Genomic DNA, 52,817 nt, shown 5'->3' with positions numbered 1-52,817 from the left:
GACATTCGCTGTTTATGTTTGTTATTCGCACCTTTCATAAGAGGGCTTCAGCTGGCCAGGAACCTCAGAGTTGGCTGACCTGACCACTGCCTGGCTGCATAACACATTTTCCCTCCATTTTTCTTTAATATGGCCTGAAGTTAGAGTTGCACAAAAAAAACATTAGGTTTCACTGAAATGTAGTCCTAAAATTATGAATCACACTTAAATAATTCCATTGGAGCTATTTGAGTGACCACGTTTCTTGCCCTGCTTGTCCCTCCTGCTTGTTAAAGTACTGGGTTTAGTTAACCTAGTCCAACAGTTAGTAACAGATGTGCCATAAAAATGGCCTGGCCCAACATTGACATATTTATACCTCTTATAGGGGTGCTTATGTTGATATTTTAACACTGCAGTGCTCAGCTCTCAGACACTGATTTGTACTGGTGGCCAAGTATATAGCCCTCTACTGTAATCTGAAACCTGGTCAGTAAAAGTAAGACATTTATTTAAATGTAAGCCTTTTTTAACCAAAACCTTTCATTCAGAAAATGCCTGGCTTCTTATAGGAATTTTTAGCTGTTATTAAAACTTTTTCCACTCTAAAGAGGTCTGGCTTGACTGTGGAAAGTCTCTCGTTCTCTCTCTCTCTCCCTTTCTTTTTCTGGGGTCTGTTCCAGAGCCGTTTCCTTGAGGTTTAGGTTGAATTGCATTATTGGCATTTTTTTTCTTTTGGCCCCTGATTCACACGCAGAACACGACATGTTCTGAGCGTGCGGGGCCGATTGTATCATGGTTACGTGACCTCTCCACTGTACCCTGACGGCGAGGGTCGGGAGTCGCTCTCATTAGAAACCTCCTCAGCGTTTCAGACAGGTAGTCGGAGTGTTTCAGTTTAGCTCCCTGGCGCCGTCACAGCTCCGTGCTCTGCTCACGCTGCCTGATAGAGCGAAGCTACAGAGCAGAGCCAGGATTACTGCAGGCTGTGTGTGAATAGGCAGCAGCCAGGCCAGACCTCCGCGCAGTTTGCAGAAGGCCCTCCCGAACCACTGCACACAGACACACACACACAAACACACACACACACACACACACACACACACACACACACACACACACACACACACACACACACACACACACACACACACACACACACACACACACACACACACACACACACACACACACACACACAGAGGAGTCTGGTGTGAGGAGCTATAGGAGGACAGACTCATTGTAAAGACTGGAATGGACTCAATGGAACGGTATCAAACACAACGAACATATGGAAACCACATGTTTAACTCCGTTCCATTTATTCCATTCCAGACAATACATTGAGCCCGTCCTCCAATAGCTCCACTCACCAGCCTCCTCTGGTACACAAACACATATGCATGCACACATACAGTACACACACACACAGTCATACAACATATGTACCCGTGCACACACACACACATTTCACTTCCCCTCTCCATATCTCCCCCCAGGACCATGCTTGAAATCCAAGTCAAATCAATTACTCTCTCCCCTGGCACCTACCGAAATTACAGAGCAATAAATAAGCCTGGTGCTGGAGAAACTGGGAAGGAGTTATGGGGCCTTCTGTCTATATGGTCACCTCTCCAATCTCTCTCCCCTCCTTTCATCTCTAATTTACTCCCTCCCTCCCTCCCTCCCTCCCTCCCTGCCTCCCTCCCTGTCTCTCATGGTAACCGTAGCTGTAGGTCCCCTGTCGTGGGGGCTCTTGTTTCTGTAGTCTGTGTTGTCCATGACCTTGGGCCCTGCTCCAGGTTATGTGATCCAGTGTGTAGCAGGCTCCAGGCTACCCTCCTTTCCCATGGTACACCCAGGGAGCCAGGTTTTTATCCATCTACCCACACTGACATCACTCACGTCACCTACTCCGTGCTTTTGTTGTCTGGGCTGTTCTACCCTACTGTCTGGAAGAACAGTGGTGGTAGAATGAATAGTATCTTCCCTGGCCATTGGAAGACTTATTAGCCTGTGCGTATGTCGTGCATGTGTCTGTCTCTCTGTCCTTCTCTTCCCCTCAAATGGCTTTCATAATTCATATCAATTATGTAGCTCCCAGACTTGAAGAATGGAATTTGGGTTTGCATTTGTCTTAATTGGTGGTTTTGGCATTCTCTAATGTGTTGAAACTCAGCATAAATGATTATGACTTTTGGTCAACTTTTTCCCTCACTTCTGTATAACCACTTATCCAACTGTGCCATTGCTAACCCATGGAATTTACCACACTTACAAACACTGTCATATTTTCTCCATTCTCCCAGGCCATAATGTCTTATGAACCAAACTGTCTACTTGGAGAGCAATATGATGTCATCTTCAATTACCTGATGCTGCCAATGAGTGTGTTTGTGTGTGTGCGTGCGTGCGTGTGTGTGTGTGTGTGTGTGTGCGTGCGCCCACATGCGTGCGTGTGTGTGCGCGTGCGTGTGTGTGTGTGACCTCCGGAGAGCGGGGTGAAGGTATGTAAGGTTGATTTGAATACGTGTGGCTGTACACTACGTAACACCTGCCCGCTTTGTGATTGATAACGAGTGCTGATTTATTTGAGTGTTGACCCAACTTCCTGTGTCCACACACACTCAGGCCTTATCAGTCTGGCCTCTGTGTGTAGACAAGTATACAAATACATCTGGGGATCAGGAGATAGTGGGACACAGACACACACTGACACACACACACACGCACACGCACACGCACACGCACACACACACATACAGTAGTAGATGGCGCTGCAGTGGATAGCAGCCGTCTTACAGGCTCCTGACCAGTTCTACTACTTTGTATGTTCTTTTACTCTGATCTCAAGACACAGAGATAAGCAATTGTGTGTGTTTATGGCTGGTTCAGGGTCCGAATGCTGATGGTTAAACTTTAAACAGTGATAAAGAGAGGAGTGGAGAGGTTGGCCAAGGTAGGACTGAACTGGATGAGGCTCCATACTCCATAAAACCTTCCAAAGAGTGGGTTAGATAATATGGATGTTGATATCCACTATCACATTTTGGACTAGTTCCTGTTCTGCAGCTTAATGGTCTTCGATTGGTGGCAGCCAGTGTCTGGCAGGATGCAAAGGTGCATATGATTGATTAACAACACAGTTATTATTTTCACTGAAACTGTGGAGCATCACCTTTGCACAAAACCCAATAGTACAGGTAGGTCTATGACAACACATACAGGTAACTGTCAAAATAAAGGAAATGCCAACATGAAGTGTCATAATAGGGCGTTGGGCCACCACGGACCAGAACAGCTTCAATGCACCTTGGCATAGATTCTACAAGTGTCTGGAACTCTATTGGAGGGATGCGGCACCATTCTTCCAGGAGAAATTCCATAATTTGGTGTTTTGTTGATGGTGGTGGAAAATGTTGTCTCAGGCGTCGCTCCAGAATCTCCCATAAGTGTTCAATTGGGTTAAGATCTGGTGACTGAGACGGATATGGCATTTGGTTGAAGTTATTTTCATGGTCATCAAACCATTTTGTTTAGCATTTTGCGCCAGAGGGGATGGCTGCCGTTTTACGAGCTCCCAAACAATATTGTGCTATTTTGTTTTTTCGAAATAGGTTGTAACTTATTTTGTGCATAATGTTGATGCTACCATCTCTTATGACCAAAAAGAGCTTCAGAACAGTGATTACTCACCTCGAACTGGACGAAGATTTGTTCTTTAATGAGTCGGATGTGAAGGAAATAATGCTGCTCCCGGACAAGGCCCAATAAAGAAAATACAAGGGGCAGAGATCAGGGTGCCTTGTGAGAAATTGGCGGTGAGTGAGTAACCCGCCTCTACCATCCGTTCTATTGGCCAACGTGCAATCACTGGAGAATAAACTGGATGAGCTCCGTTTGAGACTATCCTACCAACGGGACATTAAAACTGTAATATCTTTTGTTTCACAGAGTTGTGGCTGAACAACAACATGGATATTATACGGCTGAGTTTTCCGTGCATTGGCAGGACAGAACAGCTATGTCCGGTAAGACGAGGGGTGGGGTTGTGTGTCTATTTATCAATAACAGGTGGTGCGCAATGTCTAATATTAAGGTAGTCTCTAGGTATTGCTCGCCTGAGGTAGAGTACCTCATGATAAGCTGTAGACCACACTATATACCAAGAGAGTTTTCATCAAAATTTTTCGTAGCCTTCTATTTACCACCCCAAACCGACGCTGACACTAAGACCGCACTCAACAAGCTGTATAAGGCCATAAGTAAGCAAGAAAATGCTCCTCCAGAAGTGGCGCTCCTAGTGGCCAGGGCCTTTAATGCAGGCAAACTTAAATCCGTTTTATCTAATTTCTACCAGCATGTCACATGTGCAACAAGAGGGAAAAAAACTCTAGACCACCTTTACTCCACACACAGAGACACGTAAAACGCTCTCCCTCACCCTCCATTTTGAAAATCTCACCATAATTCTATCCTCCTGATTCCTGCTTACAAGCAAAAACTAAAGCAGGAAGTATCAGTGACTCGTTCAATACGGAAGTGGTCAGATGACGCGGATGCTATGCTACAGGACTGTTTTGATATCACAGACTGGAATATTTTCTGGGATTCATCCAATGGCATTGAGGAGTACACCACCTCAGTCACCAGCTTCATCAATAAGTGCATTGACGACGTCGTCCACACAGTGACCGCACGTACATATCCCAACCAGAAGCCATAGAAAACTGGCAACATCCGTACCAAGCTAAAGGCTAGAGCTGCCGTTTAAAGGAGCGGGACACTAATCCGGACGCTTAGAAGAAATCCCACTATACCCAAGAGGGTAGAACGTACAGCCCAGTACATCACTGGGGCCAATCTTCCAGCCACCCAGGAACTATATAATAGGAGGTATCAGAGGAAGGCCCAAAAAATTGTCAAAGACTGTTCTCTCTGCTACCGCACGGCAAGCGGTACCGGAGCGCCAAGTCTAGGACCAAAAGGCTCCTTAACAGCTTCTACCCCCAAGCCATAAGACTGCTGAACAATTAATCAAATGGCCACCCGGACTATTTGCATTGATCCCCCCTTTTGATTTTACACTGCTGCTACTCTCTGTTTATTTTCTATGCATAGTCACTTTACCCCTACAAATTACCTCGACTAAACTGTACCCCTGCACATTGACTTGGTACCGGTACCCCCTGTATATAGATTCATTATTGTTATAATAATTGTTTTACTTTTTGTTTTTGTTTTTTTACTAGTTTATTTGATAAATATTTTCTTTACTCTATTTTCTTAAAACTGCATTGTTGGTTAAGGGCTTGTAGTAAGCATTTCCCGGTAAGGTCTACACCTGTTCTATTCGGCGCATGTGACAAATACAATTTGATTTGATTGGATTTGACCACTCGTGCCCTGTGGATGGGGGCATTGTCATCCTATGGGGGCATAGCCATTGTAGCCAAAATAATGGCCTGTTCAGCATTTTTATACATGTCTCTAAGCATGGTGGGATGTTAATTGCTTAATTAACTCAGGAACCACATCTGTGTGGAAGCACCTGCTTTCAGTATACTTTGTATGCCTCATTTACTCAAATGTTTCCATTATTTTGGCAGTTATTTGTAGGTCTGTGTGTTACTGATGTCATCAAATATTCAAAGTGCCTTATATTGCCAGTAACTTTTACTATCACTTTAGTTAGACATACATTTTAAAGACATCTTTAGGGGCCCAGATTTGTTGCACTTGAAGCCGATCCTCATCCTCCCCATATGTTTCACTACGGGATGTTTGTTTTCCGCCTCCTACGGAATTCCTCTGGAGATTTATAGTTTGGAGTAACGTGACACTGGGGGCTGTCGACACAGCCAGAGCTACTGCTTCCCCAAGGCACCAGCCATCCAGCCAGGGAGCCAGCCAGCCCACCAGCCAGCCAGCCACAGAGCATCTAGCCTGCCACAGATCAGCCTAACAGCCAGCTAGCCAGCCAGCCAAGGAGCAGCTAGCCAGCCAGCCACAGAGCAGCCTAACAGCCAGCCACAGAGCAGTCGACCAGCCAGCCAGCCACAGAGCATCAGCCACCCACCCAGCCATGGAGCAGCAGCCAGCCATCCACGGAGCAGCCAGCCAGCCACAGAGCAGCCGACCAGCCAGCCACAGTGTTGAGTAGCCGAACAGCCAGCCAGCCAACCAGTAGACCAGCCAGCCAGCAGAAGAGTATAGCTTAGTCTTGCCTTCCCGTCCGACCAACATGTCTCCCCACCCTCCTCGTGATTGACACCCCTCATTAACGTGGGGTTATTTCAAATCAAATCAAATTGTATTTGTCACATGCGCCGAATACAACAGGTGTAGACCTTACAGTGAAATGCTTACAAGCCCTTAACCAACAATGCATTTTTAAGAAAAAGAAGTGTTAAGTAAAAAATAGATAAATTAAAAAAAAAAAAGTAACAAATAATTAAAGAGCAGCAGTACAATTGCAAGGCTATATACAGGGGCCACCGATTAGTCGAGGTAATTGAGGTACTATGTACATGTAAGTAGAATTAATGTGACTATGCATAAATTAGCAGAGAGTAACAGAGTGTAACAGCAGCGTAAACGAGGGGGGAGAGGGGCTACCCAAATAGTCTGGGTAGCCATTTGATTAGCTGTTCAGGAGTCTTATGGCTTGGGGGTAGAAGCTGTTAAGAAGTCTTTTGGATATAAACTTGGTGCTCCCGTACCACTTGCCGTGCGGTAGCAGAGAGAACAGTCTATGACGAGGGTGGCTGGAGTCTTTGCTAAATTTAAGACACAAACACCAGAAGAGAGCTGATCCAGCCAATCCTGTCCTCCTCAAGCTGCGTCTCAGGCCACTAAGACCATAAACTGCGTCTCAGGCCACTAAGACCATAAACAATAGGGCTAAGACACACACACACACACACACACACACACACACACACACACACACACACACACACACACACACACACACACACACACACACACACACACAAATCACACACACCCCTGTTCCTGCTTAGAGTCAAATGACAGGTAGCCTAGCTACCCAGAAGGGTTTTAGAGCTGAATTGACATGGAACCTATTTTGAGATATTGGATGATACAGTACATTACCATTTCTGGTGGATGAAGCTATGACAATTTAGGCAGGAGGTCCCATTATCATTGTTAGCATTGCTAGATTCTAATCTAGAGGGAGAATGTGATGGTTTATTTTATGTTTTTATTGAGTAAAAGGTCTAGCATCACCAATAACATTGGACATGTTGCACTGTCTTTGATATTAATATTTGAATTATCTACGTTTTATGATATAGTCAGATTGGAAATTGAGTGCACCAAGAAAGCATGCTCAATTGCCGGAGTCAATATCCGCGCTTACAAACACAAGGTTGCTACAATATGTAATAATATTTTAACAATAGAATATAATATACAATCTTTCTGATGTGCTATGTTGAGAATAATCACATTTCATGGTTTTAGGGTGGGTTTGGGGCAACAGGTAGCCTAGTGGTTAGAGCGTTGGGCCAGTAACCGAAAGGTTGCTGGATCGAATCCCCGAGCTGACAAGGTATAAATCTGTCGTTCTGCCCTGAACAAAGCAGTTAATCCACTGTTCCCCGGTAGGCCGTCATTGTAAATAAGAATTTATTCTTATTAACTGACTTGCCAAGTTAAATAAAGGTGAAATAAATAAAACATTTGTTCATCAGAAGTCACATTGCTTAACAGTAAACAACAACGTGAACAACAACGCTGCCAACTCACCTGAAACTCTCTGTGCCCTGTCTTCTTCCATGTCCATACCATGGCTCTGTGTAAGCTATTCAGTATCGCTATACAGATACAATGGGAACAAAAACATTGCCCTCTCATCTGCCTCTGTGTGATGATTCAGGTAGGGAGATTATGTGTGAGATCTAACCCCACAGTGATTGCTGCACGCAGCAGCCTGAGTAATCATGGCCTCAGCAGCCACCCGGGAACCAGGAACACAGTCAGCAGATATCAACCACTGAGTCAACACCCCCTGCCTGCCCTGACACCCAACACCCCCCTACCCCCTCCCGCAGCCCCTGCACTGTCCATCCGGTCCCTCACACTCCCCTCAGCCTGTCCTTGTCTGGCCTCTCCTCCACCTACCCCTTGCTCTGTCCAGTATAGTCTCTGATCACATGCAAAAGGAAAATATGAATGACCTCAAAACCACTATCGGACAGGGGAAAACACACACATACGCGTGACAATTTAGCGTTCTGAAATGCTCACCAGACTGACTCAAACTCATATACACAAGCCCACACACACACACACACACACACACACACACACACACACACACACACACACACACACACACACAGGTGCACACACACACACACACTCACACAGACCCTCTTATCTGAACAGTACAGTCCATTCAGTGTGCTGTGGTTGCTCAACATCTCCAGATAAGATGTGTATATGAATTCATGGGAATTCACTGGGGCATGTTAGCCAGGTTTTTGACTCAGTCCTGCTTCATAAGTGCAGTTCAAGAATACTCTCTGCGAGACACTCAAACTGATATTCTTAAACCCACAAAGCCATAATAAACTTAAATATTTCAAAGGGATAGGTACTGTGTCTTAAGAATGTCAGGCATCACGTCTCGAGTTAAGCGTATGGTGTTTTCTCTGTTTAGGTTTCCATATCTCTCTCTCTCTCTCTCTCCCTCCCTCTCTCTCTCTCCACACACACACACACACACACACACACACACACACACACACACACACACACACACACACACACACACACACACACACACTGTCTTGTATAAAACTAACCTTATGGGGACACACAATTCAGTTCAATTCAAAATCCTATTTTCCCTAACCCCTAACCCTAAACCTAACCCTTACCCTAACCCTAACTTTAACCCCAAAACCTAACCCTAGCTCCTAACCCTAACGCTAAAACTAACCCTATCTCCTTACCCTGACACTAATTCTAACCTTAACCCTAAACCTCCTAGAAATACACACACACACACGCACATAGTAGATGGCATTGCAGTGGATAGCAGCCGTCTTACAGGCTCCTGATCAATTCTGCTACAGTGCTGTGAAAGATTATTTGCCCCCATTCTAATTTTCTCCACTTTTGCATATTTTTGATGCTGAATGTTATTGGATCTTCAACCAAAACCTAATATTAGATAAAGGGAACCTGAGTGACAATAACACAATAATGACATACTTATTTAATTTATTTCATAAACAAAGTTATGCAACACTCAATGTTGATCAGTCTCTCATGTCGCTGTGGAGGAATTCTGTCCCACTCTTCCATGCAGAATTGCTGTAACTCAGCAATATTTGTGGGTTTTCAAGCATGAACTGCTCGTTTCAAGTCCTGCCACAACATCTCAATTGGGATTAGGTCTGGACTTTGACTAGGCCATTCCAAACCTTCAAATTTGTTGCTTTTTAGCCATTTTCGTATAGACTTGATTGTGTGTTTTGGATCATTGTCTTGCTGCATATCTCAGCTGCTCTTCAGCTTCAGCTCACAGACGGATGGCCTGACATTCTCCTTTAGAATTCTCTGTTCAGGACGACTGTGTGATCTCACTCTCCGTCGCCAATGTGAGTAAGACCTTTAAACTGGTTAACATTCGCAAGGTCGCAGGGCCAGATGGAATACCAGGACGCGTACTCAGAGCATGCGCTGACCAGCTGACAAGTGTCTTCAATGACCTTTTCAACCTATCCCTGACCCGGTCTGTAATACCAACTTATTTCAAGCAGATCACCATAGTCCCCATGCCCAAGAACTCCAGGGTAAACTGCCTAAATGACTATCGCCCCGAGTACTCACATACTGTATATAGCCATGAAATGCATTGAAAGGCTGGTCATGGCTCAAATTAACGCCATCATCCCAGACACCCTGGACCCACTCCAATTCGCATACCGCCCCAACAGATCCACAGATGATGCAATTTCTATTGCATTCACACTGCCCTCACCCACCTAGGTAAGAATGCTTTTCATTGACTACAGCTCAGCATTCAACACCCTAGTCCCCTCCAAGCACATCACAAAGCTCAGGACCCTGGGACTGAACACCTCCGTCTGCAACTGGATCCTGGACTTCCTAATAGGCCGGCCCCAGGCAGTGGGGGTAGGCAACAACACATCCGCCATGCTGACCATCAACACGGGGGCCCTCAGGGGTGTGTGCTTAGTCCCCTCCTGTACTCCATGTTCACCCATGTCTGCACATGACTCCAACCCCATCATCAAGTTTGCTGATGACACGACGATGGTAGGACTGATCACCGATGACGATTAGCCAGTCTATAGGGAGGAGGTCAAAGACCTGGCACTGTGGTAGTGGAGAGGGTCGAGAGCTTCAAGTTCCTCGGTGTCCACATCACTAAGGAATTAACATGGTCCACACACACCAACACAGTTGTGAAGAGGGCGCCACAGCGCCTCTTCCACCTCAGGAGGCTGAAAAGATTTGGCATGGACCTTCAGATCCTCTAAAAGTTATACAGCTGCACCATTGAGAGGATCTTGACTAGCTCCATCACCGCTTTGTACAGCAACTGCAAGGCACCTGACCCCAAGGTGCTACAGAGGGTGGTGAGTATGGCGCAGTAGATCACTGGGGCCGAGCTTCCTGCCATCCAGGTCCTCTATACCAGGTGGAGTTAGAGGAAGGCCCAACATATGTTCTTAGACTCCAGCCACCCAAGCCATAGGCTGTTCTCTCTGCTACCAGACGGCAAGCGGAACCGGTGCACCAAGTCTGGAACCAACAGGACCCTGAACAGCTTCTACCCCCAAGCCATAAGACTGCCAAACGAGACTGCTAAACAAGACTAACCAAATCGCTTACCAAATGGCTACCCGGACTACCTGCATAGACCGTTTTTTTGCACTAACTCTCTTGCACTGACACTATGCACACACACTGGACTCTACCCACACACTCACACATACTTACCCTGACACCCCAACACACACACACACACACACACACACACACACACACACACACACACACACACACACACACACACACACACACACACACACACACACACACACACACACACACACACACACACACACACACACACACACACACACACACACACACACACACACACACACACACACACACACTTTCACACTCATCACATACGCTTCTCCTATTGTCTATTATCTATCCTGTTGCTTAGTCACTTTACCCCTACCAACAGTGCCATCATAAAGTATTCACACCCCTTGACTTTTTCCACATTTTGTTGTGTTACAGACTGAACTTAAAATGGATTAAATTGAGATTTTTGTCTCTAGCCTACACACAATACCCCATAATGTCAAAGTGGAATTATGTTTTTTGAAATGTCTTGAGTCAATAAGTATTCAACCCCTTTGTTATGGCAAGCCTAAATAAGTCCAGGAGTAAAAATGTGCTTAACAAGTCACATGATGGGTAGATGGGTGCATCTTAAAAAAGAAGACATTGAATATCCCTTTGAACATGTTGAAGTTTGTAGTTACACTTTGGGTGATGTATTAATACACTGAGTCACTACAAAGATACAGGTGGCCTTCCTAACTCAGTTGCCGGAGAGGACTTTTTATAGCTACTGTTTATAGGCCTCCTGGGCCATATGCAGTGTTCCTCACTGAGTTCCCTGAATTCCTATCGGATCTTGTAGTCATAGCAGATAATATTCTAATTTTTGGTGACTTTAACATTCACATGGAAAAGTCCACAGACCCACTCCAAAAGGCTTTCGGAGCCATCATCGACTCAGTGGGTTTTGTCCAACATGTCTCTGGACCTACTCACTGCCACAGTCATACTCTGGACCTAGTTTTGTCCCATGGAATAAATGTTGTGGATCTAAATGTTTTTCCTCATAATCCTGGACTATCGGACCACCATTTTAATACGTTTGCAATTGCAACAAATAATCTGCTCAGACCCCAACCAAGGAGCATTAAAAGTCGTGCTATAAATTCTCAGACAACCCAAAGATTCCTTGATGCCCTTCCAGACTGCCTCTGCCTACCCAAGGACGTCAGAGGACAAAAATCAGTTAACCACCTAACCGAGGAACTCAATTTAACCTTGCGCAATACCCTAGATGCAGTTGCACCCCTAAAAACTAAAAACATCTGTAATAAGAAACTAGCTCCCTGGTATACAGAAAATACACGAGCTCTGAAGCAAGCTTCCAGAAAATTGGAACGGAAATGGCGCCACACCAAACTGGAAGTCTTCCGACTAGCTTGGAAAGACAGTACCGTGCAGTATCGAAGAGCCCTTACTGCTGCTCGATCATCCTATTTTTCCAACTTAATTGAGGAAAATAAGAACAATCCGAAATTTCTTTTTGATACTGTCGCAAAGCTAACTAAAAAGCAGCCTTCGCAAATGGAGGATGGCTTTCACTTCAGCAGTAATACATTTATGAACTTCTTTGAGGAAAAGATCATGATCATTAGAAAGCAAATTACAGACTCCTCTTTAAATCTGGGTATTCCTCCAAAGCTCCATTGTCCTGAGTCTGCACAACTCTGCCAGGACCTAGGATCAAGGGAGATACTAAAGTGTTTTAGTACTATATCTCTTGACGCAATGATGAAAATAATCATGGCCTCCAAACCCTCAAGCTGCATACTGGACCCTATTCCAACTAAACTACTGAAAGAGCTGCTTCCTGTGCTTGGCCCTCCTATGTTGAACATAATAAACGGCTCTCTATCCACCGGATGTGTACCAAGCTCACTAAAAGTGGCAGTAATAAAGCCTCTCTTGAAAAAGCCGAATCTTGATCCAGAAATTATAAAAAACTATCGGCCTATATCGAATCTTCCATTCCTCTCAAAAATTTTAGAAAAAGCTGTTGCACAGCAACTCACTGCCTTCCTGAAGACAAACAATGTATACGAAACGCTTCAGTCTGGTTTTAGACCCCATCATAGCACTGAGACTGCACTTGTGAAGGTGGTAAATGACCTTTTAATGACGTCAGACCGAGGCTCTGCATCTGTCCTCGCGCTCCTAGATCTTAGTGCCGCTTTTGATACCATCGATCACCACATTCTTTTGGAGAGATTGGAAACCCAAATTGGTCTACATGGACAAGTTCTGGCCTGGTTTAGATCTTATCTGTCGGAAAGATATCAGTTTGTCTCTGTGAATGGTTTGTCCTCTGACAAATCAATTGTAAATTTCGGTGTTCCTCAAGGTTCCGTTTTAGGACCACTATTGTTTTCACTATATATTTTACCTCTTGGGGATGTCATTCGAAAACATAATGTTAAATTTCACTGCTATGCGGACGACACACAGCTGTACATTTCAATGAAACATGGTGAAGCCCCAAAATTGCCCTCGCTAGAAGCCTGTGTTTCAGACATAAAGAAGTGGATGGCTGCAAACTTTCTACTTTTAAACTCGGACAAAACAGAGATGCATGTTCTAGGTCCCAAGAAACAAAGAGATCTTCTGTTGAATCTGACAATTAATCTGGATGGTTGTACAGTCGTCTCAAATAAAACTGTGAAGGACCTCGGCGTTACTCTGGACCCTGATCTCTCTTTTGAAGAACATATCAAGACTGTTTCAAGGACAGCTTTTTTCCATCTACGTAACATTGCAAAAATCAGAAATTTTCTGTCCAAAAATGACGCAGAAAAATTAATCCATGCTTTTGTTACTTCTAGGCTGGACTACTGCAATGCTCTACTTTCCGGCTACCCGGATAAAGCACTAAATAAACTTCAGTTAGTGCTAAATACGGCTGCTAGAATCCTGACTAGAACCAAAAAATTTGATCATATTACTCCAGTGCTAGCCTCCCTACACTGGCTTCCTGTTAAGGCAAGGGCTGATTTCAAGGTTTTACTGCTAACCTACAAAGCATTACATGGGCTTGCTCCTACCTATCTTTCCGATTTGGTCCTGCCGTACATACCTACACGTACGCTATGGTCACAAGACGCAGGCCTCCTAATTGTCCCTAGAATTTCTAAGCAAACGGCTGGAGGTAGGGCTTTCTCCTATAGAGCTCCATTCTTATGGAATGGTCTGCCTACCAATGTGAGAGACGCAGACTCAGTCTCAACCTTTAAGTCTTTACTGAAGACTTATCTCTTCAGTAGGTCCTATGATTAAGTATAGTCTGGCCCAGGAGTGTGAAGGTGAACGGAAAGGCTGGAGCAACGAACCGCCCTTGCTGTCTCTGCCTTGCCGGTTCCCCTCTTTCCACTGGGATTCTCTGCCTCTAACCCTTTTACAGGGGCTGAGTCACTGGCCTACTGATGTTCTTCCATGCCGTCCATGGGAGGGGTGCGTCACTTGAGTGGGTTGAGTCACTGACGTGGTCTTCCTGTCTGGGTTGGCGCCCCCCCCCTTGGGTTGTGCCATGGCGGAGATCGTTGTGGGCTATACTTGGCCTTGTCTTAGGACGGTAAGTTGGTGGCTGGAGACATCCCTCTAGTGGTGTGGGGGCTGTGCTTTGGCAAAGTGGGTGGGGTTATATCCTGCCTGTTTAACCCTGTCCGGGGGGTATCATCGGATGGGGCCACAGTGTCTTCTGATCCCTCCTGTCTCAGCCTCCAGTATTTATGCTGCAGTAGTTTATGTGTCGGGGGGCTAGGGTCAGTCTGTTACATCTGGAGTATTTCTCTTGTCTTATCCGGTGTCCTGTGTGTATTTAAATATGCTCTCTCTAATTCTCTCTTTCTCTCTTTCTGTCTTTCTCTCGGAGGACCTGAGCCCTAGGACCATGCCTCAGGACTACCTGGTATGATGACTCCTTGCTGTCCCCAGTCCACCTGGCCGTGCTGCTGCTCCAGTTTCAACTGTTCTGCCTGCGGCTATGGAACCCTGACCTGTTCACCGGACGTGCTTGTTGCACCCTCGACAACTACTATGATTATTATTATTTGACCATGCTGGTCATTTATGAACATTTTAACATTTTAACATTTTGACCATGTTCTGTTATAATATCCACCCTGCACAGCCAGAAGAGGACTGGCCACCCCTCATAGCCTGGTTCCTCTCTAGGTTTCTTCCTAGGTTTTTGGCCTTTCTAGGGAGTTTTTCCTAGGGAGTTTTTCCTAGCCACCGTGCTTCTTTCACATGCTTTGCTTGCTGTTTGGGGTTTTAGGCTGGGTTTCTGTACAGCACTTTGAGAATATCAGCTGATGTACGAAGGGCTATATAAATAAATTTGATTTGATTTGATTTGATCTCAGGGATTTCCCTATGAGGCCAATGGTGACTTTAAAACACTTACGGAGTTTAATGGCTCTGATAGGAGAAAACTAAGGATGGAATCAACAACATTGCATTTACTCCACAATACTAACCTCATTTACAGCGTGAAAAGAAGGAAGCATGTAGAATAACAATATTCCAAAACATGCATCCTTTTTGCAGCAAGGCACTAAAGTAATACTGCAAAAACATGTGGCAAAGCAATTCATTTTTTGTCCTGAATACAAAGTGTTATGTTTGGGGCAAATCCAGTACAACACATTACTGAGTACCACTCTCCATATTTTCAAGCATAGTGGTGACTGCGTCAGGTTATGGGTATGCTTGTAATCGTTATGGACTGGGGAATCTTTCAGGATAAAAAATAAATGGAATGGAGCTAAGCACAGGCAAAATCCTAGAGGAAAAACTGGTTCAGTCTGCTTTCCACCAGACACTGGGAGATTAATTCACCTTTTAGCAGGATGATAATATAAAATACAAGGCCATATCTACACTGAGAAGACAGTGAATGTTCCTCAGTGGCTGAGTTACAGTTTTCCCATTTTCAATAACTCTGAAATTTTGGAAATTGATCCATAAGTAAGTAAGCATTTCACTGTTAGTCTACACCTGTTGTTTATGAAGCATGTGACAAATAACATTTGATTTGATTTGACACACACTGCCCCTCACCCCAGGCATCCTGAGCATGTAGAGATGTGAGGAGGTGTGATAGATCAACTCCAGACTGATCTCTGGCTTGCTGGCCTTATCTCCTAGTCCCCAGCTGGAGCAGATGGCCTCTAACCACCATAACCCCACCCCCACCCCAGACACAGGCCACTATCAGGACCGGCAGAGAGAGCCCAGGCCTGGTTAGGACAGGGATGGGTGGCTCCCTGCCTGGTCCTCTTCTGACTGACTGACTGGCTGGCCATCATTTGTAAAACATGGATCGTTCCATGTCATTTCAGCAAGCCATGACACCCACCATCTCAGATTGTACTGAAATCTTTTCTGTAAGTTTGAAACAGATGAGATTAGCATTCCTGAAACATTAATTTGTTGAAATGTAATTTGATCTCTGCGAAATTAAGCTAATTGATCGCTCCCACATTGGACCTTTTAATTTATAGGATTTACATACAGTACCAGTCAAAAGTTTGGACACACCTACTCATTGCAGGGTTCTTCTTAATTTTTACTATTTTCTACATTGTAGAATAATAGTGAAGACATCAAAACTATAAAATAACACATATGTAATCATGTAGTAACCAAAAAAGTCTTAAACTAATCAAAATATATTTGGTATTTGAGATTCTTCAAAGTAGCCACCCTTTACCTTAATGACAGCTGGTAATTTCACACTAATTTATGGTAAATAATTCAAGCGACTTCAATAGCTAATGTCTCTGTACAGGGGAAAAAAACATCACCAAATTCACAGGGAGAACATTGCAAAAGATGAAGAAGCAATACTCCAAGCAGCATCTCCATACTACTTGTCAGACATAGAGAACTGATACTGTATAATGTCCGTGAGTGGCTTTTGATCATTTTATTGGATTCCTCATGTCTTACTCATTGTTTGGAATAATTATTGTTTAAATCAGATGTTAGGTACTATATTAATTGAAGATTATATGAATCCTATCAATTAAAATGGTCAGTTTGGGTGCAATCAATTAGCTTAATTTCAGATCAAATTATATTTCAACAAAATAATGTTTCAGTAATGCTAATGTTATCTGGTCTAACTACACAAACAATTTCAGAACAATCTGAGATTGTGGGTGTTGAAATCCTTTTTCTTGTGCTTTTTGAGGTGGAATGACTCACATGAGAGATAAGCCAGCCGTGTGCTGGGGCTGAGAATGCTACTTAAAAGGAACTGGGTCTCTGTGATCACTAGTGCACTCTACCCCTACCTCTTAACCCCTAACCCTCATCTTTTTCTCTTGTCTCCCTCTCTCATTTTCTCTCTTTCCCTTTCTCTGTCTTCAGCTGCTGTCTTTCTTTGTTTCTCTTTCTGTGCATCCTGTCTCTTCATTTCTCTTTCTACAAGAATGACATATGGCAAAGGACAAAGTGGATCTTTTAAATTATACTTTATTTCATATAAAAACAAAACAATAAACAAATAAATTACATATTTCTAAAATAATGATCTTGATGAATTTCTATTAAAGAACATTGTGATTGTTACAATTGTATTGGGCGTACATAAATGGAATGTCATGCAGTTGATCCTGACGTTGTGTAGTATGGGAATCAAAACAACCATACTGAAGATCTTTGTGATACAACTCTCAATGTTGAAGGGCTAAGTTAAATTCATAGAGGCTGTTCTGTAGCTCATGGTTTGGTTCTTAGTTGGAGGTCATGCTGCTTTTGAGTAGAAAAAAACGATTATTGAGCTAAATTGCTAAATGTTTCGATTTCCAAAAAATGATGACCCACCAAATAAATCTCACACCTCAACGGTAAGGATATCATTGTACACAAAAAGGTAGCCAGTCCCACTGCCCTGGTACCTGAATTGCTTGTTACTGTATGTGCATTATGCTTTGCTTTCAACCCACAACACCACCATTTTTATACAAATGCTTGTGAGTCATCTGAACGAAAAACAGTCGGGCAGTTCGATTTTGAAGCATTGTTGAAACAACAACATTAGAGGCTTAACAATATGATTTGAGGTGAACCCTTTGCATTCCCTGGAGGACATTTTGAGTATTCTCCCCAATTGTAACAAAGCATAAGAATTAGCATATGTATATTAAAAGATGGTAGCAGAATAAAGATTGGTATCACTGGGAGCCAAGCATTATCATAATAAGGGAGTCTTCATTTGCACACAGGCCCAGGCTGAGGTGCTGACGGGCTGAGGCTACCCCCCGGATCTCCCCACCATCCCTGTCCCCACAGTGTCCCCACAGTCACACCCATCAGGACTGTCAAAGACCCTATTGTCCAGGCCCAGCCTCAGCCTGTACCTCTACAAACACACTGGGCCTGGTTAAAGGGTTGCAGGGGAAACAAAAGAGGACGATTCAAAATCAATCACACTGGGCTTTTCACATTCAGACCTTCAGGTCCAGTCCTTTTCTTTTCATACAGCACTGACAGTAGAAGCTGGGCTGCTCCCCCTGTCCCCCCACAGTGTCCTGTGTTTAATTGTATTCTTCTCTTTCAGGGCCCAGACCCCCAGACCATACTGTTCTTATAGTTAGTTTATGTTTGCAACAATTGAAGGCATAAGGGATTGGGGGTTCTGAGGGCTTTGGCGATTGGCCTGGATAAAATACAAAGGCCAGAGCAGCGTACAAACAGAGGACTGAAGGGGTTTTGATGAAATGGAAGGAGAATCGCGAGGACATTTTGGCCGTTAAAACGCTTGAATACATTATTTCTTTCTTCACCTCAGTTGAAGACCTTCATTTTTGTATCATTTAGAATAATTTATAAAAGGTAATTGTATTTTTTATGATATGTACATAAAACATTTTTATATTTTAATATATTCACAGGAAGAAAAAAAAATCAGGCACTTTGCTGCCTCTACAGCAACTTTTTAACACAAGAGATCCTGAGATTTAAGACAATTTTAAATAGCAAAATGTAAAATAATCTTATATATAGAGAGATTTATATTTAACAATCAGCTTCTCTGTTTTTTTCCATATCAAAATAAATATTTTATGTTAAAACTTCTTTTTCTGTTTTAAAAGCCCAGTTTGGATACTGTTCGGATGCTAGCTCAGATGAGTTTGAGTACAAGATGACCATTGTCCATCCTCTCTGTAGAGACCCAAACAAAAGAGAGTCCTTTTACTGTAAAACACCAAACCTGATAAGAGGCAGCCATTTCAGATGACCGGGGTTCTGTAGTGCCAAGGTTTGAGATACTGTTGTTGGGCACAGTGCCAGAGCAGACAGTCCAAGTACCACTTTTCATGCAACATGGTCGTTTCCCAAAGTAAACTTCTCCATGTAATGCCCTTTGAGACAGAGGACTCGCATTGGAGCTGCTGTCTACCGCAGTGCCGTTTTCAGGTCAATCCGAGAATTCACGTCGTGGTAACCCAACAGACAGGGGTCGGTGGACAGGGCATCGTGGGTAAAGACAGAGTCATTGTCCGAGGAGCAAGAGCTGGAAGTGTCCTCGCACGATGGGGAGTACTGTTCGAAAGGTGTTGACAGGTCCAGGTACTAAGAAAAAGAAGCAGGAGAGAAACTGTTCAGTTTGGTAATGCTTTGCATTTGTGTAATTTATTACATTGTATTTTTAAGCTTGACGTTTGTGTTGTGTGATGCATAGTAAGGTTGACATTTTATCTGAGACTGTGTGCTGTGTACAAACTACAGGGTGTCTTAAAGTAATAAGCTAAACTATAGCTGGTACAGTATGTTGGAACAGGACATCTGGCGAGCAGATTGTGTGTGTGTGTGTGTGTGTGTGTGTGTGTGTGTGTGTGTGTGTGTGTGTGTGTGTGTGTGTGTGTGTGTGTGTGTGTGTGTGAGCAGGGGTCCCAGACACCCACCTCGTCAGAGATAGACAGCAGCACTCTGTCCAGCTCCTCCACCAGCTGTTTGAAGGTGGGTCGTTGTGTGGGCACGGCATGCCAGCACTCCCTCATCTTCATGTAGCTGTACACATAGACAGAGAGGGCTAGTTAGCACCAGGGTATTTACACACCTCCACAGCATTTTCACATTTACAAACATGCAAATGTAACACAGGAGAGGGACAAAAAAAAGCTTCTGAAACACACTGTAATAAATGTCAATGTCCAACTTAAAAGTTGCGAGCTTAGGTGAGAAGGCTGTGTTGGTTGTGGTGTTTGATACGTTTAAGTGTGCACTTGCGTGTGTCTACTCACAGCTCGTGTGTGCAGTTGGAGGGTTTGTCCATGCGGTGGCCTTCTTTCAGCAGCTTGAAGAGCTCCTCCACAGGGATACCGGGGTAGGGCGAGCCCCCCAAGGTAAAGATCTCCCACATCAGCACCCCAAACGACCACACGTCACTCTGGTGTGTGTAGACTCGGTCGAACAAGGCCTCTGGTGCCATCCACTTCACTGGCAGACGTCCCTGCAAAACAGAACAACAACGTTAGTGAGTGGTGGACAGTCAGTGAGTCAGTCGGTTGCCACGATGCCAGAGCCCTTCATCCAGTCGTCTATACATCAGCCCACTCCCCTCTTCCCTTCCTCGTCAGCTTTTTCAAGTGTTTCTATGTCAACCGTTTTGTTATATTTCAGTCTTCTGTGATGTATATAAAGTGTTATATTGGGATGCAAACTCAAAATGTAATACATTTCAACTCTATATGTGACATGGTACAGGTGTCTTCTTCTTTAAGCCCATAACCAGGTGTGTGAGGTGTATACTTTTGTTTCAAAGCAGATTTGTTTAAGACTGTCAAGAATCACTCTGTGTGACGCTGATTTAGCCCACTGCAGTAAAAGGTTAAGAGCATTAAAGCTGAAAAAGGCACAAGCCGACTGGGGGACACTAGACAGAGAGCAGACAGTCTGCTGTGTCTCCATGTACCAACAGGGGCTGTTCTGAAAGCTGGCCAACAAGATGACACACAACAGCGCAGCCCTGGAACGGGCACTTGTCTCGATTTAGGAGAGGAACAAGGTGCCACAGAGCCAGTCAGGGGTATAGCAGGATAAGATAACTCACGTTGGTGGTTTTCTTGTAGTAGTCAATTTGGTGCACTCCTCTAGCAAGGCCAAAGTCTGCGATTTTCATGACGTTGTCTTCCGTGACGAGGACGTTTCTGGCAGCAAGGTCTCTGTGGATGCACTGTAGAGAGAGAGAGAGAGGAGAAACCAGGGTTAAGTCAGGGAACATAAAGATATACGCAGTTTTGAGTTTTATGTTAAATGTTTATGAAATGTTACTCTACAATTTAGAATATTGTAATTACATGACCATGTCTACATTGTGGTTTTCTGTTTTTGCAGTCATGTAAAACCAGATAGTATTGACATAGAAATGATTCGCTGTGAGTTTCTAAAATGAAAAGACCTGGTCTTAAGTCAACACGCAGCGTCCAATTTTAACCAAACGCACCAAATTAAATCAACTTTATATAGATCTCGAGGTTTTGTTGAAAAACAACCACTGTTTGCTGGACTTGAATGGATGTCATTAAGTTTATTCTGGTTTTAATTTCAAATAGACGTGGTATTTGGGGATTGGTGGAAATGAGAAAGCCCTGGTTTTCCGGGGGCTCCATAATGGTGGGGTGGTTTCAGACTGCTGCATTCTTAGCAGGCCACAGAGACAGAAACCCGATGCCGGGGCACAGACGCAGCTCTGCGCCTGTTTGCTAACAGATTTATGGCTGTGCTAAAAAGGACAAAGCCCACTGCGGCAGGCAGGCAGGACAGAGGGATGGGGGATTGGAGGGGTAAACAGGGCTCAACCACCACTCCACTATGGAATGCCAGGATGGTGTGTCATACAAAGGGATGTGTTGATAAGAGAGACCAGGCTAGTGAATGAGGAATGGTGTGTTGGGGGGTAGGTGGTAAGGAAGGAAGGAGGGGGTTGTCACTTGCTCTTGCTTGTTGTCTAAACCCCTTCAGGCCAAAGTCATTCTATAGAAGGCCACATACAGATTTTAAACCTAATAATTCATATTGAGATGGACATATAAGCTAACCAAACCCCTTTAAGACATAGTACTCACCCTTTTGGAGGCCAGGTACTCCATGCCACGTGCCACCTGGTAGGCACAGGACAGCAGGTCTTTGAAGGTGAGCTGCTCCTCGGGCACTTTGGTCACATCAAAGGTGTAGTCCATGCCAGGGGGCCGGCGGGCCCGCAGGTACTCCCTGAGGCTGCCTTTAGACGCATACTCCACCAGCACGTACAGAGGACCTGATAGGGGAGGGGAGAAAGTTAGTGATCGACTCCATCCTCCCTATGGACACCTGGAGGCATGGGACCACCATTAATGACAAGGTCACTGAGCAGGGCTAGAGTCGAATGAGTGAGGAGCAACAGTGAGATAGTAGCTTTTGACTTTTGGTTGTGAACTTGTGTCTTGAACTCACCATCTTCTGTGCACACCCCCAGGAGGTTAATGATGTTCTTGTGCTTGTCCATCACCTTCATCAGCTCCATCTCAGATATGAGATCTGACAGGTCTTTGTCTGTGGCATCATCTGGGGAATGAGAGGGACACACATTTGAAGTCTTAGGAACATATACTATATATACAAAATGAAGTGGACACCCCTTCAAATTAGTGGATTCGGCTATTTCGGCCACACCTGTTGCTGACAGGTGTATAAAATCGAGCACAGGGCCATGCAATCTCCATAGACAAACATTGTCAGTAGAATGACCTTACTGAAGAGCTTTCAACATGGCACCGTCATAGGATGCCACCTTTCCAACTAGTTAGTTTGTCAAATGCCTGCCCCGCTAGAGCTGCCCCGGTCAACTGTAAGTGTTGTTATTGTGAAGTGGAAACATCTAGGAGCAAGCTCACAGAACAAGACCGCCAAAGTGCTGAAGCGCTTATCGAGTAAAAATCGTCTGTCCTCGGTTGCAACACTCATTACTGAGTTCCAAACTGCCTCTGGAAACAATGTCAGCACAAGAACTATTCGCCAGGAGATTCATGAAATGGGTTTCCATGGCCAAGCAGCCGCACACAAGCCTAAGATCACCAATGCGCAATGCCAAGCATTGGCCGGAGATGGTGTAAAGGTTGTCGCCTTTGGACTCTGGAGCAGTGGAAACATGTTCTCTGGAGTTATGAATCACGCTTCACCATCTGGCAGTCCGATGGACGAATCTGGCTTTGGTGGATGCCAGGAGAACGCTACCTGCCCCAATGCATAGTGCTAACTCTAAAGTTTGGTGGAGGAGGAATAATGGTCTGGGACTGTTTTTCATGGTTTGGGCTAGGCCCCTTAGTTACAGTGAAGGGAAATCTTAGCGCTACAGCATACAATGACATTCTAGACGATTATGTACTTCCAACTTTGAGGCAACAGTTTGGGGAAGGCCCTTTCCTGTTTCAGCATGACAATGCCCCCGTTCACAAAGCGAGGTCCATACAGAAATGGTTTGTCAAGATTGGTGTGGAATAACTTGACTGGCCTGCCCAGAGCCCTGACCTCAACCCCATCAAACACTTTGGGATGAATTGGGACACTGACTGAGAGCTAGGCCTAATTTCCCAACATCAGTGGCTGACCTCTCTAATGCTCGTGGCTGAATGGAAGCAAGTCCCCGCAGCAATGTTCCAACATCTAGTGGAAAGCCTTCCCAGAAGAGTGGAGGCTGTTATAGCAGCAAAGGGGGGACCAACTCCATATTAATGCCCATCATTTCGGAATGAGATGTTCGACAAGCATACTTTTGGTCATGTAGTGGATCTGGAAATAGAGTCAACAATAAATACTAGTCATTGTCCAGTCTTTCCTAAGAAGATGGTTCCTAGTTCGTACCTTTCAGCATCTTGACGGCCACAGTGGACATGTTCTCCTGATGGTCCTTGTTGAGCCCATAGGCCTCAGCTCTGACCACTTGGCCGAAACAACCCTCGCCCAGTGGCTTCCCTAACGTCAGACTGGAGACAGGAAGGACAATGATGGTCAGTACAGTGAAGATACATGGAACTCAACAGAAACCAAAACATATTCAAGATGGAGGAACTCAATGACTGACTCAATAACCAGTAAGTACCTAAACCAAAACCCCTAACAAACCAGAAAGTCAAACAGGACTTACTTCTCCCTGGGAAACTCCCAGTCGGGGTCGTAAGGCAGTTCAAACTCCATGACTCCGGCCAGCATAGGGGAGCAGCTGGAAGACAGGCGGGCCACTCTCATCAGAGACGCACTGGACTTCCCTGACGAGTTAGACTCCACAGAGTACTGTCTGCGGAGGGGGAACTTGGAGAGTTTCTGGACAGGGAGGACATCGAAGGGTTCTCTGCTGGGGTTTACCTGCATGCGACACAGCACCACGATAACGATGGCCATAACCAGAGCCAGGAAGCCAGACGCGTAGATAATGATGTCAGTGTACTTGGTCTCCATTAGGTCCACCTCGTCAGCCACGTCCTCCTCTATGAGAAGAAGACAATGAGAAGGAAATAAAAGGATGGGTTTGAGACTGACTCAAGTGACCATTTCTTCTGAACTCGATACTAAAAGACTAGGGCTGTCAAACAACATATTATTTCATTAGTTAATTAGTTAATTGCAGTATTGGCTGTGATTAATCACGATTAATCGTAAATTCAGAATTTTCTCTAATTGAGCTGTAATTTACGATTTTTATTCAAAAAGCATTACAAGAATATTGACGTCTTGATTTTGTCCAAAATAACGGGTAGCAAAATCTGGTCAATTGATAAAGCACACTTTTTTTAACCTCAAAGTCAACTTGTTTTGACATCAAATTGTTGTTTTTAGCTGTATATATTATGTATTTTGTATGTTTTCAGTGTATTTTGAACACTTTCCGACAATGCAATTAATCACAATAAAAATAATTGTGCAGAAAAATTACAAAAAGTTAACTGATTAACTCTGACAGCCCTAAAAAATACCTTTGGTAAGTTGACTATACTTGGCCCAAAGCACAAGTGACAATTTATTCTGAATTCTTCTAAACTCCTTACTTTGGCCATATGTTGCCATACTGAAGTTTGAAGGATAAACAAACCCGAGATGACGGTGAGCCAGGCAGACTGGTGGGAGAAGCCGATGGAGTTTCCAGCCAGACAGGTGTACTCTCCAGCATCCTCCATGGTCACCTTAGTCAGGTAGAGAACTTCCACCTCCGACATGTTTAGGCTGCCTGTCTTCAGTATCTGAACGTAGGGAGTCCCATCGGGGCCGTAGCGGCTGCCGTTCCTCTCAATGTGTTTCAGCCACTGGATGTGGGGCTGGGCATCGCTGTAGACCTTACAGAAGAACTGGACATCAGTGCCCACCACCGCTGTAGTGTTGGCTGGCAGACCAGCCTGCAGGATAGGCCTGTGTGGGGAGCGCTCTGAAAACAGACAGAGGGAGGGAGAAATAGAGAGAGAGTGTTAGACTCCAGAGGGCCATGAGGATTCCCTCTTGCCCGAGGGAAGAGTTCAAAGGTCAGCCGTGGGGGACAGCGAGAGGGAGATTCCTCTGTTCAACGGAGCACATCGCTGTCTCTAAGCTACCAGAAGTACTCTGGAATGCCTGGAATAACTTAACCATTGAAGTAAATACTCATATAAAATAACAGTATATTTTAGATTCAGATGAAACAAGGTTCTCTCCAGATCGGTCTTATTTGTTTCCTAAATGCTGTGTTTCGCTGGCATGGAGAGAAAGGCCAGTGGTAACGACCAGTGTTAATTTGACTGACCGCAGCACAGCAGCGCCAAAGGGGAAAGGACAGATAAGCAGGCATTGTTTCTCACAACCAACACCAGCCAGACTCAGTCAGTCTCACTAATTGGTTTCATTAGCAACTTTCTTTTCTAGCCAGGCCAGCTTTTAAGTCGCTGCGTTGCTTCTCTTTCTCCGTTCAGTGTGTGCAAGCTCTTTCCCCCTTGCATGCTTCTGGAGACAGCAGTTGACCCCACACTGGACTGCCGAGCCGCAGAAACTGGCCAGTCACAGGTCAAGGGGAAAATTGGTTGGGGAGCCTGGCCGTCCGCTCCCTCTCTCCTCTCTCCACCGGCTGTCCTCCCTCTGTCTGAGGTGAGCTGTGGAGCCTCTGTGTTTCTCTGTGTCTAGCAGAGACGCCACTGAGGTAGAGTGGGGAGAGCATCGGGAGGTGACGGTAATCAGGCCTGACATGCTAAGTATCATGGGCCGGCAGTGGCTCCGCGGGGAGACGGCCTGTGTCTAGATGTCTAGAGTGGGGTGGTGGTGAGTGTAGGAGGGGGGAAACAATACCTTACAGTATTGAACACACCCTGGAGCTTTGACTAGATGTACAGACTTTATAATGAGTTCATGCCAACTTTTCTTTCAGTCATTATGAAGAGAGAGACGGAAAGGGCTGGTGTTACAAGTTTGACGGAATGTGGTTGAATTAGAGAATGGTGGAGGGAATTACTTTTGCTCATTACCCATACTATCCCTCCCAGCTTTTGGAGTTGAATGTCAGATGAGCAAACAGCAGAATGTGTTGGGTAGGTAAATTGAGGTTTTTGTTGTGAGGTGGATGAGTGAGTGTTCCTACCCAGTACGTCCAGAAGGTAGCTGTGTACAATAGAGCCGTATTTGTTCTCCACCAGACAGGTGTAGTTCCCACGGTCTGAAGGCACCACACTCTCCATCACCAGGCTCCAGTGCTGGTGTCTCAACTATAAACGGACAAAACAGACACGTTAGAAATGGGTTGTCTGTACGTTGTGTGTTGGATCATTCCTATGGATACAAGTTATACTGGCTTGTGCTTTGGAAGTGCTTGTCTGTCTCTATGGTAACTTGTCTTTGATGGATCCAGTGTAAACAGAGTCACAGTGTGTCACTTCCCTATTGAGACCAGGGTTGAGAACAAAGTATGTGGCAGTTATATGCTAGTAAACAAAACAGCAACCACTGTTTTTCTCCCCCTCCCTCCTCTTCCTCTCCCTTTTTCACCCTCCATCTCATCCCCACCCTAACCACTCTCCTACTGTCTTTGCTCCCAGGTTGGTCACTGTCTCACCTTGATGCCTCCGATGCGGTGCTCTCCCCTGAACTCACGTCCGTTCCTCAGCCAGCGGATGGAGGGCAGAGGGCTGCCCATGGCCGGGCAGCGGAACTTGACCGTGTTCCCTGCCGGCACTGCGTACAGCTTCTTCTCCATGCGCTGGGTGTGGGTCCAGTAGGGACCTCTTGTGAAGTAGACCTGATCATTCTCAATCTCAGCTGACGTGTCTTCTAGACCGTTGTCCTCATCATCATCACCTGAGCCCAGTAAGTCTGAGAAGCATAAAGATATGGAAAGAGTTAATAACTGTTTTTAAAACTGATCATTCAGGAGGCCATATAGACTAAGACCATAGAGGTGCATACATATAACCTAGAACTTCATTGGACATATCATCCTACCTCTAAGGCTGAGACTTCTTCTGTCTTCTAAATCTAGATCTCACCTGCTACAGTGATGGTGAAGTTCCTCAGGGGCTCCTTGGTCCCGCGGAGGACACATACGTACACCCCAGAATCCTCGTACGTCACGTCCGTGATCTCCATAACGCCCCCGCGGATCTGGATGCGGGCGGTGTGCAGCACCCGGGTCCCCTCCTTGTACCAGTACACGCCCCCCGGCCGATTGGTGTCACAGCGCAGCTTGAGGACATCACCCGGTTCCAGGAGCAGGTGCTCAGTGGTGTCCTCACTAAGGTCCTCCAGGACATCTGCAGGGATAACAAAGAGACAAAAACAAACGTGTGAGTACTCGGGGGACACACACGTACACACACACACACAGGCCAATCGGTGGCCACATCTTGTTCTCAAGAGTGGCCATCCCTTCAACTATGACCTTTCAACTCTCGCCCCCATTATCCCCTGACCCGCCAGACACACACACAAAAAGGGGTTGTCATGGCAACTGGGAGGCCTCTCTCCACCTCTCTCTGCTCCTTGTTTTGTTTAGCATGGATCACTGTGGGAGTGAGAGCAAGCTAGCTACAAGAACAAAGAAAAGAGAAAAGAGAAAAGAGAAAAAGAATGTAGCTAATGAACATGTTGTAGCGTGACAGCGGATTGGCCTTCAGAAACAAATCGATGGGGTGGCAATGGTTCAGTGGCGGTCTAAGAAGCAGGCTCGGAGAGAGAGCCCCATTCCAGCCCACCAAACAGCCTCTCAGTAACACAGATGGCCCCTGTCATCCTCACTCATACTCCTCTCTGTTCTCTTTACTCCACTGGGATAGAGGCAGTTCAATGGCAAGTACCTGCTGGGACTTCAATGGCCGTACTCTGGTCCAGGTAACGAGAGAGCAGGGTCCCTACAGGGACAAGGCATGAGATTAATATACATTGACTTCCAACTAGTTACTGTTGTTAGTAATCAATTACTATCAAGACATAATTGACAAAAAAACACAAGGCTGTAGTACATGGGAAGCTACAGAGATCCTATTAAATTCCTAATTCTATGTGGGAAGCATCCAATAGCCTGATGAACAAAGTCTAGCAAGAAGTGTTTACCTGGTAGAACCTGTAGCCAGGCAGACTGCATGGACTGTAGCTGTAGTCCAGCGTGTGTGGTGGCCTCAGCCATACAGATGTACTCTCCAGCATCCTCCAGAGACACGTTGCTCAGAGACAGAGTGTTCACGTTGGAGATGTTGCTCTGTAGGGCCTCCAGAGCTCTGAGATGTGGCTGGCCCTCGGCTCCCAGGCGCTCTTCGTCTCTTTTTAGCCACTGGACCTTGGTGATGGCCGGCCGGTGGACCTTACACAGCAGCTTCACCTGTCCCCCCACAACCGCCGTAGCGTTCTCAGGGTAACCAGGCAAGATGAGCGGCCGAGACACCGTCAAATCTGTACCGAGAGAAGAAGAGAGGAGAGAGGGATTGTAAAAAATAAAAAATAAAAAAGTAAACTACAGTCTCAGTTTACAGTCTCAGTATGTGTTTCTCGCATTTCCCCGCGTGCCTGAGTTTGAATGTAGACTGGTTGGTTGGTGGGTGATAGAGTGCACTGATAAACTGGGGGCTAACGTGTCACAATAAGGGCTCCACTGGCCTCAGCCATATACTGGGTGCCCCCTCAGTCACACCGCTTAAAAGTGCAATTCCAGGCCAATTTTCTGTCTGATTGCTTCCTGTAGCCACCTCAGTAAGTAAAAGGCAATCTGTTCCCGCTGCTTGATGAGCTGCTCGCTCTAACTGCTTCACGCGAGGCAGGCGGAGTAGGAATACACAGGTGAGAGCTAGGGTGAATTCAAACTCAAATTAGCTAAACATTTTATTACAGCTGTATTACACTGTAATAAGTACCTTATATGCTCCCTGTCCAATGAAAAGCTCCCATTAATTTGACTACGTGATTGACCCATCTAGCCAATAGCTTACCATCCCATCCCACATTGTGACTTTACTTTGCAGTGCAGTGCAAAAAGCTGTGGCAACTTTAAAAGTGCTGCTTTCTGTTAAGCTTGGAAAGGCAACATTCCCCACCAAGCAAACAGAACCATGCTAATGAACTTGTGAGGACTGTGAGCTGCCCGTGGCCTTCATTTGAACTCACAGCTGAGTGTGAACATTCACCCTGTGTTGAAGGGGCAAACACAACAAAAAACAAAACACAAAACATTTCACTGGTGTGACTTGACCGGCAGGGGAGCGTTTGACCGTCACATGCACTCTTCTCTTTCATGACTAGAGTTCCTTTAGGGGTGAATCCATGGTACGCTACGCTTTGTTTCTGTTCTGGGTGACACATTTTGCAACGTAAGTCTTCTACATTAGTATCCATTCACCACAAAGGATATGCTGAGAACCAACTGCCATAACGCAATATTGTCAATAATATACTGACTGTGTAGAAGAGTGAGCGATACTATTGTAGTCACATGGCTTACAACACATTACACTAGCCCAGTGGTTAAAGAGCCAATGCAGCCATTTTTTTTAAATCTCAATATCAAATCATTTCTGGGTAACAATTAAGTACCTTACTGTGATTGTTTTCAATTAAAATGGTCAAAAAGAAACAAAAATTGCTTCTTAGCAAAGGGAAATTTCTCAAGCAAGAATGTTGCTTGGAGTGTCTGGGAGTGGTCTGAGTGGGGAAGGGAAAACGTAAAACTAGCTGTTATTGGCAGAGAGGATTGGAACTCTCTTTCTTATTGATCTATTAGCTAATTTACCGCATGGTGATGTCACCAGACAGGCCAAAACTCCATCCCACCAAAACAGGCTGAAATTGCAAGCAATCATTTCAAACAGCTCTTACACTAAAAGGCCATTATTATAATTTTCACAATTTTACAGTATTATTCCTACCACATAGTGGAAATATATATAAAACATTGACTACTTAAAATGCAAAGCATCCTCGATGCCAATTCATTTGATCTACTGTATGTCATATCTGGAGGGGATGAATTCCTCACTAAATCACTGTCAGCTTGAGTGTGAGCAGCACTGTTCTGCGTTAGCACACTGACGCCTGTGCTCCAGACCTATGTGTGTGGCATACATTTCACTCCTCTGAGAAAAAAAATATCACCAACTTCATCCTGCAGCCAGAGTTCATAATGGCTACCTCTGTTCTCTCACTCTCTCGTTCTCTCTCTTTTTTATTTTCCTGGTTGGTAACTGGAACGTTCCTGGGTGGTGTTGCCATGCTGAATTATTACCAATGAGTCAAATGTCTTCTGGCAGAGACTTAGTGCTGCATTGTGGGCCCCGAGGCAGGGACCCGGGACCTTCACCACTTCTCCACTGCGGGAGTCAGCTTGTCCATGGAGTCATGGGTAGGCCCTCTTAAGAAACAGGCACATTGAAAAACTACCTGGGTTCACCTTACTAATGATGCTGCTTTTCAACTGTAACACCAGTGTTACACTAGTGAGTACACCCCTAGGTAAATTGTGTTTCCATAGCTAGGGATGATAGTGAGGACTTGTGAAGAGCAGAATCAACAACCTTTGCATAGTCAAAACAGTTGCTTTGTGAGAAAGTGTTCAAGTTCACAGTTAGCCATTGTTATGTAAATTAAGGCTGAAAAGTACCAGTGGTCTGGCTTTGGCCCCAAGTGAGAGCAGGTCCTTTGAGCAACTGGGGTAAATCCTGTATAAATCCTTGGAATTTATGGTGGAGATTGCGCTTCTAAACAGCCAGAATGTGTACTCAGAGCATGTGCGGACCAACTGGCAAGTGCCTTCACTGACATTTTCAACCTTTCTCTGTCCAAGTCTTTAATACCTACATGTTTCAAGCTGATCACCCTAATCCCTGTGCCCAAGAACGCTAGAGTAACCAACCTAAATGACTACCGCCCATAGAACTCACGTCTGTAGCCATGAAGTGTTTTGAAAGGCTGGTCATGACTCACATCAACACCATCATTCCGGAAACCCAAGACCCACTCCAATTCGAATACCGCCCCACCAGATCCACAGATGCTGCTCAAAGTTCAACACCATAGTGCCCACAAAGCTCACCTCGCTCTGCAACTGGATCCTGGACTTCCTGACGGGCCACCCCCAGGTGATAAGGCTAGGCAACAACACATCTGCCATGCTGATCCTCAACATGGGGGCCCCTCAGGGGTGGGTGCTTTGTCCCCTCCTGTACTCCCTGTTCACCCACGACTGCGTGGCCAAGCACGACTCCAACGCCATCAATTAGTTTGCTGACGACACAACGGTGGTAGGCCTGATCTCCGACAATGATGAGACAGCCTATAGGGAGGAGGTCTGAGACCTGGCAGTGTGGTGCCAGGACAACAGCCTCTCCCTCAACATGAGCAAGACAAAGGAGCTGATCGTGGACTACATGAAAAGGAGGCCCGAACACACCCCCATTCACATCGACAGGGCTGTAGTGGAGCGGGTTGAGAGCTTCAAGTTCCTTGGTGTCCACATCACCAACAAACTATCATGGTCCAAACACCAAGACAGTCGTGAAGAGGGCACGACAACACCTATTACCCCTCAGGAGACTGAAAAGATTTGGCATGGGTCCCCAGATCCTCAAAAAGTTCTACAGCTGCACTATCTAGAGCATCCTGACCGGTTGCATCACCACCTGGTATGGTAACTGCTCGGCATCTGACCATAAGGCGCTACAGAAGGTAGTGCGTACGGCCCAGTACATTACTGGGGCCAGGCTTCCTGCCATCTAGGACCTCTATACTAGGCGGGGACAGAGGAAGGCCCAAAAAGGTGTCAAAGACTCCAGTCACCTAAGTCATAGACTGTTCTCTCTGCTACTGCACGGCAAGCAGTACCGGAGCACCAAGTCTAGGTCTAAAAGGCTCCTTAACAGCTTCTACCCCCAAGCCATAAGACTGCTGAACAATTAATCAAACGGCTAGCCAAAGTATTTGCTATGATCCCCGCCACTCATTTTGCTTTACACTGCTGCTACTCACAGTTTATTATATATGCATGGTCACTTTACCTCTACCTACATGTACTTATTACCTCAATTACCTCGACTAACCTGTACCCCCGCACATTGACTCGGTACCGGTACCCCCTGTATATAGCCTTGTTATTGTTATTTTATTCTGTTCCTTTTTTTACTTACGTTTTTTTCATAAATATTTTCTTAACTTTTATTTTCTTTAAACCGCATTGTTGACTAAGGGCTTGTCAGTAAGCATTTCACAGACACCTGTTGTATTCCGCGCATGTGACAAATACAATTTGATTTGAATAATGTGTTATAAAAACATGGACTAAAGTGTTTTAAATTAGCCCTAGACTAGAGCAGGGCTTCCTCCTTCCCTGATAGTGATCAGTATAGGGTCTTAAAAGAAACCCCAACTCCTGTAAACCTGGAGGGCTGCAATTTGCCAAGCCTGTAGCCAATCTGCACACATCATAACAATACTTAGAGATGAATGGATGGCTGTGGCAGGTAATAAACAAAGACAGGCGTGTATTTGTAAAACATCAATGGAAGCCCCCCCCGTTATCCTCTCCTCCTCCTCTCCTTCCTCCCCTCCACCCTCAGCTCTCTCGGCTGGCGACGGGCCAGACAGATTTACACTTCCGAGCCTCAGGGTCTTGGAGGGATCGAGTAGCATGGTTTACAGCACCAAAAGCACTGGGAGATTGTTTTTTCTCCTCACCCCCGAAAAATGATTACAACCTTCCTCCTTCCTGTCACCTTGAATTCGACTGGATCTTACCTTCCCCATGGCTCGCTGCTCTGCCTATAGAGAGACCAGCCTGATGAATCAAAGGGTTACTGTACTCTACAGCTACGGGCATTTTTCTCCTTCCTCAATGAGATCTTTCAGTGAATTAAATGGAGCCTTGACGGAAGGGTTCATTTATTTATTTTAAAGCTTTTGTTGGTGGTTTATTTTATTACTTGTCTGAGCAGAACTGAGCAACCTCACTTGAAATTTGAAGCTGTGTACTATAGAGATACATTTGAGAGATGTATTTTAAGAAACGGCAACGGATAAATTTGAGAAACCTCCCTCAGGGAGAATTCAACCAGTTATCCATCAGCAAATAATTCTCAAGAGGGTTTGGACTAGTCATCAGTATAGGGGAAATTACACACAAGAACATATAAGAACAACAAATCCTAGGCAATATTGAACAACCTACCTTCTGTTTTTCCGTCGTCTGACCCGATGGCTTTGGCCAGGAGTCCAACAGTCAGACAGTGTATGACGATGCAAGCCGTGTAGACATTCACCATCTTGCAGATGTGTGTGTGTGTGTGTGTGTGTGTGAAGAATAAAGGGGGCAACCCTGGTCTCACACACCGATTCCGGGCATTGGCAAACTCAACACACACCCCAAAAACTGGACCTAGAAAGACAATACAACACAGAATCAGTCAGTCATTATGTCAAATTGTAGCATGTGATTCCAGTAAGTAGCACTGAAATAGTTTGTGGTATATAGCCTTGTGAATAGGTAGAGATAGAAAGAGACTATTTTAGACTGGCTCTGTATTCTTATTAAACAGGTGTCCTGACCGTCCAGTCATTAGCCTACAGCACATTGTCCACTGTCCCCTGCGTCACGAATGACTAGAAGCTGTGAACATGTGGCTTTTCTAGCCTGTTGTTTGCGAATGGAAGGTGCACAGCCTGTCTGGATAATGGGCTGTTACTATGAAAACACTTGAGACTTGCCAGGAAGCTATCGGGGAGCAACAATAGCAAATTCACAGGCGCACTCAACACAACAGACAGGCCAAAACAGGTTAAAAAAAAACAAGCCTAGGCTTACGTGTGTAATTTTTCCCTGAGCCCACTAAATAATCTAGTGAGGACGTATTCAAATCATTTTAGAGCAGACTGCTCTTATGAGAACAACAAATAATTTGTTATTTGATGGAAAGGGGTTGTTTATTTTTATTATCGCGTGACAGGGGACCACAGTTGGCAACAGGAACAAGACTGAGCTTCGTGATTTGTCCAGATGACGACAACTGAACCGAGTCGGGCCAACTGTGCACAGGCGCCAGTCCTGGAGTGTTCCATGCAGACCGTGTGCGTGCAGCCATGGTCAGTGGCGGACTTACCATTAGGCAGGAGAACATCATCAAGGGGCCTCGTGAGTTGTGCATTATTTAAAAAAAAGGGAAAGGGGGATACCTAGTCAGTTGTACAACTGAATGCCTTCAACTGAAATGTGTCTTCCGCATTTAACCCAACCCCTCTGAATCAGAGATGGGCGGGGGGCTGCCTTAATCGACATCCACAGCGCCCGGGGAACAGTGGGTTAACTGCCTTGCTCAGGGGCAGAATTACATATTTTTACCATGTCAGCTCAGGGATTTGATCCAGCAACCTTTTGGTTTCTGGCCCAACACTCTAACCATCTCAGTTGCATACTCCTCGCATTCTCTCTCCTCCTCAAAACCCATTGGATGGCAAAACCAGAGGTCCCTCTCCTCTGACCTTCTCCAATGGGTTTTGTGAAGGAGATTAGGAGAGAGGACACGAGGAGTGTATCTGATGTTCAGAGTTTCTGCCACTTGCGAATTGAAGGAAAGTTGGCTGAATTAGTTTGGCTGAAGGTGCAGCGAAGGTAACCTACTTTTTTTTTTTTTTTAAACAATCAGATGAAAACATCATTACTGGTTGTGTTCATGGCACATTAAAAGGTAATAGATTTTTACAGTTAAATGTACATGTCTTTACTATAAAAACCCATTGAAAAGCACACACACAGGAGGGGTGGGGGGCCTCAGACTGGCCTCTGCCTTCAAATCACTAAGTCCGCCACTGGCCGTGGTACACACCGTTTAATAGCTATCCCATGAACGAACTCTACTATTTCTCCATTTATTCTAACTGGAAAAAACACAAATATTATTTTTATATGTTGAGTTAATTACGGCGTGTTTATCTTCAGCGAAGTAAATGTTAGGCGTATCTCGATGTGGCCACATGTAGACTAATCTTGGCGTGAAATAAACTAGTGAAAGTTGTCCAGTGTTTAGTCTGTGTTTATGTCAAAAGCACCAAGTGAAAGTAAAACATGCACGTGAAGGATTTACACTATCCGTAAAAAAAAATGTTACGATGTTGTTGTCATAAATCAAACGATGTCTTCTGCTCCGTTACCTTCCAACAACCAGATAGTTCTGTTAAATTTTAACTAGATGATCATCGTGAGAAATTCCCTATAACTTCAACCATTTTCCCATGGCGCGTTACAAGTATTGCCAGCCTATCTTTGTAGCCGAATTTATATATATATATATATATATAGTACAGTTGGAAAAGCTTCTCACATAAGCTATTGGACGAAAAACAACAACATCACGTCATGTGTGCGCAAAGTCGATCAAATCGATACGACCGTGAGACTATGTTAAAACTATGTGGCAGTGTCTGCCACATTCAGTAATCGCTCAATGTTCACAAAGTGAAATTGGTGGGGATACATTATTGCAACCGAAGTAGGCTCTATAATCATGAATTTCATTCAAACGCATGCATTAGGCTAACAGAATCACATTGTCTGAATTGTTTGTTGAAAAATCATAACCAGCCGTGGAACTCTTTGCAAAAAGGGTTATTCATAGGCTTCAATGTGTAAAGTTGAAATACATTTAGCAATAAAGCAATTGTTTAGTGGACTTGTCGACTGTAAACACTAAATAAAGTAATATAGGCCTACTACCTCGCGGATTCAAGGAAATCCTCTTACCTTTTATTTCGTTCTTTGCTCGTAATGATCAATCCTTGATAAAGTTCGATTAGGCACCAGAATATCCTAGTTCCATTTGATCGAGGTCAATATTGGAATCCTCATTTGGGTTTCTGTCCAATCCTCTTTTTTTTGGTCTTTGGTGATTTTCTTCTGTGTGCGCCCGGGTGGAACCCTAGGAGATGCACTTATAAATCCATCAAAACAACCAAAACGTGAAGGACAGCAGGTCGGTGGTGAGCAGGCAGGGAAGGAGCTGGAGCTGATCCTTCAGACTGGGGAACAGAGTCCACTTCACCCTGACCGGATTGTGTTCTCGCGTCAGAATGAGGCTCGCGCGCCCGTCTCCTTCTTTCCAGGGGCTCACGCGACAGAAAGTGCTAAATCCGTAGGGAGAGACTTCGGCCAAACTTGCTGCTTAATTCTCGCTCCTCTTGAGATTAGACTGAACGAGATCTGTGTTGGTTGTTGCAAATAGAAACAGGCAGATCTCCAATGTAAGAGGCGTAGAGTCCCTTATATCACTCTTGTCAATGTGGATAATTATTCGGCTACAGCCCGGCAACAAATGGAACAGATGTTGGTCAATCTTTGCGCACCGTGGTTCGCTCTTCACTCGCGCAGAGTCTGTTCATGAATGAGTTGGTCCCAACAGAACCCAGTACATTTAATAACTAGCTAAATCTCATTTAGGCTAGCTAGCCACTCTGTTAATGTTGTGGGTATAGGCTACTGCTGCGTCTCGTTGCTAACCCGATCCGCTGCACTCTGAGCGCAAGTCACAACAATGGACTAAAACTAGCGAGAAGGGGGAGTAGGGGGTAAGAGTCTGTAACCCCCACCCCCAAATAAAATCCCCTCAGGTTGCCCCCTCGGTGACAAACATAAACCAAGATCTCTGCCTCCTCCCTCCATTCATCCATAAATCCAAGATCTGGATTGTTTCTCTATTAACATGTCTTCTTGCTCTATTAAATCTTGACACCTATCCTTTTCAGGCAGATTTAGAACTTGACTATTGATAGGAAAAATACATATAGGCTATTAGACTTAGGTTTATAAAAGTAATAATATTTTGATAAATAAGTCAATAACATAACCAGAATAAAAGTTAAACGTATATGCCTAATAATTATTTACCCATATTTGGCCAATCACTGCAAAGTTAATTCTCCTCATTAATTTCAAAAAACGTCAAACTCATTATGCAAATGAAGTTGTTTTTGCGACATCGCTTTATGATGTTCCTTCATTTATTACATGTTAAATTGCTACGTAAACCAATAGGGCATAAAAGGTTATGTGCAACGCATGCAATTATAAGGTACTTGCTTGGCCTATTCAATAACTGAGAATTGCCCCCGTTTATTTGCATAATTGCATTAGAGAGCGAGGCAAAGTAATCTCTTTAGTTGCGGTTAGTCAGAACACAACATGGCTTAATTAATTTATGAATTAAACAAATCACACAATGTAAAACATGTGTAGTGTACGATTTTATCAGCTAATAAAATGTAGTTTAGTTGGTCATAATCTTTAGGCCTAAATATTGTTGAGAACGTCGTATTTTGTTATAAATATGAAATGTTAGTATGACATTTTTTCGCATTTTGCAGGTGCAGGAAGAAACTAGAATTTGAGAGACAGATGGAGAGGGAGGGAGGAGCTATAGAGAGAGCGAGCGAGAGATAATGAATGCCAGTGCAAACTAGCGGGAGAGACAGATCTAAGAGTTGAATTTTGTTTGAAATGAACGCCGTTCCTCTCATTCATCACAAGCTGCAGCGTAGCACACAACCCGCGCGCCAGCCTCGGCCCGGCCACTCTCGCGGGCAATAGCTCTAACGTTCTGCCAACAATTTCCTGCTTGAGAGGAGAGGGAACACAGCACATCTTTCGTGTCAGACACAACGGTGTGAGAACGTGGCCCCCATCCAACGCATGCACGTACCCCCCCCCCCACACCCCACACACGCACACACAAACACAAATCCCTCAAGCTCATGCCATGCCAATAGAGACTGCTAAAGACGGAAACTATCCTGTTTAATCAAAGGCTGTTTTTCACTCCACTGTGTGTGCAGTGAGGCCCATGCAGGTTTCTGCCAAGCTATTGACTGAGGACTGGATAATACAGTCCCCATGCCATTGCCCCTCAATGTGGCACAGTGAGCAACCCCTGCTCACCATTGCCCTGCCTGTCTGCTGCCGGACATCATGCTATAAAGCATTGCAGAGAGCGAGAGAGAGCTTGCCCCTGGAGGTCCTTAAATAAAGCTGCATGCTACAAACCCCTCTCTCCCCTCTGTCCCTCCCTCCCTTTCTCTCTCTTCTCATCCCTCTCCCTCTGCATCTCTTCTCTGTCTTCTGAGTGTTTCTGTCTCCCCGTCACCCTCTCGCTCTCCTCTCCCTCCTGCTCTCTCTTTACACTTCTCTCTTCCTGTCCTCTCTGGCCTCCTTCAAAACTGCTGGCATTCCACTCAACAATGAGGCTTTCCCCACAATCAGCCAGAGCTTGGTTCTCCTTAAGCACACCAGCCCAACAATCAGCCCAGCTCCCAAATCCCAATGCCACTCTTTTGTGCCGGCCAGCTGAATGTGAATGCCCCATTAAAGCCTATTATCTGCAGCTCCTCTGTTTCCCTCTCTGTTTCTTCCATCCCTCTCTGACTGTCTCTATCTCGTTATCGCTCCCTCATTCTCGTTTCCTTCCCCTCTCTCCCTCTCCTCTCTCTCCTAGCAAGCAGGTCTTATCAGGTATATATTTGTCTGCACTTGTGCTAGAAAACTACAACATACATTACAACTGCAACATAAAACCAGTCTCAGGTTATGACAAGCAGTCTCTGAATGTTATCAAAAGCTATCTGAAGATTACAGGCAGACTGAGTCCCTGTAGGAACACCAGAAAATATAACATGATCATATTATGCATAATTACACTTTTGAACAACACAGTAAACATAATTTAAATAAATATTAAACATCATAGTAGCCAAAACTGATCCTCATGGAACCCCTTTGGTGATGTCATGGTTATTAGACTGACAAGAGATTTACGTATTGTATTTGATCTTTGTCATATCAATTTGCATGTTGAATGTCGTATTCTTTAAGATTAGATTTTCAGATTAGATGTGTGGGCTTGCACCATGCATGTCGCTCATCTCTCTCTGTGTTAGCTCACTTTTCTGAGATCTAGTTTTAACACAGGTCAGGTCAAGACAATGGAACAGACACCCCAAGCCTCCGCAATAAAAAATTTGACATCACCCAAAACTATACCAGGAATCTATGGTCAATGAACAAGGACTTTAATAAGCGAAGATCGAGTTTCCCTCCCTTGTGAAAACGTAGCCAGCCACCAGTGTCTCTCTGGCAACAGGGAATCAGTGAGGAGGCTGTGTTGATGTTTATACAATGTTATTGTACCTGGTTGTTGTGTTACAGACGCAGATGGGGTCAGAGTCACACACACACACACACACACACACACACACACACACACACACACACACACACACACACACACACACACACACACACACACACACACACACACACACACAACAACACACACACACACACACACACACACACACACACACACACACACACACACACACACACACACACACACACACACACACACACACACACACACACACAACACACCCAACCACAAGACACAGATCTTCTCTTGTAGTGCTTGGACAACAGGGCAGGCTAAGTGTGTGTTTGTGTGATGAGAGGAAGGCCTCGGGTTACAGTATTGAATTTACAAACCTTAGGAGAGGCTTAACCTTTTAAGTCGTTTCTTATTACACCTCCTCCAGATAGCTGGGAGTGAGACCCATGCCTAGGGATCCATTGTGTCCCGTGTAAGAGGATGTGTACATAGTAGCACCAGCTTAAAACACCAGCTAATGAAGAATTTAAGCTTAAATTCATTTTCTCCCATTGAGTCTATTCTTTCCAGGTATTGAAAGCTTAAGTAGGCCTATGCGCCTATGCGTGGAGCAAAGTTAATGAGTACTTTTCTTCGTTGTGAGGAACTTTGAAGATGTACAGTAAAGGTTATATAACATTTAATGGTTAAGTAGGCTTGCGTTATCAGGTAGATTAATTAGGGACAAACAAGCTCTATATTTTGTTTTGAGAGACTGCCTTGCCAAAGAAAACAAATTATAGTTTTTTTAAGATACAGCAGTAGGTCTTGGTCATTCGTTAGGATCGAACTTTGAACTAATGCTCCACTTTACTAAGCCAACACAGGCAATACAGACAGCAGCAGATATTGATTATGACGCATTCCAGCGCATCAGATCAATCTAATCTAATAACTATTCTGATTTCTTTCTCTTTCTTTCAAATGGTAGCTTGTGATTATTTTGCAAGGTGGTTCACAGATAACCCCATTTAGCCGCATTCATCTGTCTTGTGGCCTGTCCCCCTAGCTCTCCTTTTCTGATTACATTAGTGATGTGTTGGATGCCTCCCACACCTTCACCAGTCCTCAGAACCCTGGGGCCTTTTAAAGTTTCTGATAGTAGTGATAGTATGCATATTATGCTAACAAGACTAGCTCAGCTGATGCCCGTGAACTGATAGTGGTATGGAGGGCCGATGAGGATGTTGGAGTGAATGATAATCACCAGGGTTAGTGAGAGTGGGAGGTGAGGTGGGGGAGGGGGAGAGTGTGACTGCGTGGTGGGGCTTGGTCGCTCATTAACTCCATGCTTGTTAGTGCTGGGCTATTGTTCTGTGTAAATCATTAACTGGTCTGGACCAAAGACAATAGACTGACTGAGAGTCCGCTACTTTGTAATGCAAGGAGGCTACTGATGCCACAACATGGTCAGAAAGAAAGGGAGAGAGAGAAAGAGTGGGAGGGGGTCCCATTAGCCTCTCCCACACGCAGCTGTTTTCATAAAGATGGATATCATGACAGCCACTGTTTTTACTCGTATCTTCACCCTTTCTTCTTTGATTTTCTTTCTCTCCACTCTCTCTTTCCATCCAGTATGGGAGTCCCCTGTCCCCCAGCTAGCAGCAGGCTGAACCTTCCCTGAACCCTTTTAATTAATCTCACTGACTTTGTTAATTATTTGTTTGGCTGAAGCCCTCCTTTTGCAGTCGGGAACACATGAGCGCCTGATATATCTGGGCTGGTACTTGTTATCTCTAGTTTCTGTGATACAGACTTACAGTAAATCGTCCAGTTATAGTACTTCCCCTTCTAAACATAATATTTGATGTTTTCCCTCATCATTCTTCTTTCTTCTTTTTTCCTCACTACAAAGGCCATTCTTAAGAAGTTTATGTGACAATGTTTAAAGTTTTACGATTGTTTCTCGTCTCTTGTGTTTTGATAACTCTGAACCTTCCTATTTTGTGTATGTGTGTGTGTCGGGGGATGGGGAGTGCTCGGCTAATGATTCAGTGAGGTTTCAGCACCCTGGGAGGGAATTAGGTGAATGAAACATCTCATTAAGCCAACAACATACTGTCCTGGTGTTAGAACTCTCGTTATATGCCGTTTATCACCCATGGTAATGGCACGCAGGGGCGTTATTCAACCATTATTTTAAAGGGGGCACAAAGTACATGAGGATGGAGGGGGGATGGTCCGGAAAGGGGTAGTCCCCCCTCGGGAATTCAGAGAATTTTGCACCTGAAACGGCTTTTTCATGCAATCTAGAGCTATAATCATTATACATAATTCTATATAAAACATGTGTCTATTTATACCACTTTACCTGTTCAATTGTAAAAATATATATATATATATAGAGTATCAGTCAGAAGTTTGGACACACCTACTCATTCAAGGGTTTTTCTTTATTTTTACTATTTTCTACGTTGTAGAATAATAGTGAAAACATCAAAACTATGAAATAAAACATATGGAATCATGTAGTAACCAAGAAAGTGTCAAACAAATCTAAATATTTTATATGTACAGCTGCTCTCATCCCACCCCTCCCATGGGGTGGTCATTCTCTAACCCCAGGTGGGAACAGTGCCTGTAAATCCCTCTGTTGTTACAATTTCTTACTTTGAAAACATTGACTTTCAATGGTTCATTAAATCTAACTTCAACTACAAATATTGAACATTAGCTGGGAAACCGGCTGTCTGTCAGCCACAAAATCCCACTTAAACTGAGAATTTAACATGGACATACTCATGTGAGAATAAACCACTTCATATTTTACTGTACTTAATGATGATTTAAAGAGTAACATTGTTTGATAAAATGCAACAACAGAAACCAGAACTATTCTGGATTAGTGATTAACTGGAACGCTATTCAGTAAATACGGGTTCCTGGTTGCAATTTTATTTCCAAATCTTGGAAGATGCGTTAAGAGAAGTTGTATAATTGAGAGGTTTTTGTTTTGTGTTTCAATTGTTTTTTATATCACTAGGAATGCAAATGTACTGTTTATGTACATATGTACAGTACCAGTGAAGAGTTTGGACGCAGCAACTCATTCAAGGGTTTTCTTTATTTTTACAATTTCTACGTTGTAGAATAATAGTGAAAACATAAAAACTATGAAATAACACATATGGAATCATGTAGTAACCAAGAGAGTGTCAAACAAATCAAAATATATTTTATATTTGAGATTCTTCAAAGTAGCCACCCGTTGCCTTGATGACAGCTTTGCACACTCTTGTCATTCTCTCAACCAGCTTTACCTGGAATGCTTTTCCAACAGTCTTAAAGGAGTTGTGCAAAGCTGTCATCAAGGCCAAGGATGGCTACTTTGAAGAATCTCAAATATAAAATATATTATGATTTGTTTAACACTTTTTTGGTGACTACATTATTCCATATGTGTAATTTCACAGTTTCGATGTCTTCACTATTATTCTACAATGTAGGAAATAGTAAAAAATAAAGAAAAACCCTTGAATGAGCAGGTGTGTCCAAACTTTTGACTGGTACTGTATATATTTTTGGTGTAATTTTTACCCCCTTTTTCTCTCCAATTTCATGATTATGATCTTGTCTCATCGCTGCAACTCCACAACAGGCTCAGGAGAGGCGAAGGTCGAGTCATGCGTCCTCCGAAATATGACCCGCCAAACCACTCTTAACACCCGCTCGCTTAACCCGGAAGCCAGCTGCATCAATGTGTCCGAGGAAACACTGTTCAACTGACGACCGAAGTCAGCCTGCAGGCACCCAGTCAGCCACAAGGAGTCGTTAGAGAGCAATGAGCCCAGGAAAACCCCCCCCAGCCAAACCCTCCCCTAACCACGCTGGGGCCAATTGTGCGCTGCCCTATGGGACTCCCGGTCACGGCCGATAACGACACAGCCGGGGATCGAACCCCAGGCTATAGTGACACCGCAACACCGCTATGTAGTGCCTTAGACTGCTGCTCCACTCGTGAGGCCGTTCAATTGTAATTTTAATTAATGATGCACATTATTTCTTTAAAGTTCCAGTGCAAACATTTTCATCTCAATATCAAATCATTTCTGGGTAACAATTAAGTACCTTATTGTGATTGTTTTCAATTAAAATTGTCAAAATGAAACAAAAATAGCTTTTTTTGCAAAGAGCAATTTCTCAAGCAAGAATTTAGCTAGGACTGTCTGAGAGTAGTCTGAGTGGGGAGGGGAAAATGGAAAACTATCTGTTCTTGGCAGAGAGGTTTGAAACTCTCTTTCTTATTGGTCTTATCAAACAGCTCTTACACTAAATGGGAATTATCATCACTTTTTTACACTAAATGGGCATTATCATCACTTTCACAATTTCACAGTATTATCCCAATCTCATAGTGTGGAAATATATAAAACACAGGAAAATTACATTTAAGAACTTTTATGCCTTAGGAGTTCAGTACCACACTAGTATATAGTATCATAACCCAAGAATTAAAGCAATTCTAGTATTTTCTAAAGTGTAGCAATCTTGCCAGCAGGCATGCCAGCTAACCAGTGGTGGAAAAAGTATCCAATTGTAAAAGTAAACATACCTTAATAGAAAATTACTCAAGTAAAAGTGAAAGCCACCCAGTAAAATATTATTTGAGTAAAAGTCTAAAACGATTTGGTTTTAAATATACTTAAGTATCAAAAGTAAAAGTAAAAGCATGAATCATTTCAAATTGCTTATATTAAGCAAACCAGATGGCACAATTTTCTTGTTTTTTATTTAACGATAGTCTGGGGCACACTACAACACACAGACATAATTTACAAACGAAGCATGTTTAGTGAGTCCACCAGATCAGATGCAGTAGGAATGAATTCTTGATAAGTGTGTGAATTTCACTATTTTCCTGCCATGTACTTTTGGATGTCAGGGAAAGCGTATGGAGTAAAAAGTACATTATTTTATTTAGGAATGTAGTGAAGTAAAAGTTGTAAAAAATATAAATGGTAAAGTAAAGTACAGATACACAAAAAACTACTTAAGTAGTACTTTAAAGTATTTTTACTTAAGTTCTTTACACCACTGCAGCTAAGATAGTTAGACAAGCTACTCTAACTTGATTGATAGCCTGAAATGGCTTGGTAGCTAGTTATGAAGTTGGGAGATTGGGAACCTATCTAGCTGGCTAGCTAAAGCCAACTTATAAAAATTGCTAGGTGGCTAGTATTACAGAGAAACAACAAAAACGTTTTTGTTTAATTTATTCATCAAGAAGGAATCAATAGGCTACATAGCTTGATCAAATTAATTTATAAACATACCTCCATCGTGTCCTGCCCATTACCGGCAGCCAAAGTCTCTCCTCCTCCACTGATGATACTCTCTGCACTCACTAGAATATCTAACATTCTGCTTGGCATATCTTTGCTCCATGGTGCACCTTGGAAGGAACCACTTAGGGAAAATAGGGGTGGTACTCTTTGTCTGTTCCAGTCAGTGTGCCCCCTCCGCAAAATACAGCTGACAGATCTTTCTATAAATAATTATGATAAAATGTGTGCTTAAAAATTAAAGACATGGGACTCCTGAGTGCCACAGTGGTCTAAGCCATCACCACAGATCCGGGTTTGATCACGGGCTGTGTCGCAGCTGGCCGCGACCGGGAGACCCATGAGGCAGCGCACAATTGCCCCAACGTCGTCCGGGTTAGGGGAGGGTTTGGCCGGCTGGGATGTCCTTGTCCCATCACGCTCTAACAACTCCTTGTGGCAGCCGGCGGCATGCAGGTTGACTTCGGTCGCCAGCTGTACAGTGTTTCCTCCAACACATTGGTGTGGCTCGCTTCCGGGTTAAGCGAGCAGTGTGTCAAGAAGCAGTGTGGCTTGGCGTGGTTGTGTTTCAGAGGACGCATAGCTCTCGACCTTCACCTCTCCTGAGTCCGTACGGGATTTGTAGTGATGGGACAAGACTGTAACTATCGATTGGATATCATGAAATTGGGAGAAAAAGGGCAAAGACATTTTTTTAAAGACATGCTCCGGGAACTTTGGTGGCCAGAGCATCCCAAACATGCTCAATGGTTAACATGTCTGGTGAGTATGCAGGTCAGAAAGTCCATGGCTGGCGTGGTCTGCGGTTTTGAGGCCGGTTGGAAGTACTGCCAAATTCTCTAAACAACATTGGAGATGGCTTATGGTAGAGAAATGAACATTAAATTCTCTAGCAACAGCTCTGGTGGACATTCCTGCAGTCAGCATGCCAATTTCACGCTCCCTCAAAACTTGAGACACCTATGGCATTGTGTGACAAAACATCTCATTATAGAGTGACCTTTTATTGTCCTCAGCACAAGGTGCACCTATGTAATGATCATGCTGTTTAATCAACTTCTTGATATACCACACTTGTAAGGTGGATGGATTATCTTGGCAGAGGAGAAATGCTCACTAACAGGGATGTAAATAGATTTGTGCACAAAATTTGAGAGAACTAAGATTTTTGTGTGTATGGAACATTTCTGGGAACTTTTATTTCAGCTCATGAAACATGGGACCAACCCTTTACATGTTGCGTTTATATTTTTGTTCAGTATACATAAAACAAATCTGAGGGGCACATGCCCAAATGCCCCCTATGGGAATGACGCCTCTGACGCCAAGCATGTGGTAAGGCTGTTGGATGAAAGGGGAACTAAAACAAAACATCTCAAAATGTGTGTGTTTAAAAAAAATATTGGGAAAGATCAAATGTCATGCAGCCTAAGACGCTGAAATTATAAGCACAAAGTATTTTTTATTTCCGTTGCTCTCTCTCTCCCTTCTTTCTTCTTTATTTTTTAAACAATTTATTTACTTTTACCCAAATTAAGGCATGATAATGAGGAAATTGATACATGAATTGAAAAATATGTGTTATCAATGTTGGTAACATGATATCATCATGTGTAGATGATCTTTTCCTTTTATTCTCCCATAAAAAGTACACTACTGTTAATGAGTTGGTTGAAGGAATGTTTAAGAAACATGGGCAAATGCCGAGTTAATAAAACAAATAGACAAACAAGCAGGCTATGTGTGCGAAGCCCACAATTATGCACCTTTCAATAATTATTTCTAGCTCTTTTTTGGACAATTATATCGAAATTAATTCATTAACTGAATCCCAAAGGTAGAATGTACAAGAAATGTAGCTAGACCAACTGAACATGTAACGATAAACTCTGAAAAATCAAGTGAGTACATGGAAGCACTCGCTTAGGCTCTTCCGGTGTCCAGAGCTGCCGCTCTGTCCCCCGGTGGGTCAAAACAAGGTGCCCAGAGCTGCCGCTCTGTCCCCCGGTGGGTCAAAACAAGGTGCCCAGAGCTGCCGCTCTGTCCCCCGGTGGGTTGAAACAAGGTGCCCAGAGCTGCCGCTCTGTCCCCCGGTGGGTTAAAACAAGGTGCCCAGAGCTGCCGCTCTGCCCCACATGTGGTTGCGTGTAGTACAACGGAACTGTAGTCTAATCAAGTGGTTATAGTCCTACATCTGTTTGCATTTATTTCATTGGAGAATTATATGGAGAGTTGAACACATTTCTCTCTTTAATATATTATCATGACGCCTAATGCCTAAATAATAAAATTCATTTTATTCTCAATTAACACAGTGATGGCAAATGCTTTTATTTCTTTATTTCTCTTGTTATTGACCCTGAGATGATAACCTATTCCTTTCCTTTGGCTTGAAGAAAACAAGACGTAGGCCCATCACGCTGGCCAGGACAAAGTATCAATGTTTACTTTAGAAGTGTCTTATCTATCTCAGAAGGCAGAACCAGCCCTAGACAGGACTCCTTAATAATTATCACTATATTTACTTCACAAACACTAATTATACTAGTTGACTGCACATAGCATGTACACATAGTCCTGACACTCACTCTGCAGAGGTTTGGAATGGGTATGGGAGCTGAACACGCAGCGGTATGGGAGCTGAACACGCAGCGGTATGGGAGCTGAACACGCAGCGGTATGGGAGCTGAACACGCAGCGGTATGGGAGCTGAACACGCAGCGGTATGGGAGCTGAACACGCAGCGGTATGGGAGCTGAACACGCAGCGGAATGGGAGCTGAACACGCAGCGGTATGGGAGCTGAACACGCAGCGGTATGGGAGCTGAACACGCAGCGGTATGGGAGCTGAACACGCAGCGGTATGGGAGCTGAACACTGTGTGCAGGATGCAACTTTCGACAAGTCATAAACTAAGCTATATCATCTTCCTAACATGTCTAAGGTATTAAACCACAACATCAAACAGATGGGTTTCTGTGAACTGTGGAGATATAAACATCCAACTGAAAGAGAATACTCATATTACTCTGATGTTCACAACTCATATTCAAGAATGTACTTTTTTATTGTAAACCTTTCTTTAATTGACTGTGTTTCTGAATGTAAATACCTTCCTAGAGTAATTACGGACCATAACCCATTGTCCTTAACGTTTAAGCTTAAACCTCCTATGCCAGTAACAAAGACATGGCAATTCAACACGATGTTACTTGGAGATAAGGAGTTTACCTCATATCTCAACACATAGATAGACATGTTTTTTGGAAATCAATCTTAAATCATATATGAGAGGTTGTATCACATAACAAAAATAAGTCCAATAAAGAATTTGAAATACTAGAACAGAAAATCCACGACTTAGAAAGAAAACACAGCTTAGATAGAAATGTTGACACCCTTCACCAGTTGAAGCTTGAATATAACACAATAAACTCTCAATCTGCAGAGATTGCTGCCCTGAAATCCCCCCCAAAAAATGTTGATTAAGGTGAAAGTGCAGGTAAAATGCTTGCATGGAAAATTCAGAAAGAGGCAGAGGAAAGTATCATCCACAGTATTAAAACCCCAGATGGTAGCATAACAATGAATTCTTCTAAAATTAACTCAGTCTTTAAAACATTTTATCACAAACTGTATCAATCTGAAAACAAAAGTTCAATGAAAGATATAGACAATTTCTTTAATGAGGCCAATTTCGACCACTTCCAATTTGCCTACCGCTCCAACAGATCCACGGAAGATGCCATTTCCATCGCTTTTCACACTGACATAACACATCTGGACAAGAGGAACACCAATGTGAGAATGCTGTTCATTGACTACAGATCAGCATCCAACACTATTGTTCCGTCCAAGCTCGACACCAAGCTCTGAGCCTTGGGTCTGGACACCTCCCTCTACAACTGGATCCTGGACTTCCTGACGGGCAGACCACAGGCTGTTAGGATTGGCAACAACACCTCCTTCACACAGACTCTTAACACAGGGGCCCCCCAGGGGTGTGTCCTCAGTCCTCTGCTGTACTCCCTGTTCACCCACGACTGCGTGGCTTTGCACGACACCAACTCCATCATCATGTTTGCTGTCGACACCACGATTGTAGGCCTGATAACCAACAACAACGTGTCAGCCTATAGGGAGGAGGTAAGTGAACTGGCATTGTGGTGTCATGACAACAACCTCTCTCTCAACGTCAGAAAAATAAAGGAGTTGATTTTTGACTTCAGGAAGCAGAGGATGGAAAATGCCTCCTCTCCAAAAATTACCGCTTCACCACCGAGAGCGTCCTGACCGGTTGCATCATGGCCTATTATGGGAATTGCTTCTCCAGAAGTTGGTGAAGACAGCCTAGTACATCACTAGGACCGTGCTCCCACCCATCCAGGACATCTCCTCGAAACGGTGCCTGAGGAAGGCATGCAGCATCATCAAGGACACAACACACCCCAGCCACGAGCTGTTTTCTCCCTTACCGTCGGGCAGAAGGTATCAGAGCATGTAGTCTGATACCAACAGGCTCAGAGACAGTTTCTATATACAAGCTATCAGACTGCTGAACACTTGAACTGGACTGACCACCTGCTCTGATTCTCCGCACTTTAGCACATATGCACTCACTCATGCACACACCCACACAACGATGTAGGCTGTGTGTAGCAGTTAGAGATTATGATATGAAGGTTTGGCTTAGACAGCTGATATTATCAGGAATCAAGGTAAGACCCAAGTGCAGACTGTGTGAAGTAAAAATGTTTATTGTAACAACAGGGGCAGGCAAACGACAGGTCAAGGCAGGCAAGAGTCGATAATCCAGAGTAGAGGCCAAGGTACAGGACGACAGGCAAGCTCAGGGTCAGGTCAAGCAGAGGACAGGAGCTGAGACCAAACGATGGCAAACAAGACGAACTGGCACAGACAGACAGAAAAGACAGGTATAAATACTCAGAGGATAAGTTGGGAAGATGGGCGACACCTGGAGGGGATAGAGACAAGCACAAGGACAGGTGAAACAGATCAGGGCGTGACAGATATGTAGTGCACTGAAGTCCACAAGTGAAGAGAAAAGGTGAGAGAGGAGGAGAGCACATACATGCAAGAAGGAATTACAACTAACAAAGTGATCATGCTGTTTGTATGTCAATACACCCAGTCACTACAAAGGTACAGGCGTCCTTCCTAACTTAGTTGCCTGAGAAGAAGGAAACCGCTCAGGTATTTCACCATGACAACACAACACATCACTGAGTACCACTCTTCATCTTTTCAAGCATGATGGTGACGGCATCATGTTATGGGTATGCTTATCATCGGCAAGGACTAGGCAGGTTTAAAAAAAAAAATGGAATAGAGCTAAGCACAGGCAAAATCCTAGAGGAAAAGAAACAGACACTGGGAGATAAATTCACTTTTCAGCAGGACAATAACCTAAAACATAAGGCCAAATGTTCCTGATTGGCCCAGTTACAGTTTTGACTTAAATCGGCTTGAAAAAATATGGCAAGACTTGAAAATGTCTGTCTAGCAATGATCAACAACCAACTTGACAGAGCTTGAAGAATTTTACAAATAATTATGTGAAAATGTTGTACATTCCAGGTGTGCAAAGCTCTAAGAGACTTACCCAGAAAGACTCACAGCTGTATTCACTGCCAAAGGTGATTCTAACATGTATTGACTCATGGTGGGAATACTTCTTATGTAAATTGGTTATTTCTGTATTTCATTTTTAATACATTTGCAAACATTTCTAAAAACATGTTTCCGCTTTGCCATTATGGGATATTGTGTGTATATGGGTGAAAAAAATATTGACTTGAATTAAGGCTGTAACACAACAAGTTGTGGAATAAGTCAAGGGGTATGAAAACTTTCTGAAGGCACTGTATATGAATTGATCAGAGCTTGAAGCGTTAGTTCAAATCTTTGCAGCATTAATGTCTAATTATATGACAGTACCTGACCATGTTTCCACCGTCTCCTCACCATGCTACCCCACCAGGCCCTCCAGGCCGTCCTATGAAGACATCAAAGCCCTGTGTGAAGAACGTCACAGTAGCCTTTGTTAACGGAACCTATAACTAACCACTTCTGGAGTTGGGGAGGGAGTGTCAAAAGAAGCCTGATGCCCCCTGTTTTAAATTAAGTCCTCCTTACTGGACCCTGCCTCCCCCCATTAGTCCCCAACCCTCCCCTCTTAACCTCCCCCCGGCATCTCCACCGGGGTGGATCTCCGACTGTAATCCCCCAGATCAGGCCCACGTCCCCCTGCTTATTAGATCAGGCCCCTGTGAAAGAGCAGGAATCCAGGGCCACATTGTTTGACCCCTGATTAAGAGCTTCTCACAGGAGTATCATGGCTTTAGGGAGAGAAAGAGAGAGGGAGCTGATCCTATAGGTCTGTCCTTTCTTTCTTTTCTTCTTTTTCAGGGGGGCATATCGGCTACATTGTTGCAGGACCTCAAAGAGCTTATTTTAAAAGTGGTTGAGGTGTAAACAATAAGATGTGCTCAGGGTTTATCATGAGCTCTCCTTTTTCTGTCTGAACTAGTGTCTGTCCGTTATGAAGATTCTCCTTCAGAGGTTTTAAATCTCAACTGTCACAACAGAGAATTAAGAAACATCTCATTATTCCCTAAATGAGTTTGAATCAGAACTCCTTGGCCAGCAGAAGTTCGCTGACACCAACGGTTAATATGGCAGTTAAAAAAAGACAGACAGGCCTGATAGACTGATGGAGGGTTTCAGACAAATGGGATCATGTGTGTGCAGTGTCAGTGCAGTTAAAACAAAATAAAAAATCACCAACAGTCAATATGGAATGTAAGTGGCTTGGAAAAGGACCCAATCTCAGAGGAACAATACTTTTCCAAGAGAAAGACATTGAACTGAATTGACAGTCAGAGCATTCCGGAGGATTCCGGAGCATGTGGGAAAAGCAAACGGTCCAGTTAATCCGAGCGGGGTAATTCCCATTCCTTCATGTCCCATCATCGCCTCAGGGGATAATCCTAATCCTAGTCTTTCTAGTATTAAACTAATTCACCTCTGTGATCTCTGTCTCAGCCACACTCTCAGCCCTTTCTAGAGTCTTTTCAGGTCACGACCAATACAAATGCTTAATTAAGTTGTTCACGCTGAAATTATTGGAGGTCTTTGGAGATGTTGTGTTTTATATTTGGCTATGCAAAGCAGCTAAACATTCCGAATACGGTTCAGTTGAAAAGGGAGTGATGTTGTATTCACACTGATTTGGTGTCTCTCAAATGAACAGTGATAGCAATGTGTGTGTTTGTATGTGTGTGTGTGTGCACACGTGTCTACACATTCGCGTGTGTGTGCAAACGTAGGTGCATATATGTGTGTTTGTGGAAGAGCTAGTTAGTGCTGTTATGGCCCTGTCAGCAGGTGTGCCTGGTATCTAAGGACACGGATCAGAGACATTCAATCGCACAATGTATAATAGCAAGCTGGCTAACCACCTGGCCCAGAGCAAGAGGGGGAGTGGTGAAGATAGGACCCCCTTTCTGCCAGGAGGTGTTGAGCCTCTCCAGAGTCCCATGCCTCACTTCCACCACCGTGTCGTAACCACAGCATTGTGCCTATCTTTCAACTCCCTGAGAGAGAGGGTAACATGGCCGGAAATGCACCTTCTTATGCACGTGGGGGTGAAAAAGACAAACAAAGCTGGTGATAAAAATTGGGGCCATTGTTTCTAGGGGATGTTTAGGTTCTGGAACTCGGTCACGGGTATAAAAACAACAGGGCCACACTCCATGCAAGACAGAGATCAGAGGACACCTGGCTGGGCTGATCTGGGCCTCTATAGAGGGTCTTCGGTCCTCTGTTCATTGGGACTGGGCTTTTCACCTAGCACTATGGTTCCTACCTTAGCAGCTAGTTATAAAACGGTTATACTTGTAATGATATGGGGTTGTACTTATTGTAAATAGATCATTACAGTATACAGTGCTTACAATAT

At 44.2% G+C, this 52,817-nt stretch overlaps 1 protein-coding gene across 2 annotated transcripts; it reads right to left on the bottom strand.

Annotated features, from left to right (window-relative positions):
- Positions 1-17,365: 17,365 nt before the first annotated feature.
- LOC106568015 (fibroblast growth factor receptor 4) lies at positions 17,366-44,910 on the bottom strand. 2 transcript variants are annotated; one of them, XM_014138001.2, is made up of 16 exons: positions 44,828-44,910; positions 33,542-33,748; positions 28,450-28,785; positions 28,194-28,247; positions 27,387-27,650; positions 26,957-27,213; positions 26,486-26,609; positions 24,980-25,309; positions 24,038-24,377; positions 23,755-23,876; positions 22,348-22,458; positions 21,981-22,171; positions 20,966-21,088; positions 20,157-20,365; positions 19,818-19,923; positions 17,366-19,485 (listed from the first exon to the last, which is right to left on the bottom strand). In XM_014138001.2, exons 2-16 carry the CDS (start codon positions 33,633-33,635, stop codon positions 19,309-19,311), a joined length of 2,838 nt encoding a protein of 945 aa, XP_013993476.1. In that variant the 5' UTR covers positions 33,636-33,748; positions 44,828-44,910; the 3' UTR covers positions 17,366-19,308. The 2 variants fall into 2 exon arrangements, with proteins under 2 accessions (XP_013993476.1, XP_013993475.1); XM_014138000.2 differs by lacking the exon at positions 44,828-44,910 and adding an exon at positions 36,107-36,898.
- Positions 44,911-52,817: the final 7,907 nt, after the last annotated feature.

The sequence above is a fragment of the Salmo salar genome, chromosome ssa13 (genome assembly GCF_905237065.1).
Source record: "Salmo salar chromosome ssa13, Ssal_v3.1, whole genome shotgun sequence".
Classification (NCBI taxonomy): Eukaryota; Metazoa; Chordata; class Actinopteri; order Salmoniformes; family Salmonidae; genus Salmo; species Salmo salar.
Note: the sequence above shows the minus strand (reverse complement) of the source record. Positions and strands in the feature narration are given on the sequence as shown.

What these genes read in the sequence shown, in the direction of transcription:
- LOC106568015 (XM_014138001.2), bottom strand. Translation starts at nt 33,635, where the DNA reads ATGGTGAATGTCTACACGGCTTGCATCGTCATACACTGTCTGACTGTT. An exon ending in TGGGAGTTTCCCAGGGAGAA is followed by an intron (nt 23,877 to 24,037) that starts GTAAGTCCTGTT and finishes TCCTGTCTCCAG; the next exon opens with TCTGACGTTAGGGAAGCCAC. An exon ending in TGCTGTCTATCTCTGACGAG is followed by an intron (nt 19,486 to 19,817) that starts GTGGGTGTCTGG and finishes TCTTTTTCTTAG; the next exon opens with TACCTGGACCTGTCAACACC.